This window comes from Triticum urartu, chromosome 3, assembly GCF_003073215.2.
Source record: "Triticum urartu cultivar G1812 chromosome 3, Tu2.1, whole genome shotgun sequence".
Classification (NCBI taxonomy): domain Eukaryota; kingdom Viridiplantae; phylum Streptophyta; class Magnoliopsida; order Poales; family Poaceae; genus Triticum; species Triticum urartu.
Genome location: NC_053024.1, coordinates 636,691,213 through 636,763,301, shown reverse-complemented (window position 1 = coordinate 636,763,301; position 72,089 = coordinate 636,691,213). Strand labels below are relative to the sequence as shown.

The following is a 72,089-nucleotide window of genomic DNA, read 5'->3' as shown; positions in this document are numbered from 1 at the left end:
CCGGCTAGCCTATGAAATCTGCACTTCTGTAGTGCTTTTCTCCCCATTCCCATGCATGCCGATCGTCTTTGTAATGGCAGACAGTACGGATCCAGTTCCTCCTGAGACTCATGAAAGGCTTCGCTCACGAAGAGGACACCTTCGCGTGTTCCGGTGAAAATTCTAGGGAGACCGGAGGCTCTTGACGCCGGGTTGGTCCCTCTGCCAGTGTGCCATCAACAGAGCCGATTGGTTTCTGTGGAAGCTCCCTTCTTTCAGTTTGGTTTTCTGTTATTGTGGAGATCCTGATGCATGGATGGGGTTCATCCGTTCATGATAGGCTGATGGCTATGATCCATGCATCTATGTCGACGGCTTCTCAACCAGGGAAGGGATGCCAAGGATGTGCAGATTTTTTTTTAGAAAAAGAAGAATGACCCCCGGCCAAGGATGTGCAGAATGTCTCGCAAAAAAAAGAATGTGCAGAATAAACTAGCAGGAGAATGCACCTGCTGTCTTTGTTGGTCTGTTCATCATTGGGTGGTAACAATGTCGGAAAACAACTCATATGCGTGTCCAAAAGGATGAGCTTGTGTACATTCTGGTGTGTATTGAAAATGTCTCCTGAATTCAAACAAGAAAACTTTGTGAAAATGGCTCCAGGGCTTGAGGGAAGGCCCTGATTGGATTGTCATATTCCCTTTAAATACAGCTGTAAAAATTACAGGTCTCGGCTCATTGTCTGGTTTCCAACCGAAAATTGCTGAGCGGCTGGTAAGATACAAGTGTAAAATAAACACCCCGTAATTAGTTACCGTGAATCCAAGCGCGGCCTAAGATGGAATATTATTTCAGTGGGAGTCCGACATTCCGTCGACAACGAGACACATCTGGTGATTTTTCATCAATCTTGAAGCTCCGTCATTCTGGTCTTAAGTAGGCACTGCATGAGTGTGTGCGCCATGCGTCGTCCTCCATCTTTTTAAAATGCATTCCTCCCATTTTTTTAGAATGCTTTCTGGAAATCACCGTACACCATATAATTGAAATCCTAACATAATTAACTCCCTAAACCTAGACCTTCTGTAAGCCAACATAGCACTATTCCTTGTTAAATTACCTGCTTGCCGGCCAGCCGGCCGGCCGACCGCCCGCGACTGAATTTCTATTGCCTTGGTGCAATGTGCTGCTGTCAACAAGACTTTAGACTTTAACAGGAAAAATATTATTTCCTCTGTTGGAGGGACTCTCCGTTTTAAACGTGTTGCTCCTGTTCAATCTTTGCAGGCGGTGGCCTCTCCTTTGGCTGCATCAACTGATGAGTTTTTCGAAACACATCATCTTGTAGTACTTGAAATCAACAAAGCAAGTAAACATGTCTTCTTATTTTCCTTTCTGAAGGCTGCTTTGTAGTGTCTCCATGTATTGGTCTGGTTTATTTCAATCCGAATTTATAAGCCACCTTTGTTTTTTCCCTCTTTATAGGGCTTGTTGAGCTGTGCCCTCAGCAAAACCCTTCTGTACTTCGTGTGTGTTCGTGTGTGCGTTGACTTGTGTGTGTTGTGAACTTGGTTTGGACCTTGTGATTGTGGTGGTTTGCTTTATCTATAAAGAGGGGCAAAAGCCTTTTTCGGTTAAGTGTTCTTACACATGTTTTGGTCAGGTGGCACCCGCCTTGGAATTGACAAGTTGCAGCTTTTGGCCTGGCAGAGCCATGGCTGAGGATACCAAGTTCCTCCTTTTGTTTCTCCTCTTGAACAGCTCAACATTGTGTTTTAGTACTGATCATGATATCCAGTGTCTCAAGCCTGTGCAACAATCAATGATTGATCCCTTGGGCATACTCAAATCCTCTTGGAACTTCAGAAATAACACCGACGGTTACATATGCCACTTTACTGGTGTGGAATGGCACCCCGACGAAAACAGGGTTCTCTCTCTGCGACTCGGCAACCTAGGACTTGAAGGCCCATTTCCCCAAGGTCTTCAAAATCGCACAAGCATGAGTGGCTTGGACCTGTTGTATAACAACTTTTCAGGACCCATTCCCTCTCGTATTGCACATCAGATACCGTATGTGACATCTCTGAATCTCTCATACAATAACTTTTCAAGTGAAATCCCAGAGAGTATGGCAAATTTGGCATACGTGAACATGGTTAACCTTCAACATAACCAACTCGGAGGTCAAATTCCAGAGCGCTTCAGCATGCTCGGTCGGTTAACCTTGTCAATGTTGCAGACAATTTGCTATCAGGGCCTATCACCACTTTTGCACGGGACTTCTCGCCTTTATACTTTGCTGGTAACCAGGACCTTTGCGGTGCACCATTGGACGAGTGCCCCAGGAGTCGAAGATGGATGCTGCGCAGGATCAACGGCGAGTCCAGTATCGGAGCGGCTGTCGGGTTCGTCCTAGGGTTCGTGGTGGCCTTCTACTTCCACTTGTACTACTGTGAGAGGCTCCTTCCTTATGTCTTACGCACATGATCCACCTGTTCTAGAACTTTTGTCCGTCATGAACAACCAGGGGCCAAATTAGCACTTCGAACTACAAGTTTAGGTTGGTTTCTGTTTCTGCATGAACAACTTACTTAGCTTTTCTTCAAGTGTGGGTGTGATACGTCCATTTTGCATCATGCTTTTATATCAATATTTATTGCATTATGGGCTGTTATTACACATTATGTCACAATACTTATGCCTATTCTCTCTTATTTTACAAGGTTTACATAAAGAAGGAGAATGCCGGCAGCTGGGATTCTGGCTGGAAAAGGAGCAAATATTAGAGACCTATTCTGCACAGCTCCAAAAGTCTTGAAACTTCACGGATGATGTTTTCCGAATATATAAAAAACATTGAGCTCAAGAACTTCACCAGGGGGGCCACACCCTGCCCACGAGGGTGGGGGCGCGCCCTACCCCCTGGGCGCACCCCCTACCTCGTGGGCCCCCTGGTGGCCCTTCGGTGACCATCTTCTACTATATGGACTCTTTCGATGGGAAAAAAATCATAAGCCATCTTCTCGGACGAAAAACCGCCGCACGAGGCGGAACCTTGGCGGAACCAATCTAGGGTTCTGGCGGGGCTGTTCTGCCGGGGAAACTTCTCTCCCGGAGGGGAAAATCATCGCCATCGTCATCACCAACGCTCCTCTCATCGGGAGAGGGCAATCTCCATCAACATTTTCATCAGCACCATCTCATCTCAAAACCCTAGTTCATCTCTTGTATCCAATTCTTGTCTCCAAGTCCGGGATTGGTCCTAGTAGGTTGCTAGTAGTGTTAATTACTCCTTGTAGTTGATGCTAGTTGGTTTAATTGGTGGAAGATCATATGTTCAGATCCTATATGCATATTAATACCCCCCTGATTATGAACATGTTTATGCTTTGTGAGTAGTTACTTTTGTTCCCGAGGATATGGGAGAAGTCTTGCTATTATTAGTCATGTGAATTTGGTATTCGTTCGATATTTTGATGAGATGTATGTTGTCTCTTCTCTAGTGGTGTTATGTGAACGTCGACTACATGACACTTCACCATTGTTTGGGCCTAGAGGAAGGCATTGGGAAGTAATAAGTAGATGATGGGTTGCTAGAGTGACAGAAGTTTAAACCCTAGTTTATGCGTTGCTTCGTAAGGGCTGATTTGGATCCATATGTTTCATGCTATGGTTAGGTTTACCTTAATACTTTTGTTGTATTTGCGGATGCTTGCAATAGAGGTTAATAATAAGTGGGATGTTTGTCCAAGTAAGGGATGCACCCAAGCACCGGTCCACCCACGTACCAAATTATCAAAGTACCGTACGCGAATCATATGAGCGTGATGAAAACTAGCTTGACGATATTCCCATGTGTCCTCGGGAGCGCTTTACATCATATAAGAGTTTGTCCAGGCTTGTCCTTTACTACAAAAAGGATTGGGCCACCTTGCTGCACCTTATTTACTTTTGTTACTTGTTGCTCGTTACAAATTATCCTATCACAAAACTATCTGTTACCACTTATTTCAGTACTTGTAGAGAATACCTTGCTGGAAACCGCTTATCATTTCCTTCTGCTCCTCGTTGGGTTCGACACTCTTACTTATCGAAAGGACTACGATAGATCCCCTATACTTGTGGGTCATCAGGGTGTTTTGGTTGTAATGTGTATTTCAACTCTTCTAGAATAATTATTTCAACATTCAGCATAACCAACTTATGGAACGATTTACTAGCCGTTTCTGCGATCCGATAAGCTAGATCAGTTAACTACATTCTGTTCACACACGAACACGTCAACGTGTACCCTCGACATCGAGCGCAATACACAAGACACGTAGCCGAAGGAGGCTCACCGGAAGCGCGATACACATGACAATACAACGAACTCTTTTGAAGACCCGAAACCCCATGCGGCCAGGAGAGACCTCGTCTGGACGCACGGCGGTGATGGGCTGCCCTAGGTCGGTTCACCCGCACCTAGGACTTCGTAGATCGAAGCTCTCCAAAGCAAAGAACACTGATGAATGAGAAGCATTAAACTAGGGTAGGAGATGAAAGTTTGTAGATGGGTTTTGTGATTCTGTGTTGTTCAATCAACCGTCACCCCTTAGGTATACATGAGGCGGCTGGACTTCCCGTGCAAGGAAAAAGGCTTGGATTCATGTCCAAAACCCTAGTCAAATCCGCATTGGTTTTGTCAGAACTTTCCAAAATTGTTCGGTTTAAAACTAGCTGCACCTTCCGGGTCTTTTTTGAGGTGGTAAACGACCTCGGATGGAAACGAGCCCAAAAGCAGTCTTGACCGCTTCGACGAGACGAACAACTTTCATGTTGAACGTTTTGTGATCAGAGGTCATCTTGAGGGTCAAATCGCTCGCGCAAAACAGGCTACTATTCGCGCTATCCACCAGATACGTGGCTGATGGGACGCGCCACTTCTGGCTCGTGACTGGGCTGCATTTCGATGGCTCTAACTTTTTCATACGAATTCAGATTGGAACAATTTTTATACCAAAATCGACCGTTTCGACGAGACAAATACAACTCGTGTAGAACGTTTTTTTTCATATGAGGCCATCTTGAAGGCTTAATTGGCCCTGAGGGAGTCCTGGATTAGGGGCTCTCCGGACAGCCGAACTATATCCTTTGGCCAGACTGTTGGACTATGAAGATACGAGATTGAAGACTTCGTCCCGTGTCCGGATGGGACTCTACTTGGCGTGGAAGGCAAGCTAGGCAATACGGATATGGATATCTCCTCCTTTGTAACCGACCTTGTGTAACCCTAGCCCCCTCCGGTGTCTATATAAACCAGAGGGTTTTAGTCCGTAGGACAACATAAAATCATACCATAGGCTAGCTTCTAGGGTTTAGCCTCTCTGATCTCGTGGTAGATCAACTCTTGTAATACTCATATCATCAAGAACAATCAAGCAGGACGTAGGGTATTACCTCTATCAAGAGGGTCCGAACCTGGGTAAACATCGTGTCCCCTGCCTCCTGTTACCATACGCCTTAGACGCTGCTACGTCTTGAGCTTGCGTTGGTTTTCCCCGAAGTGGAAGGGATGATGCAGTAGAGTAGCGTAAGTATTTCCCTCGGTTTTTGAGAACCAAGGTATCAATCCAGTAGGAGCCCACGCTCAAGTCCCTCGTACCTGCACAAAGCGATAGCTACTCGCAACCAACGCGATTAGGGGTTGTCAAGCCCTTCAGGTCACTTACGAGAGTGAGATCTGATAGATATAATATTTTTGGTATTTTTCATATAAAGATGCAAAGTAAAAAAGTAAAGGCAAAGTAAAAAGCAAAATAATATTAAAGTGATGGAGATTGATATGATGAGAATAGACCCGGGGGCCATAGGTTTCACTAGTGGCTTCTCTCAAGAGCATAAGTATTCTACGGTGGGTGAACAAATTACTGTTGAGCAATTGACAGAATTGAGCATAGTTATGAGAATATGCAGGCATGATCATGTATATAGGCATCACGTCCGTGACAAGTAAATCGAAACGATTCTGCATCTACTACTATTATTCCACTCATTGACCGCTATCCAGCATGCATCTAGAGTATTAAGTTAAAAACAGAGTAACGCCTTAAGCAAGATGACATGATGTAGAGAGATAAATTCATGCAATATGAAATAAACCCCATCTTGTTATCCTCGATGGCAACGATACAATACGTGCCTTGCTGTCCCTTCTGTCACTGGGTAAGGACACCGCAAGATCGAACCCAAAGCTAAGCACTTCTCCCATGGCAAGAACTACCAATCTAGTTGGCCAAACCAAACGGATAATTCGAAGAGACTTGCAAAGATAACCAATCATACGTAAAAGAATTCAGAGAAGATTCAAATATTATTCATAGATAGACTTGATCATAAACCCACAATTCATCGGTCTCAACAAACACATCACAAAAAGAAGATTACATCGAATAGATCTCCACAAGAGAGGGGGAGAACTTTGTATTGAGATTCAAAGAGAGAGAAGAAGCCATCTGGCTACTAACTATGGACCCGAAGGTCTGAGGTAAACTACTTACACTTCATCGGAGAGGCTATGATGATGTAGAAGCCCTCTGTGATGACGGTCATCTTCCGGCGGAGCTCCGGAACAGGCCCCAAGATGGGATCTCGTGGATACAGAAAGTTGCGGCGATGGAATTAGGTTTTTGGCTCCCGTTCTGATCATTTGGGGGTACGTGTGTGTATATATAGGAGGAAGGAGTACGTCGGTGGAGCACCGAGGGGCCCACGAGGCAGGGGGGCGCCCCCACCCTCGTGATCTCCTCTTTGATCCCTTGCAGTAGGGTCCAAGTCTCCTGGATCACGTTCGGTGAGAAAATCACGTTCCCGAAGATTTTATTCCGTTTGGACTCCGTTTGATATTCCATTTATCCAAAACACTGAAATAGGCAAAAAACAATAATTCTGGGCTGGGCCTCCGGTTAATAGGTTAGTCCCAAAAATAATATAAAAGTGGAAAATAAAGCCCAATATAGTCCAAAACAGTAGATAATATAGCATGGAGCAATCAAAAATTATAGATACGTTGGAGACGTATCAGGCATCCCCAAGCTTAATTCCTGCTCGTCCTCGAATAGGTAAATGATAAAAAAGAGAATTTTTTATGCGGAGTGCTACTTGGCATAATTTCAATGCAAATCTTCTTAATTGTGGTATGAATATTCAGATTAGAAAGATTCAAGACAAAATTTTTATATTGACATAGAAAATAATAATACTTCAAGCATACTAACAAAGCAATTATGTCTTCTCAAAATAACATGGCCAAAGAAAGTTATCCCTACAAAATCATATAGTCTGGCTATGCTCCATCTTCCCCACACAAAGTATTTAAATTATGCACAACCCCGATGACAAGCCAAGCAATTGTTTCATACTCTAACTTTTTCAAAACTTTTTCAATTTTCACGCAATACATGAGCGTGAGCCATGGATATAGCACTATAGGTGGAATAGAATGGTGGTTGTGGAGAAGACAAAAAGGAGAAGATAATCTCACATCAACTAGGCGTATCAACGGGCTATGGAGACGCCCATCAATAGATATCATTGTGAGTGAGTAGGGATTGCCATGCAACGGATGCACTAGAGCTATAAATGTATGAAAGCTCAACAAAAGAAACTAGTGGGTGTGCATCCAACTTGCTTGCTCACGAAGACCTAGGGCAATTTGAGGAAGCCCATCATTGGAATATACAAGCCAAGTTCTATAACGTAAAATTCCCACTAGTATATGAAAGTGACAACATATGAGACTCTCTATATGAAGAACATGGTGCTACTTTGAAGCACAATATATGAGACTCGCTATATCATGGTGCTACTTTGAAGCACAAGTGTGGAAAAAAGGATAGTAGCATTGTCCTTTTTTGGGCCTTTCTTTTTTTCTTTAGCCTTTCTCTTTTTTTATTTGGGACAATGCTCTATTGAATGATGATCATCACACTTCTATTTATTTACAACTCAATGATTACAACTCGATACTAAAACAAAGTATGACTCTATATGAATGCCTCTGGCGGTGTACCGGGATATGCAATGAATCAAGAGTGACAAGTATGAAAGAATTATAAACGGTGGCTTTGCCACAAATACTATGTCAACTACATGATCATGCTAAGCAATATGACAATGATGGATGTGTCATGATGAGCTAGATGGTGGAAAGTTGCATGGCAATATATCTCGGAATGGCTATGGAAATGCCATAATAGGTAGGTATGGTGGCTGTTTTGAGGAAGGTATATGGTAGGTGTATGATACCGGCGAAAAGTGCGCGGTATTAGAGAGGCTATCAAGGGTGGAAGGGTGGGAGTGCGTATAATCCATGGACTCAACATTAGTCATAAAGAACTCATATACTTATTGCAAAAATCTAGAAGTTATCAAAGCAAAGTATTATGCGCATGCTCCTAGGGGGATAGATGTTGGAAATATGCCCTAGAGGCAATAATAAATTAGTTATTATTATATCATATTTCATTGTTCATGATAATCATTTATTATCCATGCTGGAATTGTATTGATAGGAAACTCAGATACATGTGTGGATACATAGACAACACCATGTCCCTAGTAAGCCTCTAGTTGACTAGCTCGTTGATCAATAGATGGTTAAGGTTTCCTGACCATGGACATTGGATGTCGTTGATAATGGGATCACATCATTAGGAGAATGATGTGATGGACAAGACCCAATCCTAAGCGTAGCACAAGATCGTGTAGTTCGTTTGCTAAAGCTTTTCTAATGTCAAGTATCATTTCCTTAGACCATGAGATTGTGCAACTCCCGGATACCGTAGGAGTACTTTGGGTGTGCCTAACGTCACAACGTAACTAAGTGGCTATAAAGGTACACTACAGGTATCTCCGAAAGTGTCTTTTCGGTTGGCAAGAATCGAGACTGGGATTTGTCACTCCATGTAAACGCAGAGGTATCTCTGGGCCCACTCGGTAGGACATCATCATAATGTGCACAATGTGACCAAGCAGTTGATCACGGGATGATGTGTTACGGAACGAGTAAAGAGACTTTCCGGTAACGAGATTGAACAAGGTATCGGGATACCGACGATCTAATCTCGGGCAAGTATCGTACCGCTAGACAAAGGGAATTGTATACGGGATTGATTAAATCCTTGACATCGTGGTTCATCCGATGAGATCATCATGGAGCATGTGGGAGCCAACATGGGTATCCAGATCCCGCTGTTGGTTATTGACCGGAGAGTCGTCTCGGTCATGTATGCATGTCTCCCGAACCCGTAGGGTCTACACACTTAAGGTTCGGTGACGCTAGGGTTGTTAGGAAGACTTGTATGTGATTACCGAATGTTGTTCGGAGTCCCGGATGAGATCCCGGACGTCACGAGGAGTTCCGGAATGGTCCGGAGGTGAATATTTATATGTAGGAAGTTGTCATACGGTCACCGGAAAGGTTCGGGGGCATATCGGTATTGTACCGGGGCCACCGGAGAGGTTCCGGGGGTCCACCGGGAGGGGCCACCTCTCTCGGAGGGCCTAATGGGCTGTAGAGGAAAGGGAACCAGCCCTACATGGGCTGGCCGCATCCCCCCCCTTGGGCCCATGCGCCTAGGGTTGGGGGGGAAACCCTAAAGGGGGCGCCCCCTTGCTTGGGGGGCAAGCCCCCTCCCCTTGGCCGCCGCCCCCCCTCTAGATCTCATCTAGAGGGGGCCGGCCCCCTTCCTCCTTCCCCTATAAATAGAGGGGCAGGGGGAGGGCTGCACAAAAAATTCCCTGGCGCAGCCCCTCCCCTCCCCAACACTTCTCCTCCTCTGCAAGAGCTTGGCGAAGCCCTACCGGAGTACTGCAGCTCCACCACCACCACGTCGTCGTGCTGCTGTTGGAGCCCTCTTCCTCAACCTCTCCTTCCTCCTTGCTGGATCAAGGCGCGGGAGACGTCTCCGTTCCGTACGTGTGTTGAACGCGGAGGTGCCGTCCGTTTGGCGCTAGGATCATCGGTGATTTGGATCACAACGAGTACGACTCCATCAACCCCGTTCACTTGAACGCTTCCGCTTAGCGATCTACAAGGGTATGTAGATGCACTCCTCTCTCCCTCGTTGCTAGATGACTCCATAAATTGATCTTGGTGATGCGTAGACTTTTTTAAATTTCTGCTACGATCCCCAACAATATATTGGTAGGAAAAGACCATCGCTCGTCCCCGACCGCCACTCATAAGGAAGACAATCACTAAATAAATCATGCTCCGACTTCATCACATAACGGTTGACCATACGTGCATGCTACGGGAATCACAAAATTCAAAACAAGTATTCTTTAAATTCACAACTACTCAACTAGCATGACTTTAATATTATCACCTCCATATCTCAAAACAATTATCATGCTTCAATATTTTCTTAGTATTCAACACACTCAAAAGAAAGTTTCACAAATCTTGAATACCAAGCATATTATTATTAGGCAAATTACCATGCTATTAAGAGATTCTCAAATTAATTTAAGTTAAGCATGAGAGATCAATAGTTTCTTTAAAACGAATCCACCACCGTGCTCTAAAAGATCTAAGTGAAGCACATAGAGCAAAATTATCTAGCTCAAAAGATATAAGTGAAGCACATAGAGCAAAACTACTTAGCTCAAAAGATATAAGTGAAGCACATAGAGTATTCTATCAAATTTTAATTCATGTATGGCTCTCTCAAAATGTGTGTACAGCAAGGATGTTTGTGGCATACTAGAACACAAAGACACAAATAATACAAGACGCTCCAAGCAAAACACATATCATGTTGGTGAATAAAAATATAGCTCCAAGTAAATTACCGATGGAAGTGGACGAAAGAGGGGATGCCTTCCGGGGCATCCCCAAGCTTTGATTTTTTGGTGTCCTTGAATTATCTTGGGGGTGCCATGGGCATCCCCAAGCTTAGGCTCTTGCCACTCCTTGTTCCATGATCCATCAAAAGAATTCACTCAAAACTTGAAAACTGCACAACACAAAACTCAAGATAGAAAACTCGTGAGCTCCGTTAGCGAAAGAAAACAAAAGACCACTTCAAGGTACTGTAATGAACTCATTCTTTATTTATATTGGTGTTAAACCTACTGTATTCCAACTTCTCTATGCATTATAAACTATTTCACTAGCCATAGATTCATCAAAATAAGCAAACAACACACGAAAAACAGAATCTGTCAAAAACAGAACAGTCTGTAGTAATCTGTATCTAGCGCAAGATCTGGAACCCCAAAAATCCTAAAATAAATTTCTGGACGTGAGGAATTTATCTATTAATCATCTGCAAAAATAATTAACTAAATATCACTCTTAAAATAAAAATTACAGTAGTTCTCGTGAGCGCTAAAGTTTCTGTTTTTTACAGCAAGTTCAACAAGACTTTCCCCAAGTCTTCCCAACGATTCTACTTGGCACAAACACTAATTAAACACAAAAAACACAACCAAAACAGAGGATAAATAATTTATTTATTACTAACAGGAGCAAAAAGCAAGGAATAAAAATAAAATTGGGTTGCCTCCCAACAAGCGCTATCGTTTAACGCCCCTAGCTAGGCATAACAAGCAAGGATAGATCTAGGTATTGCCATCTTTGGTAGGCAATCCGTAAGTGGCTATCATGATGGTTTCATATGGTAATTTTATTTTCTTTCTTGGAAAGTGTTCCATGCCCTTTTTTAATGGAAATTGAAATCTAATATTCCCTTCCTTCATATCAATAATCGCACCAACCGTTCTAAGGAAAGGTCTACCAAGAATAATAGGGCAAGAAGGATTGCAATCTATATCAAGAACAATGAAATCTACAGGCACATAATTCCTATTTGCAACAATAAGAACATCATTAATTCTTCCCATAGGTTTCTTAATAGTGGAATCCCCAAGATGCAAGTTTAGAGGGCAATCATCAAAATTACGGAAATCTAGTAAATCACACAAAGTCTTGGGAATAGTAGAGACACTAGCACCCAAATCACACAAAGCATAAAACTCATGATCTTTAATTTTAATTTTAATAGTTGGTTCCCACTCATCATAGAGTTTTCTAGGGATAGAAACTTTCAACTCAAGTTTTTCTTCATAAGATTGCATCAAGGCATCAACAATATGTTCGGTGAAGGCTTTATTTCGACTATAAGCATGTGGAGAATCTAGCACGGATTACAACAAGGAAATACAATCAATTAAAGAGTAACTTTCATAATTAAATTCCTTGAAATCCAATATAGTGGGTTTAGCAACATCTGGATTTTTATTTCTTTCAATCCCACTTTCATCAATTTCATCATTAAGATCTAAACACTCCGAATTTTTAGAACGCCTTCTAGGTAAAGGAAGATCATATTCAGTTTCATAAAGATTCATATTGTAAAATAAAGATTTAATAGGAGGCACATCAATAACTTTTAGATCTTCATCTTGATTTTCATAGGTATTGGAAGAACATGCTTTAATAAAGGCATCTTTGGAAGCACGCATCCTAGAGGTTCTTTCCTTACACTCGTCAATTGAAATTATCATGGCTTTTAGAGACTCATTGATATCATGCTTAGGTGGAATAGATCTAAGTTTCAAAGCATCAACATCAAGAGCAATTCTATCAACGTTCCTAGCCAAATCATCAATCTTAAGCAATTTTTATTCAATCATAGCATTACAATTCTTTTGTGAAGAAATAAATTCTTTAATATTAGATTCAAAATCAGAGGGAATCTTATTATAATTTCCATAAGAGTTGTTGTAAGCATTCCCATAATTACTAGAAGGATTACTAGGATATGTCCTAGGATTAAAATTCCCTCTATAAGCGTTGTTACCAAAAATATTCCTACCAACAAAATTCACATCCATAGATTCATTGTTATTCTCAATCAAAGTAGACAAAGGCATATCATTAGGATCAGAAGAAACACTCTTAGTAGCAAATAATTTCATAAGTTCATCCATCTTTCCACTCAACACATTAATTTCTTCTATCGCATGCACTTTTTTATTAGAAGTTCTTTCAGTATGCCATTGAGAATAATTAATCATAATATTATCTAGGAGTTTAGTTGCATCTCCTAAAGTGATTTCCATAAAAGTGCCTCCCGCGGCCGAATCTAAAAGATTTCTAGAAGCAAAATTCTATCCGGCATAAAAATTTTGTATAATCATCCACAAATTCAAACCATGAGTAGGGCAATTACGTATCATTAATTTCATTCTCTCCCAAGCTTGTGCAACATGTTCATGATCAAGTTGTTTAAAGTTCATTATATCGTTTCTAAGAGAGATGATCTTAGCGGGAGGAAAATACTTAGAGATAAAAGCATCTTTGCACTTGTTCCATGAATCAATACTATTCTTAGGCAAAGACGAAAACCAAGCTTTAGCACGATCTCTAAGCGAAAAAGGAAATAGCTTCAATTTAATGACATCATTATTGACATCTTTTTTCTTTTGCATATCACATAAATGAACGAAGCTATTCAGATGAGTAGCGGCATCTTCACTAGGAATGCCAGCGAATTGATCTTTCATAACAAGATTCGACAAAGCAGTATTAATTTCACAAGATTCAGCATCGGTAAGAGGAGCAATCGGAGTGCTAAGGAAATCATTATTATTGGTATTGGTGAAGTCACACAATTTGGTAGTATCTTGAGCCATCGCGACAAACAAGCAATCTAACACACAAGCAAACAAAAGCAAACGGGCAAAAAGAGGCAAATAGGGAGGGAGGGCGAATAAAACGGCAAGGGTGAATTGGGGAGAGAGGAAAACGAGAGGCAAATGGCAAATAATGTAATGCGAGAGATAGGGATTGTGATGGGTACTTGGTATATTGACTTTTTGCGTAGACTCCCCGGCAACAGCGCCAGAAATCCTTCTTGCTACATCTTGAGCTTGCGTTGGTTTTCCCGAAGAGGAAGGGATGATGCAGCAGAGTAGCGTAAGTATTTCCCTTAGTTTTTGAGAACCAAGGTATCAATCCAGTAGGAGCCCACGCTCAAGTCCCTCATACCTGCACAAAGCGATAGCTACTCGCAACCAACGCGATTAGGGGTTGTCAAGCCCTTCACGGTCACTTACGAGAGTGAGATTTGATATATATATATATATAACATTTTTGGTATTTTTGATTTTTGATATAAATATTCAAAGTAAAAAAGTAAAGGCAAAGTAAAAAGCAAAATAATATTAAGGTGATGGAGAGATTGATATGATGAGAATAGACCCGGGGGCCATAGGTTTCACTAGTGGCTTCTCTCAAGAGCATAAGTATTCTACGGTGGGTGAACAAATTACTGTTGAGCAATTGATAGAATTGAGCATAGTTATGAGAATATCTAGGCATGATCATGTATATAGGCATCATGTCCGTGACAAGTAGATCGAAATGATTCTGCATCTACTACTATTACTCCACTCATCGACCGCTATCCAGCATGCATCTAGAGTATTAAGTTAAAACAGAGTAATGCCTTAAGCAAGATGACATGATGTAGAGAGATAAATTCATGCAATATGAAATAAACCCCATCTTGTTATCCTCGATGGCAACGATGCAATATGTGCCTTGCTGCCCCTTCTGTCACTGGGTAAGGACACCGCAAGATCGAACCCAAAGCTAAGCACTTCTCCCATGGCAAGAAATACCAATCTAGTTGGCCAAACCAAACGGATAATTTGAAGAGACTTGCAAAGATAACCAATCATACGTAAAAGAATTCAGAGAAGATACAAATATTATTCATAGATAGACTTGATCATAAACCCACAATTCATCGGTCTCAACAAACACACCGCAAAAAGAAGATTACATCGAATAGATCTCCACAAGAGAGGGGGAGAACTTTGTATTGAGATTCAAAGAGAGAGAAGAAGCCATCTAGCTACTAACTATGGACCCGAAGGTCTGAGGTAAACTACTCACACTTCATCGGAGAGGCTATGATGATGTAGAAGCCCTCCGTGATGACGGCCCTCTTCCGGCGGAGCTCTGGAACAGGCCCCAAGATGGGATCTCGTGGATACAGAAAGTTGCGGCGGTGGAATTAGGTTTTTGGCTCCCGTTCTGATCGTTTGGGGGTACGTGTGTATATATAGGAGGAAGGAGTACGTCGGTGGAGCACCGAGGGGCCCACGAGGCAGGGGGGCGTGCCCTAGGGGGGGCGCCCCCCACCCTCGTAATCTCCTCTTTGATCCCTTGCAGTAGGGTCCAAGTCTCCTGGATCACGTTCGGTGAGAAAATCACGTTCCCGAAGATTATATTCCGTTTGGACTCCGTTTGACATTCCGTTTATCCAAAACACTGAAATAGGCAAAAAACAGCAATTCTGGGCTGGGCCTCCGGTTAATAGGTTAGTCCCAAAAATAATATATAAGTGGAAAATAAAGCCCAGTATGGTCCAAAACAGTAGATAATATAGCATGGAGCAATCAAAAATTATAGATACGTTGGAGACGTATCAGACGCACAGTTCGGGACCCCCTACCCGAGATCCGCCGGTTTTGACACCGACATTGGTGCGTTCATTGAGAGTTCCTCTGTGTCGTCATCATAAGGCTTGATGGCTCCTTCGATCATCGCTAGCGATGCGGTCCGGGGTGAGGCTTTCCTCCCCTGACAGATCTTCATATTCGGCGGCTTTGCACTGCGGGCCAATTCACTTGGCCATCTGGAGCAGATTGAGAGCTGTGCCCCTGGCCATCAGGTAAGATTTGGAAACTTGAACTACACAACCGATATCCGCGGAGACTTGATCTTCGACGGATTCAAGCCCATGCTGGACGTGTCGCACAGTCGCGACGAGCATGATGTAACTCTGCAGTCGGACAGTGTTCGGGAAATCACATCCGCAACTACTCCGGCCTTTAATCCGGAGCAAGTCGCGCCATCCGAGAGTGGAAGGATGGACTCCGCCATGGAGGCCGCACTCTCAGTGGCGATAGAGCCGGATACTGACTTCACCCCTTACGAGAGCCACGTCGCCGAACCACTGGATTCATCTCCGGCCACGGACTCCGAGCCGCTCACATCCGTGCCCGTCGAATCCGACTGGGCGCCGATCATGGAGTTCACCTCCACGGATATCTTCCAGCACTCGCCCTTCAGAGATGTGCTAAACTCATTAAGGTCTCTCTCCCTGTCAGGAGAACCTTGGCCGAACTATGTTCGGCTAGAATGGGATACGGACGACGAAGAAATTCGCTACCCACCCACCACCCGCTTAGTAGCCACTATCGATGACTTAACCGACATGCTCGACTTCGACTCCGAAGACTTCGACGGTATGGACGATGAAGCCGGAGACGAACAGGGTCCAACGCCCTCACGGCACTAGACCGCCACCTCCTCATATGATATATACACGGTGGACACCCCCAAAGAAGCCAATGGCGACGAGAAAGCGGAGGATGACCCCTCCAAGAAGCAACCCAAGCACTGACGTCAGCGGCGCCGCTCTAAGTCCCGCCACAGCAGGAGCAGTGATACCGACACAGGAGATAATAACACTCCGGATAGTGTTGTGACGCACGGATATTTAAGCTACAGTAATACCCTGCTAATGATGCCACGTCACCCCGATTACTGTTGCTAATCCTGCTTTAGTTCAAAACGATTCAAATTCGAAATTTGAGTTAATGGCAAACATTAAAAGTTTTCAAACATTGAAACTAAAATGTTCGGTTTGCGGCAAATAATCCATACATTAATTTGGTGAAGAAACCACATTTTATAAAATAATTAAATGCTCTAAGATAAGTAAAACATAGTTGAAACAATTATTTAAACATCTCTTAATGACTAAATTATTGAAAACCACTTTTTAAAACTACAACAATAATTATGGGAGTGGTATAACTCCTATTACTAATTTAGGTGCTAACTATATGATTTTAAAAAAATAAAACAATTTGAAAGACAAAAAACAAAAAAAAGGGAAAGACACAACTCCCCCCCACCACGCTGGGCCAACCGGCCCAGCTAGCCAATCGGCTGGCCCAACCCACCCTCTCTGATCTACAAGGCCACCTCCCCGAACCCTAATCCTCATCCGATCCCCACTTCCCCTCGTTCTCCCCTCACTCCCCACGATCCCCCCCCCCCCCCCCCCCCCCCCCCCCCCCCCCCCCCCCCCCCCCCCCCCCCCCCCCCCCGCGTGATCTGGATTGGGGGCGCCCCAACGCACGCCACCCCGATCCCGTAGCCCACGAGCCCGATGCCCTGCGCCCGCCCGTCGCCGTCCAACGACGCCTAGGGCCCCCGTCGGCGCCACCACCTCACCCTTTTCCTCAACGGCCACCTCGACGCCGCGCCCGTCGCCGGACCGCCTCCCCTGACCGTCGCCATCTTCCTCGACCTCCTCCCCGTTCCCCATTGCCCCGAGCCCTACAATCCCGGTGAGACCACGGCCTCCCTCCGCCTCCCAACCCCGCTCCTCTCCAGCAGACTGCTGCTGCTCCGCCGTGTGCGCACGTCCCCGCATCGCCGCACCCTTCCACCCGCAGCGCCGCGCTCGCCGTCGCCATCCCCGACTCCTGCTGCCGCGCCACGCCGTTCCCCTACATCCCGCTGCGCGCACGTGCTCGCCCATCCGGCCGGGCCTCCCGCCGAACCGCCCCTCACCGCCGAACCACCGCTCGCCCTGGCCGCGCGCCCGCGCCGCATCTGGCCGCGCCCCGCGCTCGAACTGGCCGATCCGACCATGGCCACTCCCCGCTCGACCCCGCTCACCCCCACGCCCGCGCTTGGCCGTGACCACGCTCGGACTGGCCACCCCCCGCGCACGCGCTAAGCCTCGCCCCCCCGCTTGCGTTGCCTGCTGGTGCCGCTTCTCCCGGGGCCGCCCCTGCCGCCGCCGCTTGCTGCCGCCCACGCCGGCCCGACGTCCCACCCCGCCCCGCCGTGGACTCGCCCCTGTCGCCTCAGGTGACCGGCGTCGCCGTGCCCGTGGCTGGCGCCCAGCCCCCTGTTGACCTGGGCGGGCCAGCGCCCGTAACCCGCCTATGCCCGCTAGGCCTCTGGCCCTATGACATGTGGGGCCCAACCCCCAAAAAATGTAAACAATAATAATAATAAATAATATAAAGTAAATATAATGTTAATTAATTAATTTATTAAAGAATTAATTAACTTAATTAATCCTGATTAGGTTAGCCTAATTAACTAATTAACCTAATTAATTAATGTTAATTAGCTAGGAGTGTATGACATGTGGGACCCATCTGTCAGTTTGACTAAGTCAACCCCTATTGACTACTGACGTGCTGACGTCATGCTGACGTTAGCGTGCACTATTCTGGATAATGTTGGATTAAATTAATTAAATAAATTCTAAAAATGATTTAAAACTTTAGAAAATCATATAAAATAAACCGTAGCTCAGATGAAAATACTTTCTACATGAAAGTTGCTCAGAACGACGAGACAAATCCGGATACGCAACCCGTTCGTCCGCCACGCGTCCCTAGCATAGCAAACACGCAACTTTTCCCCTCCGGTTCGTCTGTCCGAAAACGTGAAACACCGGGGATATTTTCCCGGATGTTTCCCCCCTTCACCGGTACCACCTCTTACCGCGTTAGGGCACACCCAGCATCATGCTTTTTCATGTCATGCATCGTCATGCATTTGTTTGCATTATATTTATTGTTTCTTCCCCCCTCTTCTCTCGCTAGACACCGAGACCGACGCCGCTGCTACCCAGTATGACTACGGCGTTGACGACCCCTCTCTCTTGCCAGAGCAACCAGGCAAGCCCCCCCTTGATCACCCGATATCGCCTATTCTTCTCTATACTGCTTGCATTAGAGTAGTGTAGCATGTTACTGCTTTCGTTAATCCTATCCTGATGCATAGCCTGTCATTGTTGCTACAACTGTTGATACCTTACCTGCAATCCTACATGCTTAGTATAGGTTGCTAGCACTTCATCAGTGGCCCTACATTCTAGTACGTCTGCCATTGCTATACTACTGGGCAGTGATCACTCGGGAGGTGATCACGGGCATATGCTATATACTTTATACTATTACATTACTTATGATAATGTTCGGAGATGGGGGCTGAAGGGGCAGGTGGTTCCATCCCGGTAGAGGTGGGCCTGGGTTCCCGACGGCCCCCGACTGATACTTTGTGGCGGAGCGACAGGGCAGGCTGAGAGCACCTAGGGGAGAGGTGGGCCTGGCCCTGGTCGGCGTTCGTGGTTTTTTCAAGATAACACGTTTAACGAGATCTTGGTATTTGATCTGAGTCTGGCCACTAGCCTATACACACTAATCATCTACGTGGGGACAGTTATGGGCACTCGACGTCGTGGTATCAGCCAAAGCCTTCGTGACGTCAGCGACTGAGTGGCGCGCGCCGGATTGGACTGGAACGCCTGCTAGGCTAGGTCTGCTTCCGGCTGCCCTCGCAACGTGCAGGTGTGCAATGGGCGATGGGCCCAGACCCCTGCGCCATAGGATTTAGACCGGCGTGTTGACCTCTCTATTGTGCCTAGGTAGGGCTGCGACGTGTTGATCTTCCGAGGCCAGGAATGACCCAGAAAAGTGTGTCCGGACAAAGGGGATCGAGCGTGTTGGGAAATGTGGTGCACCCCTGCAGGGAAGTTTATCTATACGAATAGCCATGATCTTCAGTAACAGGACGACTTGGAGTTGTACCTTGACCTTATGACAACTAGAACTGGATACTTAATAAAACACACCCTTCCAATTGCCAGATACAACCCGGTGGTCGCTCTCTAACAGGGCGACGAGGAGAGGATCGCCGGGTAGGATTATGCTATACGATGTTACTTGGTGAACTTACCATCTTCTCTCTTCTACATGCTGCAAGATGGAGGTGGCCTGAAGCGTAGTCTTCGATAGGACTAGCTATCCCCCTCTTATTCCGGCATTCTGCAGTTCAGTCCATTGATATTGCCCCTTTACAGATACCCATGCATATGTAGTGTAGATCCTTGCTTGCGAGTACTTTGGATGAGTACTCACGGTTGCTTTGTTCCCCCTTTTCCCCTTCCTATACCCGATTGCTACGACCAGACGATGGAGCCCAGGAGCCATACGCCACTGTCGATGATGACTACTACTACTCGGGAGGTGCCTACTACTACGTGCAACCCGCTGACGACGACCAGGAGTAGTTTAGGAGGATCCCAGGAAGGAGGCCTGCGCCTCTTTCGATCTGTATCCAAGTTTGTGCTAGCCATCTTATGGCAACTTGTTTAATTTATGTCTGTACTCAGATATTGTTGCTTCCACTGACTCATCTATGATCGAGCTCTTGTATTCGAGCCCTCGAGGCCCATGGCTTGTAATATGATGCTTGTATGACTTATTTTATTTGTAGAGTTGTGTTGTGATATCTTCCCGTGAGTCCCTGATATTGATCATACACGTTTGCGTGTATGATTAGTGTATGATTGAATCGGGGGCGTCACAAGTTGGTATCAGAGTCGACTGCCTGTAGGAATCCCCCTTCCACACTCCTTGGCCGAAGTCGAGTCTAGACATTACAAAACTTTTTACTAACATGGTTGTGTGCCTTACGGGCCCACGTCGCCATTGGGTGGTATTAGGATCTTTTATTCCTCGACCTATTCTCTGGGATTCTGATCTCTCTTCTCTTCGGGTTAAAGATTTTGCTAACTCTAACATTAGGATCTCGTGATCACATCCAGCCGGAGAGCCCATTATTACAGATGATCGTGTGTTGCATCAGAAGATTCCGAAGATACTCTTAGATGTTCTCACAAGACTTTGTGCCCGTTGCATTTACAATTCCGTACCACCAAAATATCCCTATGGATAAATACATACACCCATCGTTCTTACTTCTATTCCCAGTTGATCTTGTTATTACAATATACCCCGTACTTCTCTAAATTGCTCCGAGAAAACTTTGTGCTTACTGCCTTGCAGTTCCTTGTCACCTGAATACCCCTACGGATAACTTTGTGCACCTATCGAGTATCTGCTCATCCTCAATTGATTCATGTATTTCACAAAAGTCTTCAGAATACCATTCGTTCTTCTGAAAATCATCGACATCCTATTGTTCTTGAAATTCTTGCATACTTGCATTCCGGATAATTCCATTGGTCTAGCAATTTATTTTAAAAACCTTTGTGATTGTCATTCTGATCCTTTTGATTCAACATGTGTGTGAATGCACACAATCATCAGTTGTTCCCTGGAAGTTATCCTTCCGATTCAGACATCATTCTGGACATGAGCTGGATCTCGACCAATCAAATTGCCATCGATTGTACCTCTAAGGCTATTCAACTTATCCATCCCTAATCAGAGCATTGCTTCTGATCCCTTGTCTTGGAATTCATAATTCCTTTGCACTTGAGTTTTGAGTTAGTCAGTTGTTTCTATAATCTGATCTCCATGCATTCTTTGTTCCTCTGATAGAGTATCGATACTCGCATCAGCTCCGTTGTAGACCATAAGACCCCTTGTTGGATTATTATCTGGCGATGTCCTTCATATTCTTTAACCTTGAGAACCTTTCCATGGGTATATAATGCCTTTGGTAAATTGTATCATCTGCTTTGTTATCAATGCTCTACTTTTGAGCTTGTATTATTTACTCTGAAGTTTGTGGTATATGTTCCTAAGAGGCCCAGATGGGTTGAACCTATGCCTTTTCGAATCTATGTGACCCGGAAACTACTACGGGTCATACTCTACTAGTGTTATGTCAGATAAAATTTCAATATTACAACTTCTTCGAAAATGAGAAGTGAGTGAAAGGTTATGCATTGGAGAAGTGGGAGTCGACCTTGAACTTTGTGTTCATGCCCATGGAAATGATGCAGATCCTATCATGGAAGCTTCTTGTAATAATAACTATTTCCTTGATATAATACCATCTGGTATATGTGAGTTGATCCTTTGCAATCGTAGTTCCGACCATGATTGTTCTCCATTGAGTCCATTTCTCAAATAGGATGAAGTACTTGTCCTCTGCAGATCAGTTAACATGTCCACCCTCTACTCTGCTCTACCTTTGAATTTTACCTTCTGGTATCTCGAGAATATCATGGAACTACATAACTCCTTATAAGTTCTTCATCTACAATTATTTCTCACCAATTCCAATTTTTCCTCGGGTTATGAGTTATTAGTCACTCGAGAACACCGATAACTGAATCGAGTCCGCACTACGATTCAACAACTCTCATTAACCATCATTGCTTACGGGTTTGAACTCGATCACATCATTCCTAGTCAGATTGGATATATCATTATTGTGCTGATTTTAACTATGCTACCTGGTCCTTATTCTCGGAGCACCAATTTGCGACGATAGTTAAGCTTACGTCGATCTTCCTCGTCATACCCTTTCACCTTAGACAACAAGCTTGATTTCGAGTTTGTGTCGTAGCTGTGGTTCCAATAACCTCTTGATTCATCATTCCTTTGACTTGATGTCATCACTGATCGATTACATCTTCATGAAATATCTCGACAAAATTTGTCGTGATCATCATCAACATTTTGACTTCTTTCAGGATATCAATCAAATTCATGATGGGAAATACCATCTTTGCCCCTCGATGATTTGTGTTATCATCGACCACTTTATTGCCTTCCGTTCAACACAAACTTGTTCGTGTTTCATGTTATACCTTGAGATCCTTCTATCCAGCATTTTTTCTTTACCTTGGAGTATTACCATCTATTATGCTAAGAATGTCGTGAGAATTTCACCACCTCTTAAGAAATTCTTGATGAAGTGATGCTTCTCGCCATCACCATTCTTTCTCTCCCCCGTGTTGAGTGAACTCTGTTATGAGAATTTAATATCTCTAGCAACCCTGTTGTTTCAAAGTGAATGGCCGATAGTTTCGTCATCGAGTCACCATTCTAACATTGATCGTGCAACCCAGCCCATATTTCGGGTGCACCATTCAACCAATGTTTAATTATGTATGTTTTTCCTCCAGCATACATCATTATATCATTTGATTTGACAGCTGTTATCTCCTTGTTCCCATGATTGAGGAAATCCATCTTCTGGAAATCTCGATGAATTTTCACTGAGTCCATCAGCCACCTCCTTATCCTCTCCTTGGTTTAATGATTAACTCTTGTTTCAGAACTCGCTTCCATAGTTCAATTCCCGAGAATCTTACAATGTCATCTCGACAATTTGTGTTGCACCTTTCTTCTCAGGCATCCCGAGTCTGAGTTATCCTGACACCAATCAGATATGAATCTCAGTCGGATATGATGGTTGGGACATATTTCCAAGAGTTATAACATTGGTCCTTATATATCGGTAAGGTGATGTCATGCCTAGCACACCTAGCCGGAGGACCTATTGTTATCAGTTTCCTATTTAGCAAGGTTAACCATTCTTCCATAAGTAGATCATAAGACTTATTCTATTTGTTGTTCCAATGAATCCTTTGTGTATCCGAGTTCGATCCTTGCTTGCAGACCATGTCAATGCTATCTCGAAGCATGTCTGTGGTACTCCGGTTTTCAATAAGAACATGTGAACCACAACGCTAAACTTTTCTTTATCAATTATCCAAACACCATTGTATGGGTAATGTCATGAAATTTCTCTCTCCTTACCTAAAGAGTTTTCTACATTATATCCTGTCATGGATATCATGCTCTGCTTGTCCTTGGGAAGGATATACCCTTGAAATATGTGTTTAAACACATTTTCCTTTCTATTGTTCTGTTTAATCTGATAATCATATTTTTCCTTTCCATTGTTTGGTTTAACCTTTCTTGTGATCTATATGATCTAAGCAGTAATATTCTCCTGCTTATGTAAACACCTCGGTGTACAATCCTGTTAGTAAGACCCTGTTACTATTGTTGATGACATTCTGGTAGCCACCAATGGACGAGAACTTTGCCTATTGGTCCGCCTCGTTCAACGAGCAGGAAAGTGGTTCTCTTCGTCCCTCGCCCTTGGTACCGATGTTGTTGCCGACATAACTAACAGGCTATCCCCTGACATGCCTTGCTTACATGATCATGCAAGATGTCACCACTCCTTCTACTTTTAACCCACATGGTGGGCCCATAACCCACAAGTTCGACAGGATCAAAACCTGGCTCTCTTGTACACCCCTGTTGCCAAAGTTATTCCTCGCGCTTGACTTCGTATGTAATTCACGGGGTCACTTTCCCAGTAATCTATTCTGATATCAAACGCAATACTTATTCTCGTTGCTCTGGACACCTTTAACATGTTGCTTCAGGCATCGAATGATTGCCTACCTGCTTGAAACTTCTCGGGGTACCTCCTTACTTTAATCTCGATATTTTCTTAAGTTTTAGTTCGAGAGTTACTTTCTGCCACCGTCCCCGATGTTAGCTACCAGATAGTCAACCTTGCAGAGCTCCGTTCTCCCGGAACAAACCCACCATTTATTCTTCGTAAGTATGAAGGGGTTCCCAAAGAAAGGATGACGACTACATCATCATGACCTGAAGCAGAGAAATGAAGGCACCATCATAATGGATCGACCGCTTCAAGAAGAGCAACCAAGATTGATGACGCTCGTTAGAATTTCGTAACCAAATCCCTTCCCCTCCTTTCCCCTCTTAAATCTCGGGACGAGATTTCTTGTAGTGGAGGAGAATAGTGACGCTCGGATATTTAAGCTACAGTAATACCCTGCTAATGATGCCACGTCACCCCGATTACTGTTGCTAATCCCGCGTTAGTTCAAAACGATTCAAATTCGAATTTTGAGTTAATGGCAAACATTAAAAGTTTTCAAACATTGAAACTAAAATGTTCGTTTTGCGAAAAATAATCCATACATTAATTTGGTGAAGAAACCACATTTTATAAAATAATTAAATGCTCTAAGATAAGTAAAACATAGTTGAAACAATTATTTAAACATCTCTTAATGACTAAATTATTGAAAACCACTTTTTATAACTATAAAAATAATTATGGGGTGGTATAACTCCTATTACTAATTTAGGTGCTAACTATATAATTTAAAAAAAATAAAACAATTTGAAAGACAAAAAAACAAAAAAAGGGAAAGACACAACTCCCCACCCCCCACGTTGGGCCAACCGGCCCAGCTAGCCAATCGGCCGGCCCAACCCACCCTCTCTGGCCTACAAGGCCACCTCCCCGAACCCTAATCCTCATCTGATCCCCAGTTCCCCTCGTTCTCCCCTCACCCCCCACCATCCCCCACCCCCCCCCCCCCCCCCCCCCCCCCCCCCCGCGATCTGGATTGGGGGCGCCCCAACGCACGCCACCCCGATCCCATCACCCACGAGCCCGACGCCCTGCGCCCGCCCGTCGCTGTCCAACGACGCCTAGGGCCCCAGCCGGCGCCACCACCTCACCCTCTTCCTCAACGGCCACCTCGATGTCGCGCCCGTCGCCGGACCGCCTCCCCTTGACCGTTGCCGTCTTCCTCGACCTCCTCCCCGTGCCCCATTGCCCCGAGCCCTACAATCTCGGTGAGACCACGGCCTCCCTCCGCCTCCCTACCCCGCTCCTCTCCAGCAGACTGCTGCTGCTCCGCCGCGTGCGCACGTCCCCGCATCGCCGCACCCTTCCACCCACAGCGCCGCGCTCGTCGTGGCCATCCCCGGCTCCTGCTGCCGCGCCACGCCGTTCCCCTGCATCCCGCTGCGCGCGCGTGCTCGCCCATTCGGCCGCGCCTCCTGCCGAACCGCCCCTCACCGCCGAACCACCGCTCACCCTGGCCGCGCGCTCGCGCCGCATCTGGCCGCGCCCCGTGCTCGAACTGGCCGATCCGACCACGGCCACTCCCCGCTCGACCCCGCTCACCCCCACGCCCGTGCTTGGCCGCGACCACGCTCGGACTGGCCACTCCCACGCGCACGTGCTAAGCCTCGGCACCCCCGCTTGCGTTGCCTGCTGGTGCCGCTCCTTCCGGGGCCGCCCCCTACCGCTGCCGCTTGCCGTCGCCCACGCCGGCCCGACGTCCCACCCCGCCTCGGCGTGGTCTCGCCCCTGTCATCTCAGGCCCCTTGTTGACCTGGGCGGGCCAGCGCCCGTAACCCACCTGTGCCCGCTAGGCCTCTGGCCCTATGACATGGGGGCCCAGCCCCAGAAAAATGTAAATAATAATAATAATATATAAATAAATAAATAAATAATATAAAGTAATTATAATGTTAATTAATTAATTAAAGAATTAATTAACTTAATTAATCCTGATTAGGTTAGCCTAATTAACCTAATTAATTAATGTTAATTAACTAGGAGTGTATGACATGCGGGACCCATCTGTCAGTTTGACTAAGTCAACCCCTATTGACTGCTGACGTCATGCTGACGTCTGCGCGCACTATTCTGGATAATGCTGGATTAAATTAATTAAATAAATTCTAAAAATGATTTAAAGCTTTAGAAAATCATATAAAATAAACCATAGCTCAGATGAAAATACTTTCTACATGAAAGTTGCTCAAAACGACGAGACGAATCCGGATACGCAACCCGTTCGTCCGCCACGCATCCCTAGCATAGCGAACATGCAACTTTTCCCCTCCGGTTCGTCTGTCCGAAAATGCGAAACACCGGGATATTTTCCAGGATGTTTCCTCCGTTCACCGGTACCACCTCTTACCGCGTTAGGGCACACCTAGCATCACGCTTTTTCATGTCATGCATCGTCATGCATTTGTTTGCATTATATTTATTGTTTCTTCCCCCCTCTTCTCTCACTAGACACCAAGACCAACGCCGCTGCTACCCAGTACGACTATGGCGTTGACGACCCATCTCTCTTACCAGAGCAACCAGGCAAGCCCCCCCCCTTGATCACCAGATATCGCCTATTCTTCTCTATACTGCTTGCATTAGAGTAGTGTAGCATGTTACTGCTTTCATTAATCCTATCCTGATGCATAGCATGTCATTGTTGCTACAACTGTTGATACCTTACCTGCAATCCTACATGCTTAGTATAGGTTGCTAGCACTTCATCAGTGGCCCTACATTCTAGTACGTCTGCCATTGCTATACTACTGGACCGTGATCACTCGGGAGGTGATCACGGGCATAGGCTATATACTTTATACTGTTACATTACTTATGATAATGTTCGGAGATGGGGGCTGAAGGGGCAGGTGGCTCCATCCCGATAGAGGTGGGCCTGGGTTCCCGACGGCCCCAGACTAATACTTTGTGGCGGAGCGACAGGGCAGGTTGAGACCACCTAGGAGAGAGGTGGGCCTGGCCCTGGTCGGCGTTCGCGGTTTTTTTCAAGATAACACATTTAATGAGATCTTGGTATTTGATCTGAGTCTGGCCACTGGCCTATACGCACTAACCATCTACGCAGGGACAGTTATGGGCACCCGATGTCGTGGTATCAGCCAAAGCCTTCGTGACGTCAGCGACTGAGCAGCGCGCGCCGGATTGGACTGGAATGCCTGCTAGGCTAGGTCTGCTTCCGGCCGCCCTCGCAACGTGCAGGTGTGCAATGGGCGACGGGCCCAGACCCCTGCACCATAGGATTTAGACCGGCGTGCTGACCTCTCTATTGTGCCTAGGTAGGGCTACGACGTGTTGATCTTCCGAGGCCGGGCATGACCCAGAAAAGTGTGTCCGAACAAAGGGGATCAAGCGTGTTGGGAAATGTGGTGCACCCCTGCAGGGAAGTTTATCTATTCGAATAGACGTGATCTTCGGTAACAGGACGACTTGGAGTTGTACCTTGACCTTATGACAACTAGAACTGGATACTTAATAAAGCACACCCTTCCAAGTGCCATATGCAACCCGGTGGTCGCTCTCTAACAGGGCGATGAGGAGAGGATCGCTGGGTAGGATTATGCTATACGATGCTACTTGGTGAACTTACCATCTTCTCTCTTCTACATGCTGCAAGATGGAGGTGGCCTGAAGCGTAGTCTTCGACAGGACTAGCTATCCCCCTCTTATTCTGGCATTCTGCAGTTCAGTCCATCGATATTGCCCCTTTACACAGATACCCATGCATATGTAGTGTAGATCCTTGTTTGCGAGTACTTTGGATGAGTACTCACGGTTGCTTTGTTCCCCCTTTTACCCTTCCTATACCTGATTGCTGCGACCAGACGATGGAGCCCAGGAGCCAGACGCCACTGTCGATGACGACTACTACTACTAGGGAGGTGCCTACTACTACGTGCAACCCGTTGACAACGACCAGGAGTAGTTTAGGAGGATCCCAGGCAGGAGGCCTGCGCCTCTTTCGATCTGTATCCCAGTTTGTGCTAATCATCTTATGGCAACTTGTTTAATTTATGTCTGTACTCAGATATTGTTGCTTCCGCTGACTCGTCTATGATCGAGCTCTTGTATTCGAGCCCTTGAGGCCCATGGCTTGTAATATGATGCTTGTATGACTTATTTTATTTGTAGAGTTGTGTTGTGATATCTTCCCGTGGGTCCCTGATATTGATCGTACACGTTTGCGTGTATGATTAGTGTACGATTGAATCAGGGGCGTCACAAGTGCCGAAGACAACAACAATCCCCTCCAGCACGATGTAGAGCCGGAGGACGAACAAGCTAGCCCTCCAGAGCGGGCAACAGATGGAGAACCGGAGGAGGACAATTACATGCCTCTCTCTGAAGACGAGGCGAGCCTCGGCAACGATGAGTTTATCGTGCCTGAGGAGCCCATCGAGCAAGAGCGCTTCAAGCGCCGGCTTATGGCCACGGCAAATAGCCTGAAGAAAAAGCAGCAACATCTTCAAGCTGGTTAAGACTTGCTAGCAGACAGTTGGACCGAAGTCCTTGCGGCCGAGGAGCATGAACTCGAGCGCCCTTCCAAGAGTTATCCAAAATGCAGGTTGCTACCTCACCTCGAGGAGGAAGCATTGAAACCTCATTCACCAGTGTACAATGCGGCTGACCGGCCACTACGCGGCCGAGTCAGTAAGGCGTTTTAGCCTAAAGTTCAGCCTGCACCCAGTTGCCACTCAGTCAAAAAATACTACGGCCCGGGGCAACACAGAGGACCTGCGAGACATATTGGACAATACGGCAAAAATCACAAGGTCAATATACGGGACATGGGCACGTGCACCCACACGGGATGATGATCGTCGCATCGGATACACCAAGAGTAAATCCTGTCGGGCCGAATACAGCAGACAAGACTCATACGAACTACATCGGGATATAGCCCGGCACATAGGTGCCGCACACCCCCTATGCTTCACTGATGAAGTTATGAATCATTAATTCCCGGAGGGTTTTAAACCCGTAAATATCGAATCATACGATGGCACAACAGATCCCGTTGTATGGATTGAGGATTTCCTCCTTCACATCCACATGGCCCGCGGTGATGATCTACATGCCATCAAGTATCTCCCACTAAAACTCAAAGGACCAGCTCGATATTGGCTCAATAGCTTGCCAGAAGATTCCATCGGCAGTTAGGAAGATCTGGAAGACGCATTTCTTGACAACTTCCAGGGCACTTATGTGCGGCCACCGGATGTTGATGACTTGAGCCACATAACCCAGCAGCCAGGGGAATCGGCCAGACAATTCTGGACTCGGTTCCTGACTAAGAAAAACCAAATTGTAGACTGTCCGGATGCAGAGGCCCTAGAGGCATTCAAGCATAACATCTGTGACGAGTGGCTCTCTCGCCACCTTGGCCAGGAGAAGCCGAAATCTATGGCAGCCCTCACAACACTCATGACCCGCTTTTGCGCGGGCGAATATAGCTGGCTGGCTCGCAGCAACAACACATCTAGGAATCCGGATACCTCGGATACCAAAGACGTTAACGGTAGGCAGCGCCGTAATAGACCAAAGTGCCGCAATAACAGCGATAACTCCAAAGATACGGCAGTCAACGCCGGATTCAAAGGCTCTAGATCCGGTCAGCGGAAAAAGTTGTTCAAAAGAAATACTCCGGCTCCGTCCAGTCTGGATCGCATACTGGATCGCTCGTGTCAAATCCACGGCACCCCCGACAAGCCAGCCAATCACACCAACAGAGAGTGCTGGGTGTTCAAGCAGGCCGACAAGTTAAATGCCGAAAACAAGGACAAGGGGCTGCATAGCAATGACGAGGAGGAGGCACGGCCGCCCAACCCAGGAGGATAGAAGGGGTTCCCCCCACAAGTGAAGACAGTAAACATGATAAACGCAACCCACATTCCCAAGAGGGAGCGGAAGCGCGCACTAAGGGACGTCTACGCGATGGAGCCCGTCGCCCCGAAGTTCAACCCATGGTCTGCTTGTCCGATCACCTTCGATCGCAGGGACCACCCCACTAGCATCCATCATGGCGGATCCGCTGCACTGGTCCTAGACCCCATCATTGACGGATTCCACCTCACTCGAGTCCTTATGGACGGTGGCAGCAGCCTGAACCTGCTTTATCAGGATACAGTGGGAAAAATGGGTATCGATCCCTCAAGGATCAAACCCAGCAAAACCACCTTTAAAGGCATCATCCCAGGTGTAGAGGCCCATTGCACAGGCTCAATCATACTGGAAGTGGTCTTTGGATCACCGGATAACTTCCGAAGTGAAGAGTTAATCTTCGACATCGTCCCGTTTCGCAGTGGCTATCATGCACTGCTCGGACGGACAACATTTGCAAAATTCAATGTAGTGCCGCATTATGCATACCTCAATCTCAAGATGCCAGGACCTCGCGGGTCATAATAGTAAATGGAAACACAGAACGGTCGCTCCGTATGGAAGAGCACACTGCGGCTCTTGCAGCAGAGGCACAAAGCAGCATGTTCAGGCAGACCACTCATTCGGCGTTACAGCCCCCGGACACCTTCAAGCGCGTCCGAAATAATCTGCAACAGGATCGCCTGGCAAGATCTATGCTCGTCTAGCAATTCGGCCCCCGTCCCATTCCCAGTGCAGCGATGAAATTCGTGTCGCGCGTACATAACTACGCATTGAAAATACCATGGGCATAAGCGGGGGCACAATCAGGACACGCCCCGCATTGTGGCTTAAACCACGCCAGGGGCTGTACACCTTTCACATTCTTTTTCTCTTTCAGGGCCTAACTCTTCGGAAGCCCTTTCCGGCAGTCCGATTGCCGGACACACTCCCGAAGCAACAACCAAGGCGGCAAGAAGCTAAGATGAACACGGGAACCGCCAGGTGGCCTCTAGTAATACTTATACCCGCTTTTCACTATTTATGCGTAGCTTGCCTTGGGATAGGACATTTCGAATTGTCCCACTTTATGCTTATTGCACTACTTGTACCAGTACGTCTCGACGTATTACTCAAATAACATTGCATATTATTAATCTGTCATTGCATTATTTAAGTTTTTCTCTTTCTCTTATATGTACATTTACGACATTCCGCACCTGCGCGCTCGGGTGTGGTCAGTACGCCAGGGGCTCTGGTTTACCCCATAATACGACGCAAGAAGTCCGAACACTTTCGACAGTGTGGCACCCCGAACTTATAGCATTATATGCATCAGCTCCGAATCATGTCTTGGGTCAAATGTTGGGTTGCCCGGCTCCCACGCTTTGGTACCTTACGTTCCGCTATATCGGCTAAGGTAGCGGTGGGAGAACTAGTGCGATTGTGTCCCGGTTCTTCCGGACGAGCACCTCAGTAGAGAAAGCCAAAAACTGACTATCATGATAAGGCGAGAGAGGGTCGCTGTTCGAGAGGTTTCAAGTCCTTAAAGACTTTTTCCGCTTCGGACGAGGAGTCGGTCTTGTCCGGCTTAGGCGTGTATAGCGCCCCAAATTCGGCCCTCCGAATACCAGGGGCTTCGCGAAAAATTTAAAATCATAGACTTCTATGGCTAAGTGAGAGTGATAAAGCATTATAGTCCGATTGCCTGGTTCGTTGCGCTGAACACCTCCCTTGAAGGACCCAAAATTGGGGTAAAGAATGTTCAGATTTATCCCGAACACCCCAGTACTAGTTACATGTGGGTAGAAGCCGACGACTGGCCAACTCTCAGATTTTATAAACAGCCGCACAGAAGGTAATATTTTAAATTAAGAAAGCGTCGCATGGCGCAAATGAACTCGTTTCATATTACAGGATGACATGAGCATGTTCACTCAAAAATTACATCCTTGCCACACTCATCTGCCACTAGGTGGGATCCCTCCAGGAGACCCTCATAATAATTCTCGGGGCGGCAATGCTCCTTGCCCTCCGATGGCCCCTCCTTCACAAGCTTCACGGCGTCTAGCTTCGCCCAGTGCACCTTCGCCCGGGCAAAAGCCTTACGTGCACCTTCGATGCAGACGGACCGCTTGATGACCTCAAGCCGTGGGCAGGCTTCCACCAGTCGTCTCACCAGACCGAAGTAGCTGCCGGACAGGGGCTCGCCAGGCCACATCCGGACTATAAGGCCCTTCATGGCCTGTTCGGTCGCCTTGTGGAGTTCTACCAACTGCTTCAGCTGGTGGCTCAAGGACACGGGGTGTTCGATCCCAGTATACTGAGACCAGAACAACTTCTTCGTTGAGCTCCCCTCCTCAGCCCGGTAAAACTCTGCGGCATCCAGCACACTGCATGGAAGATCTGCAAACGCTCCTGGAGAGCTCCAAACTCGGGTAAGAAAAAGGAAATTCCCCTTCACATGCTTGCTTTGCATATTGAATGCCTTACCACTGCTATCTTCTTCGCCTCATCAATCTCCTAGAGGGCCTTGTGGGCTTCGGCCTTGGTGCTCCGGACGCTTTCAAGCGCCTGCGCGAGCTCGGACTCTCGTGTTTTAGAGTCCAGCTCCAAGGACTCGTGCTCTTTGGCGAGAGCCTCGATCTCTTGCTGCACCTCGCCCACTCGGGCTTCTTGTTTCTCCCATTCAATGTGTTCCTTGGCTGCTTTGTCTTCCGCCGCGGACAACGCTTTCCTCAGGGTCTCCACCTCGGTCGTGGACCCTGACAAATTCATGATGATCCTATTACTTTATACCCGAACTTCTCTTTTAACTATATAGACAAGGGTATTTCTTACCTTTGCTCTCTTCGAGCTGCCTCTTGGTCAGGCTGAGCTCATCCTCGGACCGCTTCAAGTCCTACTTCAGCGCAGAAACCTCCATAGTACGTACGGCAGCGGCCAACAGGGAAGCCTGCACATACACATAGACATACTCTGATTAGACTCCTGAGTTATCATTTGATACTCTATTCGGCTTTTTTTCGTGAACGCCGAACAGAGCATCAGGGGCTACTATCTATGCGGTAATATTTTTATATTTTGAATGCTTACCTCAAAGCATGTTAGGAGGCTGGCGCAAGCTTCGGTCAGCTTGTTCTCGGCGGACTGAACCTTCTTAACCACCGCACTCATGATAGTGCGGTGTTCTTCATCAATGGAAGCGCTGTGAAGCGCTTCCAGCAAGTTGTCTGGTGCCTCTGGTTGGACAGAGGGCACCGGCACGGATGGTTGCCCCCCCTTAATGGGGGACCGCCTGCCGGAGTCCGGAACCGTCGAGGGTTCCGGCGCAGTGTCCGTTGGGGCCCGAACTCGAAGCCCGTAGGAGCCTCGCTCCCTTGGTACCCAGGGTCCGGGAAGTCGCCGCAAGGCGCCCCCAGGACCGCCTCCCCTTGGCTCGGTGCCTGTTTGGACAACACCTCGGCATTGTCCGTAGGACGAGGGGTGGAAGCGGTCGAAAGAGAACCACTGTTCATATCCGACGAGCCCAACGAGCCGCTCGACGAAGGTACGTCGAGATGAGCTCGGGACGGACTGCATAATCATGTTCAGCGTGAGGAAAGGCAGTACAATAAAACATATCATGAAGTACTATGGTGTCCGAACACTTACGACTTCGCCAGGGGCTTGTCCCTGGGCAGCCACTCGTCGCCGCTATCGACGGCCGTCGTGGCACGGTCCGGAAGGAGGGTCCTTCCCTTCTTGGACCCTTCGGCCTCCTTAGATGGGTCGGCCGTCCTTTTCTTGTCTCCCCCGGCTGGGGGGGAGAACTTTTCTCCTCCTCCTCGTTTCCATGGGAGGAATGTGCGTCGGAGTCATCGTCCGATATGACCGTACGCCAGAGACCCTTTCGGGTCCCCGCGGTCTTCTTCTTGGTCTTCTATGTCGGCACCTCGTAAGGTGCCGGAGTGAGCATCTTCGTTAGAAGAGCGTCTGCAGGATCTTTGGGCAGCGAGGCTGGGCTGTCAAGCTGCTCCGTCATCTTTAACCAGTCATGTTAGTGACATGGGAGCTTAGATCCTACGCATAACTATACCTGGGCAACTAAATACCCCAAGAAATATAAATTCTTACCGGACCGGCATGGTGCTTTGCGCTGAGTCCGCGGTCTTCGGTAAGAGGGGGAGGGATCTCGGCGCTCTTGAATAACACCCTCCAGACGTCTTTGTGCGTCGTGTCATAGAGCTCTCGCAACATCTGGTGCTTGGCCGAGTCGAACTCCCACAAACTGAATGTCCGTCGTTGGCACGGAAGGATCCGGCGGACGAGCATAACCTGGACCACATTGACAAGTTTAATTTTCTTGTTCATCATGTTCTGGATACAAGTTTGGAGTCCGGTTAGCTATGCCGAAGAACCCCAGGACAGGCCCTTCTCTTTCCAGGAGGTGACCCGCGTGGGGATTCTGGATCGAAATTTGGGGGCCGCCACCCAGTTGGTGTCACGCGGCTTGGTGATGTAGAAGCACCCTGATTGCCACCCCTTTATGGTCTCCACATAGGAGCCTTCGAGCCAGGTGACGTTTGGCATCTTGCCCACCATGTCTCCTCCGCACTCCGCCTGCTGGCCGACCACCACCTTCGGTTTGACATTAAAAGTCTTCAGCCATAGGCCGAAATGGGGCTTGATGCAGAGGAAGGCCTCGCACATGACGATAAACGCCGAGATGTTGAGGATGAACTTGGGGACCAGATCATGAAAATCCAGCCCGTAGTAGAACATGAGCCCGCAGACGAACGGGTGGAGTGGAAATCCCAGTTCGCGGACGAAGTGGGTGAGAAAAACTACCCTCTCATGGGGTTCGGGCATAGGAACGACCTGCCCCGCATTCGCCAGCCGGTGCGCGATATTCGCAGCTAGGTATCCGGCCTCCCGTAACTTTTTGATGTCTTCCTCCGTGACGGAGGAAGCCGTCCACTTGCCTCCTGCTCCAGACATGCTTGGAGTGGTTTGAGAAGAAGGGCGCGAGCTTGGGCGCTAGAGCTCGAGTGTGTGGGAATGGGAAAGCGAGAAGGAAGAAGGCATTGGTGAAAAAAGTAGATCTTTGTCCCTTTTATAAGGGTGGAGGAGGCGATGAGTCTCCCCACTTGCCTGGCAAAACCGCTTATTCCCCAGGCACCGTAATTGATGGCGCGGTTGGGTTACCCACGTCCGTATTGATGAGAATCCCGTGATAAGGGGAACATGATCTCTATTTTGACAAGACGTATCGAGAAAACCGCCTCGCGATATGTGCGGGGCTGGTTGAGAAAAGTGGTTTGAATAATAACCGGGCCATGAAGTGATGTCATACTATCAAAACATGTCGGCAGATTGGATTTATGTAGTATTCTCTCTACGATGGAATGTGGAACTTATTTTATAGGGTCGGACACTGTCCTTGCATTCAAACTCTTCCATGTTGTATTCGGAGGAGGAACCCGCCTTGCAATGCCGAAGACAACACTGCGCGCTGGACTCATCGTCATTGATGCCTGGTTCAGGGGCTACTGAGGGAGTCCTGGATTAGGGGGTCTCCGGACAGCCGGACTATATCCTTTGGCCGGACTGTTGGACTATGAAGATACGAGATTGAAGACTTCGTCCCGTGTCCGGATGGGACTCTACTTGGCGTGGAAGGCAAGCTAGGCAATACGGATATGGATATCTCCTCCTTTGTAACCGACCTTGTGTAACCCTAGCCCCCTCCGGTGTCTATATAAACCGGAGGGTTTTAGTCCGTAGGACAACATACAATCATACCATAGGCTAGCTTCTAGGGTTTAGCCTCTCTGATCTCGTGGTAGATCAACTCTTGTAATACTCATATCATCAAGAACAATCAAGCAGGACATAGGGTATTATCTCTATCAAGAGGGCCCGAACCTGGGTAAACATCGTGTCCCCTGCCTCCTATTACCACCCGCCTTAGACGCACAGTTCGGGACCCCCTACCCGAGATCCGCCGATTTTGACACTGACAGGCCCAATACTAATCTGAATACAAAATTTGAGTACTTTGAATATAGTTTCGGCCCTCGAGATGAGATGGGATAGTAATGGCCCAAACTTCAAAGACGCTCACGTAGACAATACAGATCTTTTTCATGTAGATCATTTCTTCATTTGAAGCCATCTTAACTGCATTTTGTACCATGCCAAAATCTGGTGTCAACACATGTCCTCCTGTTTTTCGGCAAAACTTGAATGCCAAAAAATAATTTGCACCGTGTTTATTCTAAGGACGATGTCAACACTCCATCGTCCATTTGTACTCTTAGGGTGATAATTGTGTATCGTCCATTGCTTGTTTGAACCTCTTGATGCAAACTCGGGTGAAAACTTCTCAACTTCTATAACATTCCGGTGATAAAGTTTCATAGATATGTATCCCAAAACCATCCTCCGAACCATATTGTTCACCCTTTTACTAGGATTTTGCAGATAATCATGAATGAAATTCTTCCTATCCTTGCTTCTCCTATGGATGAATTCTAGGGCAAAGGCATTAATTGCATTGTTAAAGAAAATGGATGATGTGCTAACCGAAGATTTTGATGTTGTGATGCACACCTTCGGCTTAATTGATTGTTGCTTCCATTCTTAACTTTCTTCACTTTTATTGTATTTGTTGCAATAGAAGTATGCACATCAATTTTGTTATGATTGATCCTCTTGGGAACCCATGCCATGTTCTTTTGTCTCGGCTCTTGTGCGCTAAGATTTTGTAATTTCTTCTTTTGCCAATACGATAAGCCGAGTGGACATCTTGGCTGTGATACTGTCTTGACCAATGGCAATTCCTTTTTAGCCTTGTGCATTCTCAACTTCTTTTCTTCAGATTTGGCACTTCAACTCTCAATAATTGGTTGCTTCATCTCATTGCCTTTAGTAGCCAATGTCAACATTTTAATTGGCTCTTTGTCATTTGATATCAAATCTGAAGTAGCACACTTACGACCATCTTTCCTGACCCGGTATACTTGCTTGACCACCTCTTTCTTCGTCCATGGAGTCCGGACCGATCCCTTATGATTGAAACGGTCTTTGACATGTGATTGTTCAAATGTTGATCTTTTTGGAGCTGCATCATATTTGTGAGATGGTCTAAAATAAGATGAAGAATGTGCCCTTGTATGATACCTGTCCCATGATGGATATGGATCTATATGAGCATAAGGAGGCATCCACGGCATTGGCATTGGTGGCCCAAAATAAGGATATGAATACGTTGCACTAAAATTCTCACTTTGCCAATACCGATCCTCATATTTGTGCCTTGGGGGTGATCTTGCTTTCTTTGCATGATTTGGCCGATAAGCATTCTCCTCTTCACTCTTCTTTTGATATTTATCCAATAGTTCAGCAAAGGTGTTTTTTGATCTCTTACACTTGCGCTTATTTCAGCCTTTGTTTTCTTTTGGTTTGCCTTCATCGATTATTGGATTTGCTTGTTGCCCTCCAGTCCTTGGCGTCTCCATTGTAGCTTCGATGGAATTCTCACCCTCAAGATTATGTTCATTATGCTCTTCAACAACTTATTTACTTGAAAGCTTGATCCCATCACCTGCAGTTTTTACCTTCTCTTTAAATGGATCGGCTTGAAGCAGCCGATGCAAAAACTTTCTGGCATCGGGACCAATCGGAATAGACTGGTCATCTCTTGGTGTCTCACAAATTTCAATCATCCTTTATCAATAGCTGATTTAACTATTTGACGAAACATGTTGCAATCCTCAAAATTATGCTTGGACGAATCATGCAACTTACAATAGATTCGTCCCTGGATAGATAGCTCAACATGGTGATCAAGAATTCTAATATAATTATTTCTCAACAAGAAACCAAATATTTGATCACACATGCTTGAATTGAAGGTAAACTTTTTATTCTCTAGCTGATCTTGTTGTGAGAACGGCTTTGGAGTTAAGCAAACGAATGGTTCAGATTTTGCATCACCTCATTCGGCTATGCATTTTGTTTTGCACTCTATCTCTGATGTCTTTGGATAAGAAACTATGCTTGCATCAGTTTGCTCAGAAGATTTTAACCTTGGCTTTAAATTTCTGAAATGAAAATAGTTAGAACATACATGTCTCAATTGAGACCAAGTGTAAGCCAAGTAAGAAATAAGCAAAGCTACCCAATTAGATATGAGATTTAAATAAAGCAATGGGGAAATCCTTGGCTACAATAATTTTTCCCTATCGGACTTTCTGAATGGTGCAATATGTTGACCGATATTCTTTGTGACAATCTGATTGCTAACAAATAAATTACCCTTCTTCATTGGTCTCTCAATATTTCTTATGAAGATTTTTCTAATATATGCATCAACAACTAAGTCATGACCAAATCTGAAAACAGGTAAATTAATTGCTAGACATACCTCTTCAAATATGTTGGGAGAGCATGGTGGTGGTGTGACTTGAAGAATCTCTTGCTCCACCTTCGGATAGCTCCCCAACGCCGTGTCATCATCTTTTTCTTGATTTCGTGCATCATTAGTTTGAAGATCTTTGTCCCCCAAACTTTCTTCGGCTACTTGTTCTTGTTCTTGAAGCTCGTCAATTTCTATGGCACGAAACTCATAGGGAAGGAAGTAGGTTCCATTAACTTTAGAAAAATTAAGTATAGCTGTCTTGCTATACTTTCCATGCCCTTTCTCAACAATGTTTGCCTCTTTGGATTTGATGGATTCGGAATATATACTACTTGATTCGGTTTTTCCAACCGAAGCACTTTTAGTTTCCGAATAATCATTCTTTTCACCGGTTATATCAATTGGCAAGGCTTCTTTTCTTTGAGCTAATTCCCTATAAATTCTCTCTTGGCGAAGTACTTGCACCCTATCACGCAGAGCTTTAACTCCCCTCTCAATTTCAGCCCGCTCTAGATTAGTTTGCCCCCAATGCTTTTAGGATCTTTTGGCAATGAAGTGTTAGTGTTGCTTAAATTTTGCAATTGTGTAGGGGATGTATAATATGCTGCGGTACTAGGTGGAGGTGTATGCACTACTGTATAACCATATGCTCTCTCACCAATACTATCAATTGATGAAGTTTCATCTTCTTGCAAAACTCTAGCCTTCATTGCAGCATAATCAGGAAACAACCCCTTTTCATATTGTTCAAGGCAAAGAGCACTAATCCTCTTGTTTTGTGCCAAGCTCTTTTTTAATGCAGCCACAACCGCTTCTGGAAGGGATTGCTCCGCAATACTTTCAGCTTCTTTCGGCAATGATTCGTGAGTGTTGCTGAAATTTTTGAATTGCGTAGGGTATGCATTATATGTTACAGTATTTGATGATGGCACATGTGTTCCTGTAAAATTTTCACTTATTCGGCTATGACCAGGAAGATGCGGGGCCGAATTATGAACATCTACAATTGCATACGGTGCTGAAAAATTACTAACATGAGGTGTAGCATATGATGGTTGAGAGTAACTGCCGAATAACTAGTAGTAGCATGGCCAATTCTCCCATCCATCAGCAAGGTTGGATTCACATATTGCAAATTAGTTGTCGATGAATAAAAGGGTGAAACACTTTCTTGTATGCTACTGAAAATTTTAACATGGGGTGTTTCAAATTGATTAAGCAAACCCATCATGTTGTTCATCGGCATATGGATTTGTGGGGTTGCCGATGCATGATAGTTAGGATACATATGTTGTATGTTGCTAAAATCATAAGAATTTGAAGCATGAAGATTATTTTGCATCGACACTTGCACATAATTAGAAGCATGATTGAGAAAACTAGGGCTAGCCGATACATTATGCTCATTAGGGGATCTAACAACAACATATGAATTATTTGTATCTACATAGGTGAGTTGGCTATTCATATTACCTTTGTATATTGCAAAACCTAGATGACAATCTCTTCGTAGCAAGAACAGGCCGGAGATCGTTCGAAGCTTCGTCCCCAACGTCACTGTATACCCTCGGCGTCGAGCGCGATACGCAAGACACTTCTGGTGAGCCTCCTCGATGACGTGTCTTGCGTATCGACGCTCGACGCAAAAAGTGTGTTCTCACACGAACACGTCACTGTATACCCTCGGCGTCGAGCGCGATACGCAAGACACGTCATCGAAGGAGGCTCACCGGAAGCGCGATACGCAAGACAATCCAGCGAGCTCTTTTGAAGACCCTCCCCACGCAGCTGGGAGAGACCCCGTCTGGACGCACGGCGGTGATGGGCTTCCCTAGGTAGGTTCGCTCGCCCTAGGATTTCGTAGATCGAAGCTCTCTGAAGTGAAGAACACCGATGAACGAGAAGCAGAAAACTAGGATAGGAGATGAAAGTTTGTAGATGGGTTTTGCGATTGTGTGTTGTTCAATCGGTCATCACCCCTTAGGTATATACGAGGCGGCTGGACATCCCGTGCAAGGAAAAATCTTGGATTCACTTCCAAAACCCTAGTCAAATTCGGATTGGTTTTATCGGAACTTTCCAAAACTGTTCGGTTTAAAACTAGCTGCACCTTGCGGGTCTTTTTTAAGGTGGTAGACGACCTTGGATTGAAACGAGCCCAAAAGGAATCTTGAAACAACTTTCATGTTGAACGTTTTTAGATCAGAGGTCATCTTGAGGGTCAAATCGCTCGCACAAAACAAGCTATTATCCACGCTACCCACCAGACACGTGGCTAGGCCTGGGCATTCGGTATAAACTGAAAATTCGGTTTCTACCATTCGGTTATTTTGAATATTCAGTTAGCAAAGATGAAAACCGAAAAAGACATCCCAAAATAGGAAACCGAATATTCGGTTAACCGAGATTTTCGGTTTGGTAATCGGTTTCTACCGTATTAGCCAATTAGCCAATGTGCCAACGAATCAGCTGTGAGGCTATCTTCCATTCCACCTGCGCTCTATATATAGACTAGCTATCCATCTCCATGTGCGTGGCTGGCCGAGGTGGGACTAAACCACTAGCCCGCAGCGCCTCTCGTACGCACGTACAAATTGACTACGTCGGGCACACACAGGAAATGAGATCCAGCTTGGGCCTTGCATGCAGGTCGTCGCTCGCCGGCTTGGCCCAGTATTTTGTTTTGTCGCGACTAAAGCACGCGCTCGAGGCCACCTGGCACGGGAACAGCTCGTTGTTGCACGCGTCGTAGGCTATATTCAGTTTTTCTGTTCGGTTACCGTGCTTATACCGAACCGAATGAATCCAGTTCGATTAGCAAAGATACTAACCGAATTTTTCTGTATTAACATTAAAAACTGAAATTTCAGTTTTTTCGGTTTCAGTATCGGTTCGGTCTTCGGTTCGTCGGTTTTTATGCCCACCCCTACACGTGGCTGATGGGGCGCGCCACTTCTGGCTTGTGATAGGGCAGCATTCCGATGACTCTAACTTTTGCATACGAACTAAGATTGGAACGATTTTTATATCAAAATCGACCGTTTCGACGAGACGAATACGAATCGTGTAGAACATTTTTTTTCATATGAGGCCATCTTGAAGGCTTAATTGGCCGAATACTACTCTGAATACAAAATCTGAGTACTTTGAGTATAGTTTCGGCCCTCGAGATAAGATGGGATAGCTATGTCCCAAACTTCAAAGATATTCACACAGACAATACAGAACTTTTTTGTCAGTGTACAAAAATAGGGGTACACTTTTTGTACCCCTATAACTGTGCACGAGCAGTCTGAGCCACGGGAACCACCACACCAAGCAAGGCAAGGGAGATGAGCCAGGGTAAGACCGAAGCTCAAGAGAACTACGACGCCAAGGCCAAGACCACGAAGAGCAAAGGGGACGAAGCAGACTCCCCCGGCAAGACCCTTGTCGGGAGACAGTTCTAGCAGCCCCGGCAAGACCCTTGCCGCGGCGACTCGTCCCGCGCCTACGGAGCAAATCACCCTTGAGTCCACTTCCCCCAAAGTGCAAGGATTCGGGAGACATCCCCGTGGCGGCATGCAGATCTTTGTAAAGAGATTCAAGATCAGATACGCACTAAGGAGACGACAACCCTTGGCGGGATCCTAGCCGAGGAAGACCACAAGGCCCCCGGCAAGCGCCTTGCCGGGGATGACAGCAGGCGCCCCGGCAAGGCCCTTCCCGAGGACACCCCGGAGCCACCATCAGGCCCACGCCGACTAAACCTCCACCACCGCATGCATGCAGCTGCCGATCCAACCAGCTGGGCAGGCACCTGCGTGGCAGCATGCAGATCTTCGTGAAGACCCACCACTGCGCCACCTCAGCTGTCTGCCTACCTACGTGGCATCTCAGGCATCGCTGGCCAGGACGCGTGTCGACACAAGAAGGAGCGGCGACGGACGAGACATATCTCTCCCCCGTCCCCGATAAAGCAAGGACACCTAAGCAAGACGCATTAAATGCGCCTTGTCATGTAATGCAAGGGATAACCTCGCATCACTGTACCCTTTCCACCTCCTGTGTGCCACTGTGGCAACCCCTTTTTCTATAAAAGGAAGCCCGAGGCGACCAGGGGAAGGATTCGGCTTTTTGGAGCTCCTCACGCCCCATAGCTAACTCAAGAACACAGATATACAATCCACCAAAGCAGGAGTAGGGTTGTATGCATCCTCGCGGCCCGAACCTGGATAAACGAACCGTGTGCTACCTGTTAGATCCGTTCTTCTCACGACCCCGCGCCCCGCTAACCACAGTAGGGATTCTTGTGATCCCATAGGTGTCGTTCCCACCAACATCTTTGGCGCGCCAAGTAGGGGGCGCAGTTGTGAGAATCGGCTCTAGCAATCAGCCCAGCACTCCTTCGTCTTCGTGGCTCTTGGAGAGGGAAGGAGGCCGGAAGATCAGCGCTCGAGCGACTACAAACAGAAGCTAAGTTACATTGGACTCTGGATATTTCCATTCTATTATATAAAGTTATTATCCTCGGAGCTGTCTTTCTTTGTACAAAAAGAAACCTGTACGCAAATGGGGCCTTCCCCGATCGGCAATGCCTTTGTTCTGTTTCGAGTCCACTCAACAGTTCAAATGGCTGCGTTGAAAACGGTAGGGTAGCCTTCCGCAATTGGCAAGGCTCTCGACTCTGACTCGAGTCAAACTCGACAGTTCGAGCGGCTGCGTCAAAGGTGGTAAGGTGGCTCACCCGGCAGCACGCTCACCCAGCAGGCCAATGGGGACCCGTCCCCAAGACGCCGCCTTGGGTTTCCGCGCCGGCAAGCTTACCCAGCTGGCGTAGGGTGGACGTACCAAGAGGCAACAAACAGGAAAATAGCATGCATAATTCCAAAGTACTGCAAAGTTATATTACATCAAATCATTGCTGCGGTTCTAACTAAAGGTGAAATTTGTCTTGGTCGTGAACCTACAGCGGCGGTGAAGAACGGGATGCCTAATCCTGGCGCTGGCCTTCCACCCTCTTGATTTCGTCGATGCTGCTGATGACGGGCTTGATGCGCTCCTTGAGCACCGTGAGGTCAATACCATCCGGCAAGCTATCCATCGCGGCATCGAAGTCGAGGTCGGGATTCCAGTACGGCATCTTGGTGAGGACCTTGGTCATGACCCCCCGGCAAAGTTGCCGGGCTTCCCCGGCCAACGTGGGCGCTCGGTTGGAGTGAAGATAAGCCAAGGCTCCAAGGACACCCTCGAAGAACAGGGTCAGCTTGGTGTTGACGGTCCCGTTGTGCTTAGGGGCGTACCTCACGTTTGGCATCCCCATGGTGGCCAACTGCGAGGTGACCCTGTCGGCGACGTCCTCCAGACGGCTGATCCATCTGTTCTCGCCCGCAACATATTCCTGGTGGGAGGCGGCCTCGTTTGCCCGCAGCTGCTTCTCCTCCTCCAGACTCCTGGTCAAGGTCTCCTCCCGAGCCCTGCTCTCCGACAACATCTTCTCGAGATCCTCCAGCTTCAGCTTGAGATCTCTGACGGAGTTTTGCGCTTCGGAGAGCTCCCCAGCCCTGCTGATGACCGCTCCTTGCACCTCCACCAAGGCGTTGTTGAGCGTGCTCTTCTCGTTGGACAGCTTGAGGGCCTGCTCCTTCAGCTCGTCCAACGCCACCTCCAACTCCCTTACTTTGCCGGCATGGGCCAGAGCCTGGGCATCGAGTGCCTCCTTGTGCCTCTGCTCCAGCTCGCGAGTCTGCCGCGCGACAAGGGCCTCGAGCTCCTCATCTTTGCCACGGAGCGCTGCGGCAAGCTTCGCCTCACGCACGGTGAGGTCCTCTTCCTGGGAATCCAGTTCGGCTTGATGCTGGTTCCGAACGGCCTCGGCCGCGGCAGCCAAGTTCGCCGCCTTTTCCTGGGCCTTCTCGATGTCAGCCATCTTCATGGTGAGCTCGACATTGCGCTTGGCCAATTCCTCCTGAAAGGCCCTCTGCTCCTCGCGAGTCTGGTGGAACCAGGTCTGCGTCTCAGCAACGCGCGCCTTGAAATCCACCTCCGCCTGGTCCACCGTTGTCGTCCTGGACTTAACCTTGTCCAGACGGACATGGTAGAGCACCTGGAGTTTTCGGAAGTTGGCCCCCATAGCACAGAAAAGCTGCTCTTCTAGAGAACCATCACCGCCAACGCCCGGCTCATCGACAACCTCGAGCCCGGTGGCGGCAAGCACCTCGCCGTCAAAGACTTCCCCTTCGGCGGGCGCCCGGGAACTTGACGCCCCTGGGAGATGGCGAAAAGATCGTCGCCCACCTTCAGATATCTACCGGGGCCCGAGGTTGAGGAGGACGGAGGCTGATCATCAACCACCTCTTCCTCGGCAGTGGCCTTGCCGGCTTCCCTGGCAGGCCCACCATTGGCGCCCTCGGCAGAAGCCTCGTCGGTCGCCTTGGCAGCCCCGCAGCGGTGTCCTCGGCAGCATCCTTGGCGGCCTCATCAGCGGCGACCTCGTCAGCATCCCTGGCTGCCTCCTCAGCAATGTTCCCAACAACAGTATCCACGTCCTCCATACCTATTGAAGGAGGGCCTGGGTAGTAATGGGAGCATTGAAGCCAAGAAAAAAAATAAGGGAAAAACAGAGACGGAGGACAGGCGACTCACCAGTACCAGGCTATGAAGCAGAAGTCCCCTCCCCGCCAGCATTCGGCGCCGTGGCAGAGTCACCAGCGCCAAAGTTCCCCTCTTCCTCCATGGGTGTGGGCTCTGTGCTTGATGCCCTTGCCGGGGACGCCCCTCGCGGTGGCGTAGTCGATGGGGGTGGTGTGTTGGGGGTAGCCCTCTGCGGCTCCTCCTGCTGTCGCTCCCCTCCTGCAAATCCGACAAGGTCAACACCATAGCATTGAACGCCTACCACGTGTCGATAAGAGGAGGGTGACGAACTTACGCTGGGGGCTATGCTGGGGGCTGCTGTCCGGGTTGCTCAGCACCACCAGTGGCGACTCTGAAGCACTGGCTGGGGGCTGGCCGCCCGCCAAGGCTTTGGCCCTATTCACCCTTTGGGCCAACGTCTCTGCATCCCTGCAAAAGCAAAAACAGATCAAGATGAGTGACTTAATTCAGAGGAATGGAAATGGCAGTAAGGAACGGAGTACTTACTCGTCATCTATCTCCTCTTCCTCCACCACTTTCCTTTTCCTCTTCGGGCTGAGAGGCCCGAGATCAAAAGTGACCTCCGCGTCAACATCCGAGTCGACATCTGCCGGGGGAGGCGAAGACGGCGGGGTTTGTGCGCGCCCAGATGAGGAAGGGGTTGTTGTCTTCATCTTCTCAGCGGCCTTCGTCAGCCTCTTGGCTGACGTGGCCCTCGTGTGATGCCCAGACCCCTCCAGGGTCAATTGAGGCCGCGTAGCCCTGCCGGGCCGGACCGGCTCGCCGGAGCTAGCCCGTCGCAGGATTCGCCCTCTTCCCCAGGTTGGCGTCGAGCCCACCGCCACGTCCTCCTCTGACGATGACTCGTCGGCCGCGTTTTCGACGAGCGGAGCTCCAGTGTCGGCGCTGCTGGCCTCCCCGGAGGCCGCTGCCCACCGGGTGAGCTCCTCTTCCTCCGCAGCCGTTGCGGCCTTGTCCTCCACACCCCCGGTGCTGCCGGCCTCCATGGCAAGCTGTGCCTCCCTCGCCCTAGTGGCGATGTAGTCCAGCTCTGCCTGGGTGGTGTCCATGACAAGCCACCGCTCGGCGTCAGCATTGACATACACCTCAATCAGGGTGTCAAAGAATTGCTGCACATTCGCGTCCTTTGGCTCCTTCCAGCTCGGGACAGGGCCGTGCGCATTACAGTCCGGCATCATGGCGATGATCTCGGACCGACGTGAATTGTTGCACAACGGGACTACCCCCGCTGGCAGCTTGAAAAACGGCCCCTTGAGGGCCTTGCCAACCTTTGCGGCAGCCCTCGCGGCCTTGCCGGTCCGTTCGACCTCGCCATCGCGACCCACATCAAGCTGGAAAAGCCGCTGGCAGAAGTGGGCATGCGCCAACACCGTGAAATTGTGGTCGAGGCCGGGGCGGAGTCGCATAATGTCAGCCAGATTCGTAAAAAGCCAGGCTGGCCTCCCCTTGTTGTGCAACGGTTGATCCGGCGACGAATGAAGTCCTCCCCGATCATCTCAAGGGTGAGTCCAGCCCGGGTGAGCCGGAGAATCCTGGTGGTGGCGACAGTGAGCCTCCCGTCGGCGACGTCGACATCCTCCAATCACTGCCGCGGACCGGCGGCACTTGGCGGACCTTGTAGAATTCCGGCGGGTCTTCATCTTCAATCCAGCACCACCGACCACGCCATTCCTCCAACCACTCCTTCACGGCACCGTCCGGGTACGCCCCCTTGGATCTTGGGATCCAGGTGACGCAACCAGAGACGGCACTGTTGGGTAACGTAGTAATTTCAAAAAAATTCCTACGCACACGCAAGATCATGGTGATGTATAGCAACGAGAGGGGAGAGTGTGATCTACGTACCCTTGTAGATCGACAACGGAAGCATTTGGTTGATGTAGTTGTACGTCTCCACGGCCCGACCGATCAAGCACCGAAACTACGACACCTCCGAGTTTTAGCACACGTTCAGCTCGATGACGATCCCCGGACTCCGATCCAGCAAAGTGTCGGGGAAGAGTTCCGTCAGCACGACGGCGTGGTGACGATCTTGATGTACTACTGTCGCAGGGCTTCGCCTAAGCACCGCTACAATATTATCGAGGACTATGGTGGCAGGGGGCGCCGCACACGGCTAAGAATATGATCACGTGGATCAACTTGTGTTCTGGGGTGCCCCTGCCTCCGTATATAAAGGTTCAAGAGGGGGAGGCCGGCCGGCCACCATAGGGCGCGCCAGGAGGAGTCCTACTCCCTCCGGGAGTAGGACTTCTCCCCCGATCCTAGTTGGAATAGGATTCATGAGGTGGAAAAAGAGAGAGAGAGAAGGAGGGGGGCGCCGGCCCCCTCTCTCCTTGTCCTATTCGGACTAGGGGGGAGGGGCACGCGGCCCTAGCCCTGGCCGCCTCTCCTCTTCTTCCACTAAGGCCCATTTAGCTCCCGGGGGGTTCCGGTAACCTCCCGGTACTCCGGTAAAATCCCGATTTCACCCGGAACACTTCTGATATCCAAACATAGGCTTCCAATATATCAATCTTTATGTCTCGACCATTTTGAGACTCCTCGTCATGTCCATGATCACATTCGGGACTCCGAACAACCTTCGGTACATCAAAACGTATAAACTCATAATATAACTGTCATCGAAACCTTAAGCGTGCGGACCCTACGGGTTCGAGAACAATGTAGACATGACCGAGACACGTCTCCGGTCAATAACCAATAGCGGGACCTGGATGCCCATATTGGCTCCTACATATTCTACGAAGATCTTTATCGGTCAGACCGCATAACAACATACGTTGTTCCCTTTGTCATCGGTATGTTACTTGCCCGAGATTCGATCGTCGGTATCCAATACCTAGTTCAATCTCGTTACCGGAAAGTCTCTTTACTCATTCCGTAATACATCATCTCACAACTAACACATTAGTTGCAATGCTTGCAAGGCTTATGTGATGTGCATTACCGAGAGGGCCCAGAGATACCTCTCCGACATTCGGAGTGACAAATCCTAATCTCGAAATACGCCAACCCAACAAGTACCTTTGGAGACACCTATAGAGCACCTTTATGACCACCCAGTTACGTTGTGACGTTTGGTAGCACAAAAAGTGTTCCTCCGGTAAACGGGAGTTGCGTAATCTCATAGTCATAGGAACATGTATAAGTCATGAAGAAAGCAATAGCAACATACTAAACGATCGGGTGCTAAGCTAATGGAATGGGTCATGTCAATCAGATCATTCAACTAATGATGTGATCCCGTTAATCAAATAACAACTATTTGTTCATGGTTAGGAAACATAACCATCTTTGATTAACGAGCTAGTCAAGTAGAGGCATACTAGTGACACTCTGTTTGTCTATGTATTCACACATGTATTATGTTTCCGGTTAATACAATTCTAGCATGAATGATAAACCTTTATCATGATCTAAGGAAATAAATAATAACTTTATTATTGCCTCTAGGGCATATTTCCTTCAGTCTCCCACTTGCACTAGAGTCAATAATCTAGATTACACAGTAATGATTAACACCCATGGAGCCTTAGTGCTAATCATGTTTTGCTCGTGGAAGAGGCTTAGTCAACGGGTCTGCTACATTCAGATCCGGATGTATCTTGCAAATCTCTATGTCTCCCACCTGGACTAGATCCCGGATGGAATTGAAGCGTCTCTTGATGTGTTTGGTTCTCTTGTGAAATCTGGATTCATTTGCCAAGGCAATTGCACCAGTATTGTCACAAAAGATTTTCATTGGACCCGATGCACTAGGTATGACACCTAGATCGGATATGAACTCCTTCATCCAGACTCCTTCGTTTGCTGCTTCCGAAGCAGCAATGTACTCCGCTTCACATGTAGATCCCGCCACGACGCTTTGTTTAGAACTGCACCAACTGACAGCTCCACCGTTTAATGTAAACACGTATCCGGTTTGCGATTTAGAATCGTCCGGATCAGTGTCAAAGCTTGCATCAACGTAACCGTTTACGATGAGCTCTTTGTCACCTCCATATACGAGAAACATATCCTTAGTCCTTTTCAGGTATTTCAGAATGTTCTTGACCGCTGTCCAGTGATCCACTCCTGGATTACTTTGGTACCTCCCTGCTAGACTTATAGCAAGGCACACATCAGGTCTGGTACACAGCATTGCATACATGATAGAGCCTATGGCTGAAGCATAGGGAACATCTTTCATTTTCTCTCTATCTTCTGCAGTGGTCGGGCATTGAGTCTGACTCAATTTCACACCTTGTAACACAGGCAAGAACCCTTTCTTTGCTTGATCCATTTTGAACTTTTTTTCAAAAAAATTTCAAGGTATGTGCTTTGTGAAAGTCCAATTAAGTGTCTTGATCTATCTCTATAGATCTTTATGACTAATATGTAAGCAGCTTCACCGAGGTCTTTCATTGAAAAACTCTTATTCAAGTATCCCTTTATGCTATCCAGAAATTCTATATCATTTCCAATCAGTAATATGTCATCCACATATAATATCAGAAATGCTATAGAGCTCCCACTCACTTTCTTGTAAATACAGGCTTCTCCAAAAGTCTGTATAAAACCAAATGCTTTGATCACACTATCAAAGCATTTATTCCAACTCCGAGAGGCTTGCACCAGTCCATAAATGGATCGCTGGAGCTTGCACACTTTGTTAGCTCCCTTTGGATCGACAAAACCCTCCGGTTGCATCATATACAACTCTTCTTCCAGAAATCCATTCAGGAATGCAGTTTTGACATCCATCTGCCAAATTTCATAATCATAAAATGCGGCAATTGCTAACATGATTCGGACAAACTTAAGCATCGCTACGGGTGAGAAGGTCTCATCGTAGTCAAACCCTTGAACTTTGTCGAAAACCTTTTGCGACAAGTCGAGCTTTGTAGACAGTAATATTACCGTCAGCGTCAGTCTTCTTCTTGAAGATCCATTTATTCTCAATTGCTTGACGATCATCGGGCAAGTCAACCAAAGTCCATACTTTGTTCTCATACATGGATCCCATCTCAGATTTCATGGCTTCAAGCCATTTTGCGGAATCTGGGCTCACCATCGCTTCTTCATAGTTTGTAGGTTCATCATGATCTAGCAGCATGATTTCCAGAACAGGATTACCGTACCACTCTGGCGCGGTTCTCACTCTGGTTGATCTACGAGTTTCAGTAGTATCTTGTCCTGAAGTTTCATGATCATTATCATTAGCTTCCTCACTAATTGGTGTAGGTGTCGCAGAAACAGATTTCTGTAATGTACTACTTTCCAATAAGGGAGCAGGTACAGTTACCTCATCAAGTTCTACTTTCCTCCCACTCACATCTTTCGAGAGGAACTCCTTATCCAGAAAGTTTCCGAATTTAGCAACAAAAGTCTTGCCTTCGGATCTGTGATAGAAGGTGTATCCAATAGTTTCCTTTGGATATCCTATGAAGACACATTTCTCCGATTTGGGTTCGAGCTTATCAGGTTGAAGCTTTTTCACATAAGCATCGCAGCCCCAAACTTTCAGAAACGACAACTTTGGTTTCTTGCCAAACCATAGTTTATAAGGCGTCGTCTCAGCGGATTTCGATGGTGCCCTATTTAACGTGAATGCGGCCGTCTCTAAAGCATAACCCCAAAACGATAGCGGTAAATCAGTAAGAGACATCATAGATCGCACCATATTTAGTAAAGTACGATTACGACGTTCGGACACACCATTACGCTGTGGTGTTCCGGGTGGCGTGAGTTGCGAAACTATTCCGCATTGCTTCAAATGTACACCAAACTCGTAACTCAAATATTCTCCTCCACGATCAGATCATAGAAACTTTATTTTCTTGTTACGATGATTTTCAAGTTCACTCTGAAATTCTTTGAACTTTTCAAATGTTTCAGACTTATGTTTCATTAAGTAGATATACCCATATCTGCTTAAATCATCTGTGAAGGTGAGAAAATAACAATATCCGCCACGAGCCTCAATATTCATCGGACCACATACATCTGTATGTATGATTTCCAACAAATCTGTTCCTCTCTCCATAGTACCGGAGAACGGTGTTTTAGTCATCTTGCCCATGCGGCACGGTTCGCAAGTACCAAGTGATTCATAATCAAGTGGCTCCAAAAGTCCATCAGTATGGAGTTTCTTCATGCGCTTTACACCGATATGACCTAAACGGCAATGCCTCAAATAAGTTGCACCATCATTATCAACTATGCATCTTTTGGCTTCAACATTATGAATATGTGTATCACTACTATCGAGATTCAATAAGAATAGACCACTCTTCAAGGGTGCATGACCATAAAAGATATTACTCATATAAATAGAACAACCATTATTCTCTGATTTAAATGAATAACTGTCTCACATTAAACAAGATCCAGATATAATGTTCATGCTCAACGCTGGCACCAAATAACAATTATTTAGGTCTAATACTAATCCCGAAGGTAGATGTAGAGGTAGCGTGCCGACCGCGATCACATCGACTTTGGAACCGTTTCCCACGCGCATCGTTACCTCGTCCTTAGCCAATCTTCGCTTAATCCGTAGTCCCTGTTTCGAGTTGCAAATATTAGCAACAGAACCAGTATTAAATACCCAGGTGCTACTGCGAGCATTAGTAAGGTACACATCAATAACATGTATATCACATATACCTTTGTTCACCTTGCCATCCTTCTTATCCGCCAAATACTTGGGGCAGTTCCGCTTCCAGTGACCAGTCTGCTTGCAGTAGAAGCACTCAGTTTCAGGCTTAGGTACAGACTTGGGTTTCTTCTCTTGAGCAGCAACTTGCTTGCTGTTCTTCTTGAAGTTCCCCTTCTTCCCTTTGCCCCTTTTCTTGAAACTAGTGGTCTTGTTGATCACACTATCAAAGCGTTTATTCCAACTCCGAGAGGCTTGCACCAGTCCATAAATGGATCGCTGGAGCTTGCACACTTTGTTAGCTCCCTTTGGATCGATAAAACCTTCTGGTTGCATCATATACAACTCTTCTTCCAGAAATCCATTCAGGAATGCAGTTTTTACATCCATCTGCCAAATTTCATAATCATTAAATGTGGCAATTGCTAACATGATTCGGACAGACTTAAGCATCGCTACGGGTGAGAAGGTCTCATCGTAGTCAATCCCTTGAACTTGTCGAAAACCTTTTGCGACAAGTCGAGCTTTGTAGACAGTAACATTACCGTCAGCGTCAGTCTTCTTCTTAAAGATCCATTTGTTCTCAATTGCTTGCCGATCAACGGGCAAGTCAACCAAAGTCCATACTTTGTTCTCATACATGGATCCCATCTCAGATTTCATGGCTTCAAGCCATTTTGCGGAATCTGGGCTCACCATCGCTTCTTCATAGTTCGTAGGTTCATCATGATCTAGTAGCATGACTTCTAGAACAGGATTACCGTACCACTCTGGTGCGGATCTTACTCTGGTTGATCTACGAGGCTCAGTAGTAACTTGATCTGAAATTTCATGACCATCATCATTAAATTCCTCACTAATTGGTGTAGGTGTCGCAGAAACCGGTTTCTGTGATGAACTACTTTCCAATAAGGGAGCAGGTACAGTTACCTCATCAAGTTCTACTTTCCTCCCACTCACTTCTTTCGAGAGAAACTCCTTCTCTAGAAAGGATCCATTTTTAGCAACGAATATCTTGCCTTCAGATCTGTGATAGAAGGTGTACCCAACAGTTTCCTTTGGGTATCCTATGAAGACACATTTCTCCGATTTGGGTTCGAGCTTATCAGGTTGAAGCTTTTTCACATAAGCATCGCAGCCCCAAACTTTAAGAAACGACAACTTTGGTTTCTTGCCAAACCACAGTTCATAAGGTGTCGTCTCAACGGATTTCGATGGTGCCCTATTTAATGTGAATGTGGCCGTCTCTAAAGCATAACCCAGTTACGTTGTGATGTTTGGTAGCACACAAAGTGTTCTTCCGGTAAACGGGAGTTGCATAATCTCATAGTCATAGGAACATGTATAAGTCATGAAGAAAGCAATAGCAACATACTAAACGATCGGGTGCTAAGCTAATGGAATGGGTCATGTCAATCAGATCATTCAACTAATGATGTGATCCCGTTAATCGAATAACAACTCTTTGTCTATGGTTAGGAAACATAACCATCTTTGATTAACGAGCTAGTCAAGTAGAGGCATACTAGTGACACTTTGTTTGTCTATGTATTCACACATGTATTATGTTTCCGGTTAATACAATTCTAGCATGAATAATAAACATTTATCATGATATAAGGAAATAAATAATAACTTTATTATTGCCTCTAGGGCATATTTCCTTCAATTCCCTCCATCAACCACCCTCCAAATGACACCATTTTTAAGGAGTTCCAGACCATGCATAATACCTTGCCAAGTCACTGAGGTTGACTGAGGAAAAACTGTGTCAAGAAGATGCCCCTGAGGATAATATTTTGCCTTCATTACCTTAGCACATAACGAGTCCAGGTTAACCAGTAAACGCCAAGCTTTTTTTTGCCAGAAGAGCTTGACTAAATAACCTCAGGTCACGGAAGCCCATTCCACCCTCACCCTTTGGTCGCGTTAATTTATCCCAAGCCAACCAATGGGTTTTCCTCCTGTCCTCCTCATCGCCCCACAAAAAATTTCTTATAATCTGCGATAAATCCTCACAAAGAGAAGCAAGGAATTTAAAAATACCCATGGCGTACACCGGGAGAGCCTGAATTACTGACTTAATAAGGTCTTCTTTCACCCCGCTTGAAGCATATTTATAAATCTAGTCAGAGAGACGTTTCACTGCCTTTTCCTTAGTAGACTGGAATCTATCAGCTTTCATTCTTCCTTGAGGAACAGAAAGGCCGATATATTATCCTCAAAACCCTCCACAGTAATCTTTAAGATGACCATTGTAGACACTTGGTTTTCCATACTGCACGACTTCCCAAACATAATCGAACATTTATCTGGACTGAGTAACTGACCAGTTCCCCTCTCGTACATATTCAAAATATTCTTGATGGTCATAGCTTGATCAATGGATCCTTTAAAGAATGATAGAGTATCATCGGCAAATAATAAATGAGAGATACCTGGAGCATTTTTGTTCAGCCTGAAATCCTTGAGGGTACCATTCACGCAAGCATTCTGGAGCAACAACGAAAGTGCTTCTGCCACAAACAAGAATAAGTATGGGGATAACGAATCACCTTGCCTTAGTCCACAAGAGGGGGAGAACGTCTCCAACAGCTTCCCATTCAAACGCACAGCAAACTTCACAGTCGTAACACATGTCATAATCCAATTAATCCACATAGGTGCAAAGCCCAATGCGCCAAGCATACTCCTCAAAAAATTGCCAATCCACCCGATCATATGCCTTAGCAAGATCGAGCTTGTAAGCGCAAAACTCCCCCCTTTGATCTTTTAACGTACTCAAAGAATGCATGCATTCGAAAGCTATAAGAGCATTATCAGAAATTAACCTGCCTGGAATGAACGCACTTTGAGCAGGGGAGATCATACCATCCAATAGGGGTCTAAGTCTGTTAACAAGAAATTTGGAAATAATCTTGTAAATAACATTGCATAGATTGATTGGCCGAAAAATCTTTCATTGACTGTGGATTCTTCACTTTAGGAATAAGAACAATAGACGTGTCATTGACCCCATCTGGCATCCTTCCAGAAGTAAAAAATTGTTGCACTACTCGGACAATATCATTCTTAATCAATCCCCAATTACGTTGGAAGAATCTAGCCGGAAAGCCATCCGGACCCGGAGCTTTTAAAGGCCCAATTTGGAAAAGGGCGTCACTAATTTCTTTCTCAGTGAAAGGTTTGCATAACTCATCATTCATATCATCACTAACAAGAGGTCTCAGAAGCGGTATAATAATAGTCGGGTCAACCATGGCATCACAAGTATACAATTGCTTAAAGAAGGAATTAGCAATACCTTGAATTTCTTCTACATTTTCTGTAAGAGAACCATCGTCCTTCCTGATAGAAGAAATATTATTCTTTTTTGCTCTCCAAGAAGCCTCCCGATGAAAGAAATTTGTATTCTGATCTCCCCATCTCATTTTATCAAGGCACGATCTTTGCTTCCACATAATCTCTTCCTTTAACAGTAATTCATCCATCTCATTGAGAATCTTCTTCCTCTCCAAAATAGCACACTGACTATCAGACGAGAAAAGTACATTTAACCTTTTATGAGCAGACTCAAGTTTTTTAGGAAGATAACCAATATGAACTCGACTCCACCCATGTAGAGATTTCATAACTCTATCTAGATTATTCGCAACATCCCTCAAATCTTCCACATGAATCCCTTTAGTCCAGCAGGACTTAACTTGATCATCCAACACCATCCCTTCCCTCTCCCAGTATGATTCATACCTCAAGTGCTTTGTAATTTTACCAACTTTGGGATCTCCCAGCAGATGAATAATAAGAGTACAATGGTCTGATCTTGAGCTCAGAATGTGGGATACCTTACAACGAGGGAATAACAAAGACCATTGAGGGCAAGCCACCGCGCGATCAAGACGCACCTTGACATTTCCGTCGCCTTCTTGCTTATTATTATAAGTCCATGGGACGCCTTGGAAACCCAAATCAAATTAATTACATTCCAAAAGGACTTCATAGAAATTTTACATGAGTCTATTTGACCTCTTATGACGAGAAACGTGCTCATTTTGCCACATAGCCTTGTTAAAGTCACCCACCATAAACCAAGGACCCGTGCCAAGAGGTTTTATTCGCCTCAAAAGATCCCACATAACGTACCATTGGCTCGCCTTTGGTTCCCCGTAAACGAAGGTACATCTCCATTTAGATCCATCTCCATTGCTGATGTACATGTCAATAAAATGATCACCAAACTTATTTAGTTCAAGAAAATAATTCTCATCCCAAAAAACTGCCAAGCCCCCACCATTTAGATCCATCTCCATTGCTGATGTACATGTGAATAATGTTGTTCTAGGACTACCACTTAATGACACCAACAATACTTGACCTAGTCCTAGAGGCGAGACTAGGAACCTTTTATTTAACCGTTTATCATTCCACACGTACATATGAGTTTTCTACTGAATCACATATTCCAGGATCATAGCAGTTATAGCACGAAAAGTAAACTCTATAATTATGAATATGGAAATATAATTATACAAATACTATTTCCTCTAGGGCATATTTCCAACATGAACTTCATATCAAAGTCAACAGCAGCGAGCACATTCTGGCTTGTGTAGTGCTTCCTCCCCCTGTATGCTGCAGATTGTGACTGAGGCACTCTCGCAGTGACATGAGTACCATCTATTACCCCAATGCAATCCTGGAATGGCAAATGAAGATTGTGTTAGTGCTCACTTTGAACAATACAAGCATATCAAGCCATGAAGCACATACTATCAGTGCTCACCTTGAAGTATGGATGCCACTCTTGGGCTAGTGTGAATCTTAGTAGGAGTCCGGCCGATTGGTGACTTGATCATCTCTCTTTTGAGCTCCCTAATAGCATAGAGCACTTGCTTGAAGTACCTTGAGATGCTCTCCATTGATCTCCGGAACGTGTTGTGTATAACCCTGAACCTCTGGTTCTGGCTAATGTCTACAACACAACCTTCTTCTTGTAGACGTTGTTGGGCCTCCAAGTGCAGAGGTTTGTAGGACAGTAGCAAATTTCCCTCAAGTGGCTGAACTAAGGTTTATCAATCCGTGGGAGGCGTAGGATGAAGATGGTCTCTCTCAAACAACCCTGCAACCAAATAACAAAGAGTCTCTTGTGTCCCCAACACACCCAATATAATGGTAAATTGTATAGGTGCACTAGTTCATCAAAGAGATGGTGATACAAGTGCAATATGGATGATAGATATGGGTTTTTGTAATCTAAAAATATAAAAGCAGCAAGGTAACAAGTGGTAAAAGTGAGCGTAAATGGTATTGCAATGCTAGGAAACAAGGCCTAGGTTCATACTTTCACTAGTGCAAGTTCTCTCAACAATAATAACATAATTGGATCATATAACTATCCCTCAACATGCAACAAAGAGTCACTTCAAAGTCACTAATAGCAAAGAACAAACGAAGAGATTATTGTAGGGTATGAAACCACCTCAAAGTTATCCTTTCTGATCAATCTATTCAAGAGTCCGTAGTAAAATAACATGAAGCTATTCTTTCCGTTCAATCTATCATAGAGTTCGTACTAGAATAACACCTTAAGACACAAATCAACCAAAACCCTAATGTCACCTAGATACTCCAATGTCACCTCAAGTATCCGTGGGTAGGATTATATTATATGCATCACACAATCTCAGATTCATCTATTCAACCAACACAAAGAACTTCAAAGAGTGCCCCAAAGATTCTACCGAAGAGTCAAGACGAAAACGTGTGCCAACCCCTATGCATAAGTTCACGAGGTCACGGAACTCGCAAGTTGATCACCAAAACATACATCAAGTAGATCACGTGATATCCCATTGTCACCACAGATAAGCACATGCAAGACATACATCAAGTGTTCTCAAATACTTAAAGACTCAATTCGATAAGATAACTTCAAAGGGAAAACTCAATTCATCACAAGAGAGTAGAGGGGGAGAAACATCATCAGATCCAACTATAATAGCAAAGCTCGCGATACATCAAGATCGTGCCACCTCAAGAACACGAGAGAGAGAGAGAGATCAAACACATAGCTACTGGTACATACCCTCAGCCCCGAGGGAGAACCACTCCCTCCTCGTCATGGAGAGCGCCTGGATGATTAAGATGGCCATCGGAGAGGGATTTCCCCCTCCGGCAGGGTGCCGGAACAGGCCTAGATTGGTTTTCGGTGGCTACGGAAGCTTCTGGCGGCGGAACTCCCGATCTATTCCGCTCCTCGATGTTTTTAGGGTATATGGACATATATAGGCGAAAGAAGTCGGTCAGGGGAGCCATGAGGGGCCCACGAGGGTGGGGGCGCGCCTCCCTGCTTCGTGGCCACCTCGAAGCTTCCTTGACTTCAACTCCAAGTCTCCTGGATCACGTTCGTTCCAAAAATCATGCTCCCGAAGGTTTGATTCCGTTTGGACTCCGTTTGATATTCTTTTTCTGCGAAACACTGAAACAAGGGGAAAAACAGAAACTGGCACTGGGCTCTGGGTTAATAAGTTAGTCCCAAAAATAATATAGAAGTGCATAATAAAGCCCATAAACATCCAAAACAGATAATATAATAGCATGGAACAATCAAAAATTATAGATACGTGATACGTCTCCAACGTATCTATAATTTTTTATTGTTCCATGCTATTATATTATCAACCTTGGATGTTTTGTATGCATTTGTATGCTATTTTATATGATTTTTGGGACTAACCTATTAACCCAGAGCCTAGTGCCAGTTTCTGTTTTTCCCTTGTTTCAGTGTTTCGCAGAAAAGGAATATCAAACAGAGTCCAAACGGAATGAAACCTTCAGAAAAGTTATTTTTGGAAAGAAAGCAATACAGGAGACTTCGAGTGCACGTCAGGGGATCAACGAGTAGAGCACGATGCAGGGGGCGCGCCCACCCCCTGGGCACGCCCTCCACCCTCATGGGCCCCTCGTGGCTCCCTTGATGTATTTCTTCCGCCTATATATTGTTGGAAATATGCCCTAGAGGCAATAATAAAATGGTTATTATTATATTTCCTTGTTCATGATAATTGTCTATTGTTCATGCTATAATTGTGTTATCCGGAAATCGTAATACATGTGTGAATATATAGACCACAACATGTCCCTAGTAAGCCTCTAGTTGACTAGCTCGTTGATCAATAGATGGTTATGGTTTCCTGACCATGGACATTGGATGTCATTGATAACGGGATCACATCATTAGGAGAATGATGTGATGGACAAGACCCAATCCTAAGCATAGCACAAGATCGTGTAGTTCGTCTGCTAGAGCTTTTCTAAGTGTCAAGTATCATTTCCTTAGACCATGAGATTGTGCAACTCCCGGATACCGTAGGAGTGCTTTGGGTGCACCAAACGTCACAACGTAACTGGGTGGCTATAAAGGTACACTACAGGTATCTCCGAAAGTGTCTGTTGGGTTGGCATGAATCGAGACTGGGATTTGTCACTCCGTATGACAGAGAGGTGTCTCTGGGCCCACTCGGTAATGCATCATCATAATGAGCTCAATGTGACTACGCAGTTGGTCACGGGATGATGTGTTACGGAACGAGTAAAGTGACTTGCCGGTAACGAGATTGAACAAGGTATTGGGATACCGACGATCGAATCTCGGGCAAAGTAACATACCGATTGACAAAGGGAATTGAATACAGGATTGTCAAATGGTGCTCTTTTCATTTGAAACATCCACAGGGCCTCTGTGTCGTTGCAGTTGTAGATGTATTTCAGATTGGCGATCCTCTCCTGCTCCCACATAAACATTGGAGCATAACAAATGACGGGTCTCTCACCATGACGAACAGCTCTCCTGTGCATTAACATGACCCATGCCTGAATCACAGCAATCAGTGCTGCCGCCTGAACTACCAGCCTCATCTGTGCGTCCATAACCTAGTCGATATCGAGGGTCCGTTAAGCATGGGGAAATCGATCCTACCATCAGAACAACATACGGGAGAGGGGGTGTTTCTTACTGGCACCGGAGACGAGGATGACGAAGGGGTGGCATGGCTAAGGCAAGGACGACCTGACAGTGTCCAACAGGAAGGGGGCACTGGACTTGCAGCCGGATAGTGTTGCTGCCGCGTCCGCGGCCATCGTCGCCGCTTGCGCAGATCTGAGTTGCCGCCGCCACCGCTGGTGAGCCTAGAGGAAGTGGTTGTCCTAGAGGTAGTGGTGACCGAGTAATTGGGGGTGAGGCTAGATTTGACGTTGTGCCGCCGCGCTCGATTTCCATCTCCCGCCACCCCCTCATTTTCGGGTTGCTTCCGCGCGTGTGAGCTTGCGCCGCACTGAGCCCGACTTGCTAGAAACTGCCGATTCGAGGGTTTTCAGCGAGCGAGGCTCTGGGCTGCTTTAAACTTCGTGCCCATGCGAGCCAGTCCACCCCTTATGCAACCAAACACACATTTCGTGGCCCAACTCGGCTTGGTTGGCCCAAATGCAGCAACCAAACACGTCTACACAAAGTTGGCCATCTGGCTATTGCTCCTAAGCAACTCGTCAGCGTACTTTGGCCATGGAATCAGTGATTCTGATGACCAATGCTTGAAGGACCTCAAACAATCGTTGATAATGATATTCTAGGGACAAAATTCTGATGTAATTTTATTGACATCCGCGATGACAGTGGCATATGTTGGTTCACCAGAGTGGAATGTTGGCACCCTGATGAGAACAGGGTTCTCAGTTTGCACCTCGGCAGCCTAGGACTCGAAGGCCCATTCCCTTGAGTCCTCGAGCTTTGCACCTCCATCACTGCCTTGGACCTGTCAGGCAACAACTTTTCAGGGCCGCTCTCGGAACATATCTTGGAGTAGATGCCCTATGTGAGCTTTCTGTACATCTCGAATAACGGCTTCTCAGGTGGAATCCACGCAAGCATCGTGAACATGACCTACCTCAATGTCATTGCTCTTCAACACAACCAGTTCGCCGGCGGAATTCCGACGATCAACCTTTCACGACTCATTTCTTTCAACGTCGCCGAGAACTCTGTTGTCGGGTCCTGTCCCGGACTCTCTGCAACGCTTCCCGGCTGCCAACTTCATGGGCAATCCGGGGCTATGCGGGGCGCCGCTGGACAAGAAGTGCAGGAAGAGGTTCAGGGTGCAGATACATGTTCGGCTTGTCTGGGTTTGGGAGATGTTTGTCCGGATTCGGAAGCTCCTGCATAGGATCAACGACGCGTCCAGCATAGGGGCGTTGGCTGGGTTCATCTTGGGGTTCGTGGTGACCTTCTACTTCCCGCACAAGTTCTTGTTTTGTGGGAGGCTCCAGCCCTACGTCTTTCCTATTTGTGGGTGATGACGTGTACCACGTGCATATGCAGTGTGATTGTTCAGAGATCTGCTTAATAAAAAATTATCCACATTGGTTTTCAATTTGAAGCATGAGTGGCTGATTGGGCACTGATCAATGCTTAACGCTGGAAATCCCTTTTGGAGCTCGGCCTCCAATGAGGCCTCCAAATTCAAAATTCATATTTTTTACGTTTCAAAAATTCTGAAAAAAAACCCACAGATATACATGAAGGCATAACACATATGTGTGTAAATTTTCAGGACAAAATACGTTGAAATGAGGGTTGTGCAAAAAAACAAATCTGAGGCTGTTTAACACACGCTACAACCATGTTCTCAGGCCATGAATTTGTCTTTTTTGCACAGGTCGCAACTCAAGGTATTTAATCATGAATTTTTACACACATGTGGGTTACATCCTTACATACAACATTTTTTTAAAATTATTTGAACCATAAAAGTTTGAATTTGAAATTTTCAAAAAATAAAGGCCTTCATGAAGCTCAGCCTTCAAAAGGCCTCCCTCGCTTAACATTTATTATATACTCCCTTCATTTCATAGTTCTTGTTCATGACAAGAGTTATGGAGCAGATGAAGTAGTTGAGAAGCGGGCCCATGCGCCTTGTCGGATGTCACCAATGGGCAGTAGCATTCTCGCGTTATCTCTACTCCTAATTGCTCAGTCCATACGTCGTTCGTTCGTTCGTTCCCTTCCACCCATCGACCGATCGAAGGAAGTCGCCCCCACCTCGCACGCCTCCCCCCCTTTTTTCCTATTTCCGTTTCGGCCTTTCGGCCCAAGACGTTTCTCTCCTCTCGCACCCCCTCGTGTGTAGGGTTTCATCAGGGAGATGTTGTGCCGCCGTCGCTCCATTCGTCATCTCCCGCTCGACTGCTCCTCCCCTCGACTAGGGTTTCTTGAGCGCTCCGACGCCGCCCGAGCCCTGTCACCTCCAGTTCGCACCTGATCCTCTCCATCCCTCGTTGTGTCCCAATCCACCCCTCACACTCGTACCATCCCCTCCTCCAGGATCGACGATTGTACCACAATGCGTCGACTCTGCTTCTCCTGGTGATGACCTGAGGGGATGTGTTTCCAGGCGTTGGATGGCGATCGTGGCCAAGTTGCGGCAGTGCCTCAGGGTTGCTGGTGACGGGTGGGACTACCTAAGCATGATCGATGGCTGCTCCAGAGTGCATCAACTTGGCATCTCAGGCGGCGGCAAAAAGCGAGCTACGGCGGAGCCTCGACGTTGCCTGGCGAGGAAGTGGTGCAAGGTGCGGGTCTACAGCTCCTGGGGCATGCTTCTCCCACCACGTCGTTGCGGATTGCGACCCTGTTCCTTAGCCACGTCGCAGCCTACTCTGATTGTGCAGCGCCGACCTCGGCCATGTCCGCCGACCGCCGTGGGCATTGTTCGCTGCCTACATGTTGTCCTGGGTCGGTTTGCCAGTTGCCACACAACCTATAATTAACTAAAGTGGTGTGCTGTTTACTCATTTTTGGATGGCAAGATGTAAGGAGTCCGGAGGGGGTCTGTCCAGACCATAGCTCCAGCGGAAACTGAGTACCTTCTTTAATTGCTTCCTCGTCTATGTAGTTTTCCTGTTTGTATTGTGATGCTATTCGTAAATTGAAACAATTCTACTTTCACTTGTTATTCTGCAGTGTTAGTTTAAAATTTCCTGTTAACAGACTTCTTATGTTTCACATTTACAGAAGCAATTTTATTGATTTTATACATGTACGTGTAACTCTTGTAAGAATGGGATTTACCATTCCCAGATATGATTAAACACCACAGGTCGGAAATTTGCAGAGGCAACTCCAGGAAGAGATGAACATGCTTCTGGTGTTGACAAGTTTGTGCTTATGGTGGAAATATGATTGGTTTTGTTTTGTTAGCAGGGATAATATATTAAGCTGTTTGAACTGTACCTGTCCGCAAGAAGAAAACTATTAGAACTGACAGGGTATAAATTCTATTAGGTTCTATGTCTATTTCCCGAATACCTATATCGCTCAGGCTACATCTACATCGATGTCAGTGGCAGGTATGATTGGTGCAATTTCAGCCCTGTTGAAAGTAATTGGTGCATAGTTTTTAGGTTCTCTTTTTTACACCAGACATATTTCTTTTCTATTTCCAGCTTTGAGTACCTCAATTGATAGTGTTTTTTTAGGGGCTCAATTGATAGTGTTAATTAACTTAGCTAGGACAAGGTTGGTGCATTTCCATTATTTTCAGGTTGAAGCCTTTGTTATTCACATTTTAGAATCGTAGTTAAAAATAAATAAGATACATATTATTGTATTATGATATTCTGTAGGTTTAATTAGGAATTAGTCCATTGATATCAGCCCTCAAATTAATTAACAAGATTGTAGATTTTATCATATAATGTAATTAATGATAGTGACCAATGAAACGCTTCTAACCTGAGTTCAGTTGCTTGCAGGAGAATGAGTAATCATAGGCTTCTACTTACTCGATCTGTTGTACACATGTATAACTAGACAGTCGGGGGAGACGCTTGCTCATACTTTAGACCGAAGGCCATTAACACTCATAATTTTCTGTCCAGATGAAGGCATGTAGTTTTTACATATACAGATACTGAGTTGTTGCTAGGTGAAGCTGGAGCTATTAATATAACCCTTGCTTATATTTAACTACTTAATATATACACTTTTCATAGGAATGTAAATTGAGCACGGTCATGGAATCATTATCTACCCCTGGAGTATCCTAGGCCTAAATAAATGATAATTTGGGAAACAAAAATGACAAATTCATTGAGCCAATGTGTATGATCGAAAGCCCAAATTTAAATAGTTTTGGTCTTTCTTGTTTCTAAGCTATGTCTAAACTTCCACTTACATTTTGTAGCATGGTAGATATATGTTTTTTTGACATGATAAACTATTTTCCAACATTAGTGAAGGTGGGTTGTACGGGATGTTTGTTGTGAAATGTTCTACTTGTTAATTATAGAATATATTTTGTAAATTTTGGTTGACTATGTCAGTGTCAGAGTCCAATTGACTGGGTGTGCATAACGAACCATGAGCTTTAGTTGGTTGTAACATTAATTGACGTGGCATTGTTTTAAACTTATGTGCGGGTTATGTCTTTATACTGCATACTGCTCTCTATCATCCTTTTTTATTTGTTGTATGGCACGACTGTCAACTTGCCTACATTTTATTTTGGTACATATACACAGTTCATCAATGCTTTCGTGTTTAACTATAGTTCTCTATGTTTATGTCAACTCCATACAAGTGCATCGTCTAGCATATGTTACTCCTTTTTTATCCTTGGACCGAACCTACATACATTACCTGATTGTGGTAATAGTACCTATTAAGACTTGCTTTCATAGTGTACAATGATATTTGTTCTGTTGAAAACAATATATTTTGCTACAAAAGGAATGTCAAATTAGTTATCCTGATGTGATTGCAGGAAGTAGGGATAAATGGCTCAATTATGCAATTAACTACTGCAACTCGTTTTGTCATGTGACTACAGTTGATTGATTTCCATCAAATTGTTTCTATCTGTTAATATGGGGACAATATTAGGTTAGATGTCCAATGATAGTCCAAATATATGGCATTGTCATCGCTAGAAAATTAAAGTGTGTATTTAAGTGGGATGGAGAGAGAGATTGTGAGCCGGATGCGGCATTGACAGAGGTGGCGAGTATGGATTGGAGAGGTAGAGAATGAATATATTGAATGAATAAGAGTGATACATAGTATTTTTACCCTGAAGGGTGATACATGATTGTTGTTGAAAGCCCCATTGCAATGCACGGGCAACGACGGGACACTGTGAGTGTTGGTGACGGGGTGGTACGGCAACTTCAAAAGTGAAGAAGAACAAACCATGAGGGGGCGGACATCATGGTTGTGTCGACATCCAAGAGGATGTCAGATTCTGTGGTTACTGCCAGAATGGAGTTCCAATCAACTAATGCTTATGTCAACACCATAAGCTTGTATGTAATTGTGCAAACTCTCCTATGTTGTATGTCATTATTTTCATTGCTATGGCTGTTTGGGTCCTTCTGATCCCCGAACGGGACCTACGTAGATGAGATGATGTCTTGAAGTAAGTTATCATATGCACAACCATTTTTCTTCTCTTCAAAACAATGTATCATATTAAAAAAATATGGATGGTTAAATATAGCATTCTGATGTGATCGAACGAAATGTGTGTGCGTGCGTGCATGCATGCATGCGTGCGATGCTGCCACTTGTAGGCAACACACTCGAGATCAAGAGAGGGGGAGATCGAGGGAGGGAGAGAGGGCAGAGAGATCTTGAAGGTACATATTGGTAGGACAAACACGTTCTGAAATATAAATGGGATTTGGTGGCAAGTCACCATTATAGATGTTCCCAATCTAATGTGTTGTAGAAATGTTATTCCATAAATATGTCTTTAGCTCTTGATATTTTAGTATGTTTGTAAATGTATACATTCACATATCAGTCTGAGAAACATTTTTAGTTGGGGAAGGAAGAAAAGGAGAGCATTTTATATAGAGGTAAAAAAGAAGTCACCAACGCAGCCAGTTGCAATGCATGGGCATTCTACTAGGAGCAGGGAATGTTCCATGCAATGTCAGAGCAACTCTTAGGCCAGAAACCAACTATGTGCACTTGAGGTAATGCAATCCATCAGATATGTGTATTCATGTTTGTCAGTTAGGTTACACTAGGAGCAGGGGATGTTCTTCCGTGCTGGATCAATATGTGGATCCTGCCTATGAAGTCAATTTCAGTATATTCAGGACATAGCCGGTAGCTTAGCAATTTCCACATCTGAGTTTTGTTTAAAATAAAGTTATGCACAACATGTATAGCCTACATTATCCATACACAGATATACTTACATTTCATTGTACAACATGTACATGTATGCCATTTTGCAAGAATAATTCCATCTTGTGTATATGAACAACAATTTGAGAAAGGCGCCAGTGGCTGTTACGTCCGACGGCTCAAGATTGCAGGCAGAGTGCTTTGTGCATTCTCTTTTGATTTGTCATCTACCAAGCAAACAATCATCATGTTTGTTACTAGGAAAACCGGTGACCATGGGGGGGCAAAGGCAAAGGTCGTGTTCCACGGTGTCCAATTCGCACAACAAGTGTGGTTGATTTTTAATTTGATATACATGAAAATTTCATTTTTATTTTCGTTCCATAAAAAGGTAGGTTGATTTCTGGCACTAAGATAGGAAGGCGGTTGCTGCCCTTATCCCTTGTTGTTGGCCTGCCACCGCGATGTCTATCATTGGCTCACTTAGAACACGGCGAAATAGATTTTGTGATAAGAGTATGGGTTGAGAGTGAGGGGATGAGGATTGTGGTTGGTCTGTTGAGTTACGACTGTTTGAGAGGAATATTTTCGATACTCTTCAAAATATGGTAAATTACATTTTATTAGAGATGGCTATGTAGCAACTTGCAAGAGTGAGCGTTTCATTTTTTACCAAGTCGTAGAAATTTTTGGCTTCAATAGAAGCGTAAATTTATTGGTTGGTTGCTTCAAGAGTTAATAGCGGAGATGGTGACGTATCAGTTGCATGCCCAATAACGGATATCATACTTTATACTCTTATTATTTCGTGGTAATGCATGACGTTCAACTATATGTTACAACTGCCTTCTTGCTCGAGGGGCGTCATGGGCAGCCCACGCCTTCGCCCCCCCCCTTGGTGGCGGTGGCGCATCAATAGGAATACGGGGAGAGGGGATCAGGACAGAGAGCAATGTGGCTCCAGTGGAAGTACGGTGTAAAGGATAGATGGTGCTACGACGAACATGAGAAAAGGAGAGGGCTCTAGAAACAAATGTTCCACTAGGGCGGGTAAACCAATGGGAAGGGGAGAGTCTGATATGGAAAAAAAGAGTATGCATCATCGGGTGGGGTTTTTGTGTTGGAGATAACATGACGGATAGTCTGGACACTCACTTTTCTCCCCCACATATTGGCTGGATTTGGGGGAGCCCAAGCTGTCCAAACGGTTGGATTTCGGGGAGCCAATTGGGCCTCTGTTTGATGTCTGAAGAAGGAATCTTAAGGGCTCATTCGGTTTGGAGGAAATCAAAACGTAGGAATTAGGAGTAGTATAGGAATATGATAGGATGGCACTTGCTATCCTAAGGAATTGACTTACCTCGTTCCTACGCGTAAAATGAGCTTTGAGTGGATATGTAGTTTCCTTCAAAAACACGGGAAATGAGTAGTATTCCTACGAAATTCCTGCATGCATTTCCTACAAACCGAATGCATACATAGGAAATTTTCCTCTGGAATTCTTATTTCTATGTTTTTCCTACGAAAATCCTCCAAACCAAATGAGACCTAAACATACACATTATAGCCCGTAGCAACGCACGGGCATTCTACTAGTCATATAGTTGTTGCTCAGTCGTTGACTTCTTTTTCCAAATAACACATCGTTGAAATTTTGCTAATGCAAGGCACGGTTGCTTAAAACTTGCTCTTTCCAATATTATTATATGATAAAAGCTCTCCTTCCCATTCCCTCGATATGCGGATTCACCGGCGTGGAATGCTGGAGCCACGACGAGAACAGGGTGCTCTCTCTGCGCCTTTCCAACTTCGGACTTGAAGGCCCATTTCCTCGAGGTCTCCATGACTGCACGAGCATGATCGCGCTGGACCTGTCAGGCAACAGATTCTCAGGGCCGATCCCATCCTGCATCGCGCACGACGCGCCGCACCTGGACCTCTCGAACAACAGCTTCTCCGGCGAGATCCCGGACAGCATCGCCAACATGGTGTACCTCAACGTGCTCAACCTCGAGTACAATCAGCTCGGCGGCCAGATTCCGGAGCGGTTCAACGCGCTTCGCCGGCTAACGGCGTTCAGCGTCGCGGACAACCTGTTATCGGGGCCTGTTCCTGCTTTGCTGCGGAAGTTTCCGGCGTCGCATTTTGCTGGCAACCAGGGGCTGTGTGGTGCACCGCTGGACGAGTGCCCCGGGAAGGGACGGGGATGGGTGCGGATCATAGGAGTAAATTGCAAAAAACCATCATAATTGAAGACCCTAATTCAAAAAACCATCATTTTTTGATTTTTTTTAAATAACCATCATGATTGTGCTGACAGTTTTTAGAAAACACTGATCGATTGATTAGAGCCGTTTGACAACGAATCTGACGGTAGGTCCTATTGTCAGGTCAAAGTGGCATATGCCAAACAGAGTGAGGAGACGGACGTTAGGTCCTGTTGAGTAATTTCCTCAAACACCTAGAGGGCATCCCGTCGGCCGCCTAGCTCGCCAGTGGCAGCAGTACAACACCAGCGGTGGCAGTGTAGGAATGGGCTGCGAGTGACTTGAGTGCGAGGTAGCGCGGCCGCAGGCAGAGAGGCGGTGCCGGACCAGGCGCTCATGGGGTAGTCGGGGCGCGGGGCGGACCAAGAGCTCGTGCTCTCGGCCATGGTGCTCTGGATGTCGCGGGCAACGGCGAAATAGGGGGGAAGGAGATGGCCCACATGAGGGATCTCGGTGCCGGACCAGGGCGCCCACGGGGTAGTCGGGGCGCTGGGCAGAGTTCGCGTTCCTGCCATCGCTGCGGCGTGCCCGTACTCTGTAGCAGGCGGTAGCTCGAGCCGCCTTGCGTGGCCGCTGCTGATGGTCGCGTGCCCGGGCACGGCCGGTGCTGCTACTCGCGGCCCGTCGCGTGGCCGGTGCTGATGGTCGCGTGCTCGGGCGTGGCCGGTGCTGCTGCTCGCGGCCTGTCGCGTGGCCGGTGCTGATGGTCGCGTGCCCGGGCGCGGCCGGTGCTGCTGCTCGCGGCCCGTCCTGAGGCCGGTGCTGCTGCTCGCGCGCACGGGCGCGGCCGGTGCTGCAGCTCGTGCCCCCGTGCGTGGCTGCTGCTGCTGCTCGCGCCCCCGTGCGTAGCCGTGGCCGCTGCACTTGCTCGTGCCCTTGCGTGGCTGCTTGCGCCCCCGTGCCTGGTCGATGCCGCCGCCGCTGCTCGCGCCCCCGTGCCTGGCCATGGTCGCTGATGCGGCTCGCGTGCAGGAGCATAGATAGACAAGGTGGAGGGAGATCACGGAGGCGGAGGCTCGCGAGCCGGCCGGCGGCTGAATCCGTTGGTGCGCCGATCAGATGCAGGTGTGATTATTTCCCCCTGTCAACGCTTGTGGAGGAGGAAGTATAGAGGCTGACGTGCGGGTCCCATGTGCAGCTTACTGTACAGGCCAAACACCGTGAGATTTCAGTGCCACATCATCACTTACATCGGCCCCCATCTATCAGAAACGTTGTTAACATGTGTTTAGTGACCTATCAGTGTTTTTTTGAAAACTGTCAGCAGAATGGTGGTGGTTATTTGAAATTTTTTTAAAAGGTGATGGTTTTCTGAATTAGGGTCCCCAATTGTGATGGTTTTTTGCAATTTACTCGGATCATGCAGATCAACAATGAGTCTAGTATCGGAGCGGCTGTCGGGTTCGTCGTGGGGTTCGTGGCGGCCTTCTACTCCCTGCACTGGGTCGTCTTCTCCACGAGGCTCCGTGCTTACGGCTTCCGCGTATGATCGATCCGCATGTTTTGGAAAATTTTCTGTCGTGAACAACAACTCCAACTGCGAATCTATTTTGTCTTTTTTTTGGATGATTGTCTTTGTCTCGTGTTGAAAAAGTTAGCTTTCATCCGATGAGCGTGGAAACTTGGCATGTGCCGGTGTGTTTGCTTGCAATGCATTTTTTTTTTAAACGGAGGCCTCATCTCATCATTAAATAAGGAGAAGAACATAGTTTTAGTTGTTACAGGGCCATGCATGCCAAAATAGAAAGGGATCACTCTCCCGGTAAAATATTTCCCTAAAATCTAGCCCCAGCAATCACCCAAGTCTTCGTCTCATTCATGATTATCGCCACCACCTTAGTGGGCAGGGAGGCCTTGTTACGAAAAACCGCGCATTTATTTCGTTCTAGATCTTCCAGCAGATGAACATTTGTAAAGAGTTGATCACCTTCTTATTGTATCCTGGCCGCCCTTCACTCGAGTTTCACCATTGCTTAATTGTGTCCTGGACTGCTAACCAATCCAACTAAAGATCAAGTTCCAAACTCTGATTGTAAAGCGGCACTTGAACATAAGATACACCGTTGTTTCTGCTTCGTGCTTGCAAAGCTGGCAAGGGTCGCAGTTTGGCTAACCTCTACGGATCAACCTATCCTGAAGAATGAGCCAGTAGAAAAACTTGAACTTTGGAGGTGCCCAAATCTTCCATACCATAGTGGGCATCTCGGATTTGATCAGTTTGGCAAACTGCATCTTGTATGTTGTGGTGGCGGAGTAGCATCAGCCGTGAACTTCCATCGGATTTCGTCCTTCGTGCTCGGGACCAACTCGACATCAAGGAATTGACGCCAAAGCTCGTAAAATTGTTGGATGAGCAAGACCGAGAAGCCACCTTGCAGGTTGATGTGTCTAACCCAATTATTATTGCTTAAGGCCTTGGCGACACAGCTATTGGTGCGCTTGGATAGGCCAAAAATGCCCGGGGCTATGTCCTTTGGTTTTTGCCCATTTAGCCATGGAGAGTGCAAGCTCGCCGTCAAACCATCGCCCATGATGATTGTCGTTGCCGCATAAAAAGGTCCTTGTCCTTGTCATCGCGCGGGGTTTCCATGCCCACCCACGCTCGCTGGGGATTCGCCAAGGCAAACCAAAGCCAGTGCAGCCGGAGTGCGCGAGAGAATTTGTCGTGATCGAGGATGCCTAGACCGCCGAGGTAGGTCGGGCGACAGACCATCTTCCAGTTAACCTTGCATTTTCTGTCCGTGACCTTTGCTATGCATATTTCAGTCACAAAAAAAAATCTCTTGTACAACGATGCACGGTGTGATAATAATCTGAAAATGTTATGTTCTGATGTATTGATGCACGCCCACCCGAAATCAAGGTCAAGCAAACCAGTTGTGACGGCAAAGCCGCACACGCCATCGATTGCTTCCGGTTCTGGGCACTGCTTGACTCGTTTCTTTCTCTTTGAGAAGAAAAGGGACTGCCCGCCCGCAGATACAGATTGATTCGTTAACGAAACTTGAGAGTTTCTACACCACCCGTAAGGGCACTGCTGTCTGCTGTACTACCACGTACTGAAGTACCTTTGAGCTGTCCAAGCTGGAGTTCGATGGGCCTCACTACGACAGACGCGCTGTGGTTCCATCACTGCTGACCCGCCGTGACTTGGTCGTTCGTTGAAGCGAGACGGCTATCTCTAGAGCTGTATGGATGGGTCCCGATAGCGAGGCCCTCCATCGACATCCGCGGCGAGACGCACCCGCACCACGTACGCAGTACGCCACTCACCAAGGCGCCGTGGTCAACCTCCCAAATCGGCGTATCGATCTCTCATGACTCGTAATGAGCTTAGTTCTCCAGAGAAAGGGACGGTAACGGAGGTATCACCGAACAACAAACAGTTGTGGACTGCACTTTAAAAGCTAAATGTGCTACCAAAGATCAGAGTATTCTGATGGAGAGCTCTGCGCGGGATCCTACCAGACTCTGCGACTCTACATCATCGACACATCAAAACGACGGGCCGTTGTGATATCTGTCAAGCTACAGATGAAGATCTGAAGCATGCATTGATAACTTGCACACATGCAAGCATGTTCTCGGTGGCAGCTAGAGATCGCTTCGACTTACAGCTACCGCGGCTGCACAAGACACCTGGGCTCGCGACATCACACTAGATAAGATGCTCTCTGATGATGCACGGTGCAAGATTATTACCATCATGCACTCCATTTGGACTTCGACGAACAAGTGGACACATGAACAACAAGGGTTCGATCCTTCGATGGCCATGAAGTGGGTGCAGGAGACGCTGTCTATTGTTGACATACCAGGCTGACATGCTCGGACGG

The 72,089-nt window shown here is 46.5% G+C and overlaps 1 protein-coding gene and 2 pseudogenes across 1 annotated transcript; all 3 read left to right on the top strand.

Annotated features, from left to right (window-relative positions):
• Positions 1–1,693: 1,693 nt before the first annotated feature.
• Positions 1,694–2,469, top strand: LOC125547068 (annotated as a pseudogene).
• Positions 2,470–25,382: 22,913 nt separating this feature from the next.
• Positions 25,383–61,149, top strand: LOC125547067 (annotated as a pseudogene).
• Positions 61,150–67,692: 6,543 nt separating this feature from the next.
• LOC125547066 (probably inactive leucine-rich repeat receptor-like protein kinase At5g48380) lies at positions 67,693–69,742 on the top strand. Its single transcript, XM_048711094.1, has 2 exons — positions 67,693–68,211; positions 69,620–69,742. Exons 1-2 carry the CDS (start codon positions 67,693–67,695, stop codon positions 69,740–69,742), a joined length of 642 nt encoding a protein of 213 aa, XP_048567051.1.
• The last annotated feature ends 2,347 nt before the right edge of the window (positions 69,743–72,089 follow it).

Excerpts from the sequence above, each read along its gene's own strand:
- LOC125547066 (XM_048711094.1), top strand. The coding sequence starts at position 67,693 with ATGATAAAAGCTCTCCTTCCCATTCCCTCGATATGCGGATTCACCGGC. Across the intron at positions 68,212-69,619 it reads GATGGGTGCGGATCATAGGA|ATCAACAATGAGTCTAGTAT; the intron begins GTAAATTGCAAA and ends CGGATCATGCAG.